A 71,469-nucleotide genomic window follows, 5' to 3' on the forward strand; every position below is an offset into this window, starting at 1 on the left:
TTTCAAACAGACCAAAGCACATCCTTCACTCAGTTGATGGTCCTCCAGCAGCAGATGCTGTTTATCTCGGTGTGTGTTCCTGGGAACAGCCGGTAGAACACAGAGTCCTGCTTAATAGAGCTGCTGGGATGAACAGTCTGTGACTCTCTGGGAACTCACTGCCTCGATTCTCACCTTTTTCATAGCACACAACTTGTAAAGTGAAGTGATTCTCTCATTTCTGCCTGTAACTGTCTTGTATAACCATCCACACTGACTTCTGGAACCTGTTACTCTCTGTCCTGATTTACATTGTACTTGTTCAACTTCCCTTCAGTATCTGTGAAGAGAATCTGTGGAGTGGTGGATGTCACACACCCTCTGATATACCTTGAAATGAAATATAAAACCCTTTCCACTCAATTCACCAATCTGGGTGGTACATACGACCGAAGGGTGAATCCCTCATGGTGTCAATCACTTCGAACAGGCGTGTAAGTCTTCCTGAAGAACTCTCGGTTCATGAAGCCTGAATACCTCAACGTGTCAGTCAGGAATACAACACCTCCTAATATCTCAATCTGTCCACAACAAAGGATGAACCCCATCCCAGAAACAGTCATGGGATATTTCTGGATATCTGGATTTATAACGATGGGCGGAATTTTACGGCTCCTCCTGCTGTTGGAATCTTCAGGTCCCGCTGAAGCCAATGGGCTTTTAAACTGTTCAGCACATTTTAGCCCCGCCCCCACTGTGGTGGGTCCCTAAAATTCTGCCCCATGTGTCTGACTTTTGTGTGTGAATGTGTGTGACAGCGTGTCTGTGTGACAGCGTGTGTGTGTGTGTGTGTGTGTGAGACAGCATGCGTGTGGCAGTGTGTGTGTGTGTGAGACAAAGTGTGTGTGTGTGTGTGACAGGATGTGTGTGGCAGTGTGTGTGTGTGACAATGTGTATGTGTGTGTGTGTGTGTGTGTGACAGATACGTGTGGCAGTGTGTGTGTGTGTGACAGTGTGTGTGTCCATGTCTGTGACAGCGTGTGTGTATGTTTGACAGCGTGTGACGTGTGTGTGTGAGTTTGTGTTTCAGAATGTGTGATGGTGTCAGAATTTGTGAGTTTGTGTGTCTGTGTGCGTGTGCATGCGTGTATTACTGTGTGTGTCTGTTTGTGCATGTGTGTCACTGTGTGTGTGTGTGTGTGTGCCTGTGAGTGTGCCAGTGTGTGTGCTTGTGTGTGAGCATGTGTCAGTGGGTCTCTGCCTGTGTCTGTTTGTGTGTGTGTGTGTGCACATGGGTGTGTGTGTGAGTGTGCCAGTGTCTGTGTGTGAGTGTGTGTCTGTCACTGTTCGTGTCTGTGTGTGTGTCTGTGTGTGTTGTGTATACTGATGTATTTGACATTGTATCCATTTCAGTCTGTCTCCCTTTCCCTGTCTTCCTGTCTACTCTGTATGGATCTGTCTATCCACAAGATCCTGCTTTATGTCTGTGAGATGTGGATCACATATTCTGACCGCATTAAGAAATGGAATCAGTTTCCCCCGAGCTTCCTGATTCCACAAATGAAGATCAGATGATTAAACAAGATCTCACACACCAAAGTTCTTATGACACAGCCGATGATAAATGCTGAGCTGTTGAAATCCCAGAGGGAGACTTGAAACAACTGTCATAACCAATTTTGCAATTTTTATGTTTTGAGATGCAGTCTTTGAATTCAGTAGTAATAAGACTACCGAGTCTCAAGAGGTTCTTATAAATTAAACATTTACTAATTAAAAGATTGTAAGCACATACATACCTACAAATTACTACTATAATAGCTTCTAATATCCCCTAATTGCTCTGATTCCCAGTTACACCTCTGTTAAGACAACAGTAAACCACAGAGATTTAAACAGGCTCCTCGCAAAGCACACCCTGGACAGTCGCATTCAAAATAAGTTTCTTTCAGCTCTGCAACCATACAGACAATGCCTTAAGGGTTACAGGCTGGAGCCTTTAGGTCTTAGAATGCCTCTCCTTTTACAAACAGTCTTCTCTTCCTTCATACATATTTTCCTTTTTGAATGCAAATTCTCATTGTATCACTAGATTCTTTGAACTTTACCTCTTCTAACAATAAGGCCCTTTCATCATACCAATTTTATTAGAAAGCTTTGAAAAAAAATAAACACATTGTTTGGTTTCTTCTGGCTAGGTGGTATTTTACCCACTCTTCTGACTGGTCTATTTAAAAATGCAAATTACCCCCATGTTTATTGAATTAATAATTCAAACCTACTTCTCTTCTATACATCATTCATGTTGACTAGCTAGCTTTAATCCAATTAAGGCTCACACACATAATCACAGACACCAATAAACTCTATTTGAAATATAATTTCCAATAAAATTACAAACATTATTATGTCTTCTTGACATAGACGATCAACAAGCTGAGCTTCCAGGTCTCAATGCTCCAGTTGTGAATCACGGTGACAATGGTCAGCTCACGAGGTTCCAGTGTCTGATGAACCAATCCCCAAGATGTCCATAATTGGGAACAAGTTGTTGAAGGCAAGAAGGTGTGAGGGAAAACCATCCCTGAATGTCCCTTTGACTGTGAGAGCTGACACATCACCGGTACTTGAGAAAACCTCACTTGAAGAATCAGGATCCTGATCTGAAGGATCCGGGAACAATCTCTGGAAACATATTCCCAGGAAAAATAGATCTTCATCATCAAAGCACTCAGTGTAAACAATGAGCTGTGATTCTGTTTGTCTGCTGTGATATGGAAGGATGGTCGATGATGTCCATGTTCACAATAGAACAGGCAAATCCAGTTATTCATCAATGAGGCTCTGGGAATGTCCTGCAGTGGAACACAGTAAACCCACGAGGTAAGGAATGGATAGAAACAGGACAATCGGTTCAGGGTCAGGAGGGCAGTGAAATTAGTCTGACAGGTTTTAACAGTGTCTGGGAGGGTGAGATAGGGTCAGGAGGGCATTGAAATTAGACTGACAGGTTTTAACAGTGTCTGGGAGGGTGAGACAGGGTCAGGAGGGCAGTGAAATTAGTCTGACAGGTTTTAACAGTATCTGGGAGGGTGAGACAGGGTCAGGAGGACAGTGAAATTAGTCTGACAGGTTTTAATAGTGTCTGGGAGGGTGAGACAGGGTCAGAAGGGCAGTGAAATTAGTCTGACAGGTTTTAACTGTGTCTGAAAGGGTGAGACAGTGTCAAGAGGGCAGTGAAATTAGTCTGACAGGTTTAACAGTGTCTGGAAGGGTGAGAGCATCAGGAGCAGAGTGAAAATGTTACTAATACATCAATATTGAAAATTGAAAATGTCACTTACTGAATCAGGAAGGTTCTGGAACAGAGACATCAGAAGCTGAGAAAATAAAAAAAAAGGTGAAGAACAGGATTACATATAAGAAACCGAGAGTGTGAGACATTCTATATCACTCACTGGGCCCAAGATCCATTCACTCATCGGCTCATAAACGTTTCCAGCACCAAATGAGGCCATTCGGCCCATCGTCTCCATGCCGGTCAACAAAGGTCAGACTACACTCATCCTATTTTCCAGCGCTTGGCCCATAGCGCTGGAGGCCATGGCAATGCAAGTGAATATCTAAATACTTCTTAAATGTTACGAGGGTTTCTGTCTCAACCACCCTATCAGGCAGTGAGTTCCAGACTTCCACCATCTTCTGGGTGAAAACATTTCTCCTCAACTCCCCTCTTAATCACCTCCCAGCATTAACTAAACTGACTCACACACGGTAAATGAACACAGAGGGAGTGGAGGGTGAGGGAAAGGAGGGTGAGGGACTAAAGAGTGAGGGAGTGGAGTTTGAGGAAGTGTAGCATAATTTATTGGAGAAAGACAGAGAATCCCTCTGTGGAATTTGAGTAGAATGTTCCTATCTTCTCCTGTGTTGACTCGGCTAAGAGGTGATCTCATTGAAACAGATAAAATTCTGAGAGGATTTGATGGGAAGACATTGAGAATCTCTTTCCCCTGTCTGGAGAGTCTAGATCCAGGATTCACAGTCTCAGGATAAGGGATCAGGCAGTTTGGGCTGAGATGGGGAAATGTCTTCACTCAGAGAGTTGTGAATCTTTGGAATTGTCTATCCAGAGGGTTGTGGATGATCAGGTGATGAGTACATTCAGCACTGAGATCCATCGATTCTGCAGCACTGAGGGGATCAAGGGATCTGGGAATGAAGTGGGAATGTGGAATTGTAACTGAGTTGAAGTGAAGTCCCTTAGAATCATAGAAACTTTCAGTACAAAAGGAAACCATACTGCCCATCTATCCCTGTTGGCTCTTTGAAACAACAATTATGCTTTGTCCCAGATTCCCGCTTCTTGTCTTTATCCCTGGAAGTTCCTCATCCTCAAGTAAATGTTCAACCCCCTTTTAATATTATTTATGGGATCAGCTTCCATCACAATTTCAGTTGCAGTGCTCCAGATCCCAACAACTCCCAGAGTGAAAAACATTTCTCCTCTTCTCCTCTCTGGATCACTGAGCAATGATAGTAAATCTATAACCTCTCGTTATCGATCACTCACCAGACAGAATAATTTTTCTCTATTCTATCAAAACCTTTCATCATCTGGAAAATCTCTATTCAATAACCTCTTGACCTTCTCTGTTCCAAGAGGGCAGTCTGAAGTTTTCCAAGGGTGGTTGGGAAGGTTTCAAACTAACTTGGCAGGGAAATGGGAAGCAGGAGATGCCAAGATGCACAGAATATTGGGAAAGATAGATCGCACTAGAGCAGGGAATCGGAAGTTAATAGTTGTGGTCAGAATAAAAGAAATTAATGGAGTCTAAGTCAGGGTTACAGTGCATGTGTGTGAATATACAGAGTGTGATAAATAAGATTGGTGAGTTTCAGGTGCAGGTTACTATGGGGAATTGTGATGTTCTGCCTATATCAGAGTACTGGCACAAAGAACTGCACGACTGGGCATTAAACATCCTTCGTTACAAGGTGTTCAGGAAAGATAGGAAAGGATGAAAAGGAGGAGGGGTGGTGCTGTTGTTTAAGGGAAGTATTGTAGTGCTGGAGAATGAGGATGACCCAGAGGGGTCAAGGAGAGAAGGTGTGAGGCAAGAGCTAAAGATCAAAAAGGGTGCAGTTACATTGCTCTGTGTACGCTGTAGGTCCACAAGCAATAGGAAGGATGTAAAGGAACAAATTTGCAAGGAAATTGCAGAGAGGTACAGAAATTATATTATACTTGTAATTGGGAAATTTAATTATCCAAATATAGGCTGGGGTAGTATTAGCATGAAGGGCAGAGAAGGTCGAAATCCTACATTGTGTGCTGGAATATTTCCTCCAGCAGTATATGTCCAGTCCAACAAGAATGGAGGCACAACTAGACCTGGTTCATGGGAATAAGTTGGTCCAAGTGGATCAAGTAGCAAAAGGAAAGCATTTCAAGGAGAATGATCATTGTATCATAAGGTTTAGGCTGACCATTGTAAAATTGGAATAAATGTGAGTGAAAGGTTGGCAGGAAAAACAGCCAATAGTCAACGGACTACCTGCAAAGAAGAGATAGTTCAGGCACAGCCAAGGTATATTCCCTCGAAAGGGCAAACAAACCCAGAGCTGCCTGGATGACAAAGTAGGTAGAAATTAAGATTGTGTGCTTGTGACAGGTGTCAGGCAGAAACTAACAGTGAGAACCAGGCTGAATACAGAAGGCTCAAGCGAGAGGTGAAGAAGTAAATAAGAGAAGTAAAGAGTGAGTATGAAAAGAGACAGGCAGGTAATATAAAAGGGAATCCCAAAGTCTTATATAGGCAGGTAAATAGTAAAAGGATGACTAAAAGGAGGAGTAGAGGTGATGGGGACCAAAAAGGGGTTTTACACATGGAGGCAGAGAGAATATCTCAGGTATGAAATGAATATTTTGTATCTGTCTTTACAAAGGAAGAAGGTGCCAAACAAGCCATGATATAAGAGAATGCAATTTGGATACGAGAGGAGTTTAAAATTGAAAAGGAGGAGGCATCAGATAGGCTGCCTGTACTTAGAGTTGATAAGGCACTGGGACTGGATGAGATGCACCCAAGGATAATGTGAGAAGTGAGAGTGGAAATTGCAGAGGCAATGGCCATAATTTATCATCTTCCATAGACTCAGGGGTGGTGCCAGAGGACTGGAGAATGGCAAATGTTCAAAAAAGGGTGTAAGGACCAGTCAGTTTAACTTCGATGCTGGGGAAAATTCTAGAAACATTAAATCAGGATAAAGTTAAGTGTCATGTGGACAAATGCAGGTTAATTAAAGAAAGCTAACTTGGATTTCTTAAGGGAAAATCATGTTTAACTAACTTGCTGGAGTTTTTTGAATTGGTAACAAAGAGGATTGATGAGGGTAATGATGTTGATGTGGTGAACACGGACTTCCAAAAGGCATTTGATACAGTTCCACATGAGTAACCCTGAGGTACTCCCAGGAGGATGTAATTCTACAACTTTCAATCCCTCCTATTTCATTCCCAACAATCTGTCCCTCAGTCACTTACTCTGAGCTGTTGTGTAGGTCACACTTGGTGAATCTGCAGAAGCAAAATAAATGTCAGAATGGGGAATAATCCATTATTAGAGAGTGAGAACACAACAAGTGTGAGGGAATGGAGATTGTGTAAGAAACACTCATTCCCACACATCCCTCCATCCTTACACTTTATGGAGATCCTGCTGATCTCTCCCATTCCATTGATATTCAGTAGGTGAGGATGTGAGTGTGTGTGGTGGGTTTAATGATAAATATTAAAACTGGTCTGGGCCTATCACACAAAGGATGATCAGACAGGGAACAAGACGTGTTTATACGTGTGTATCTGTGTGTGGGAATTAAATCAGATCCATTAAATACAGTGTCCTGTACTCCCAGTACTGGAGATTTCCCTAAACTCACTCTGTCCCCTCTGTTCCACATTCCCCTCTCTCTCACTCTCCCCTCTCAGTGTCCTGTACTCCCAATACTGGAGATTCCCCCACACTCACTCTGTCCCCTCAATTCCACATTCCCCTCTCTCGGATTTTTACCTCTCTGTTGCCTTTTCCAAATGAACATTTCAATTACGCCAAATATAAAAATTCCTGTGATCACTAATCCTGTTACAATTCCAGGATGCAGGAGTTGTCCACTATTTTCTGGAATTTCTGAAACACATTTGAATAATATTAGGATTGTCTCCCTGTTCCCAGATCCATTCCCATGTCTGACCGGGGACATTGGCAGGATGTGATAAGTTGTATTCCCCAGGGATCTGGCCTGGGGCCTCAGCTTTTCACCGTCTATATTCATGACTTGGATGCAGGAACAGAGAGTTGTATATCCAAGTTTACAGATGACACTAAGTTAGGAGACACAGTGAAAGGACATTGACAGATTAAATTAGTGAATTCCATCTGCCACAGTTTTCCCCAATGTAGGGAAGTGTGGGATCACCCACATTAAATCTGGGAAAGACAAATTGGACTATTTTCATCATATTGAGCGTGTAGGAGCTGTAAAAAAATCAGAGATGTGGATGGCCATGTACACAAATCACTAAAAGCTTGTTCACTGTTATAAAAAATCAATCAGAAAGGCTAATGGGCTGTTGTCCTTTATCTCAAGGGGGATTTGAACACAAAGTGAGGAAATGATGCTTCAGTTGTACAGAGCTTTGGTCAGACTCCATCTGGAGAAAGACACACACACGCACACACACACACGCACACACTACAGTTCCTTACCCCACTGATAGAGCTGGGTCTCTGCCAGGCTGCTGTGTTCAATTTGACGGGAGTATTGATCCTCATCCCCAGTATTTATTTCAATCTCTTTCTGGATCTGATGTGTCCCATCGTGGTTGGGTCGAACACCCGAGGATAGTGTCTCAGACATTACCTCCCCATTCCTTAGCCAGCTCACCTCGATGTCTACAGGATAAAACCCAGTAACCAGGCAGGAGAGAGTGAGCGGCTTGTACTGACTATTGGGGTCACTTCTGGAGATGAACACTTCAGGCTGAACTGTAATGGGAAAGGGTGAAAACACAAACAATAGACAGACACTGAATGGAATGGGAGAACGCTTTCATAGACCAGTGAAGTCAGAACAGAACATGGGATTAAAATTACTTTTTCTTTCAAAATGCTCCTTTCCAGCTTCAAAATATCTTTTTAAATTCTATACGCCTATTTCTTCTTTACTCCGTTTCCAATACTTGTTCCAGGATTCGTCAGAATCCCATTCTTCCTTAGTCTTCACTACAATGTGATTGGTTGTGACCCATCTTATTCTGTCTGGCTCTAAATTAATATAGTCCTTTCCATCAAATCCAAACCGCATCAATCTCTTAATGGAGCCGTCTTCAGTGATCTCAACAATTGTTATCCATTGGAAAATGTGGATTCCTGGCAGAGAGCAAATGATGATGAATAATCAGTGGACTGGAGGTTTATAATTGTTACACTGAGATAAAAGCAAAATACTGCGGGTGGTGGGAATCTCAAATCGAAACAGAAAACCTGACAAAGGGACAGGAATAGTCATTCTTAGTAAGTGTGACTATATCAACATAATACACTCCATTCTTAATGACAGATCCAAAATGACATCCATTGGTCCTGTTGGTCAACATGACCGGACAGCCCTGCTCGAAAGTAAGGTAAAAAGAAATGCCTGCTGGACTTGCGTAAGAGCGATGAGGTGCCACGTGATATATATTACAGGGCTTATCCTCACGGCTCGCTGCGTCCACATATGTATGGGGTGCCTAAGACACACCAAAGTGTTGTCGCCCTACGCACCATCTTATCTATAACTGGCTCCACACAATATGAATTGGCCAAATGGTTTGGTGAATTGTTACAATCAGTTTGGACCAGATTCTCCACATACATGGTGAGGGACTCCTTTGCATTTGCGAAGGCCATACAGGGCTTGTGTATTGATAGCAATGCTGTGTCCATGTGTTCATTGGACATTCCTAGTCTATTCACCAATTTTCCACTTAAGGAAGCCAGGGCTATTTACGATCTAGAACGACCACCATTGCATATTTCTGATGTGTGGATGATACATTTGCTATATTTAAATCTGCAGTTGCATGTAACAATTTCCTTACATGTCTTAATGGGCTCCAGACTGGTCTCAAATTCACCTTCGAAATGGAACAGTCAAATGAACACCCCTTCCTTGACGTGCTAGTTGAGAAATCTGTTGTGGGGGGGTCTCTACAACGGTCTACCACAAGTCTACCTTCACTGATCAATACACACACTGGGTCTCTTGCGGTTCCACATGTTATAAGATTGGCCTTATCGACAACTTCATAAATAGGGCTCGAGCCATTTGTACAGCATGCAAGCTTGATGCTGAAATAGAGCACATTAAAGCATCCTGCAGGATAATGGTTACCCTGATCAGATCATTTCACACTGTATATCACACAAACTCATGAACAGGCCTAAGGCTGTCACTTTCAGCCCTGAAAAGTGCCCAGTCTACCTCAGGTTACCCTGGAAGGACAAGGCATCTCAAAACGATGAGCAACAGGTGAAGCTAGCTGTTTCATGCTGCTACTATGCAGCAGCAACACGAGTGGTATTCACCACTAAAAGGATGCTGCCATCAAGCCAATAAGGCATTCTGCCTATCACACAAATGAGTAACGTGGTATATGAATTGCAGTGACCATGTGCTGCTAGGTATGTAGGCCATACATCCCAAAGACTGGTGGGTCATATCAAACAGCAAGTCCCTTCTGCTGTTGACAATGGGCAAGGTACAAATCATACCCAACCAGCCTGGGCTTGCAAAACTCAAAACCACAGTGTCCAACACTAGATGTGACTCTGCGATTGGACAACATTCAGTAAATAATCGACAGTGTGCTGAGAATTATGCTGACAGTCAATTTAGGATTGTTAGTCAGGCTAGCAGTGTGGTGCATTGGTGTGTACTGAAAGCTACACATATTAACACACAGGGCCCTGTTCTTTGCAGCCGAAAGAATATGTACACACATTATGCATGTTTCAGCTCAATAAAATAAGTGACAGCCATTTGCTGACTCATTCCTCAGGGCAATACCTTGACCAACCAGATTCAAGGTACCTGGTTTAAATTTCAAAAAATGCTTGGCAGTTAACTGTCAGTCACCATTAGTGGTGTATTCTCCATGGCAATGCCATTTGCCAACAAATCAGCACTCCCTTCACATAATGTATAAATTATTGTTTTCCCCCTTATATCGGTATTCTTGCGAGTGCCCTGATGAGTGCAAGACAAAAAGCTTTGACATTTCTCTTTTTTCACTAATACTCAAGCTCTGTGCTACCAAATGGCTATTTGAAGGTCATTGATGAAGCAGAGGAAGATGGTTGGGCCTAGGACATTGCCCTGAGGAACTCCTGCAGTGATGTCCTGAGGCTGAGATGACTGACCTCAAACTACCACCACCATCTTCCTTTGTGCTAAGTATAACTCCAACCAGTGGAAAGTTTTCCCCCTGATTACCATGGACTCAAGTTCTGCTAGGGCTCCTTGATTCCACACTCGGTCTAATGCTCCCTTGATGCTAATGGTAGAGTGGGGGATATGCTGGGCCATGAGGTTACAGATTGTTGTTGCTGCTGCTGATGGCCCACAGCATCTCCTGGGTGCCCTGATTTGAGTTGCTAGATCTGTTTTAAATCTATCCCATTTAGCACAGTGGTAGTGTCACACAACACGATGGAGGGTCTCCTCAATGTGAAGACGGGACTTCAGATCCACAGTGATTGTGCGGTGGTCACTCCTACCGACACTGTCCTGGACAGATGCACCTGTGGCAGGCAGGTTGCTGAAGACAAGGTCAAGTAGGTTTTTCCCTCTTGTTGGTTCTGTCACCACTCGTCACAGAACTGGTCCAGCAGCTATATCCTTTTGGCTTCAGTCAGTAGTGGTGCTATCGAGCCACACTTGGTGATGGACATTGAAGTCCCCCACCCAGGATACATTCTGTGCCCTTGCCTGACCTCAGTGCTTCCTCCAAGTGGTGTTCAACATGGAGGAGCTGATTCATCAACTGAGGGTCAAGGGGGCACGAGGTGGTAATCAGCAGGAAATTTCCTTGCCCATGTTTGACCTGATACCTGAATTTCTCTGAAAAGTAAACAGTCTCTCCAGAGATTCTAACAAGACTAATACAATCAACCACATGCAGAGCTCATGATACTGATACCGAGTGCACTCATGAACTGAGAACCCATCATGGGTTTGTATTCTGTGTCCTCCAGATTGCACAGGCTAGAACTTTGCAAGAGAAGGTAGAGTTTCTAAAATGTTCCCAAATCCAAAATCTTGGTGAATGGTGAATCACGGGAAACATTCATTAGGTTAATACAGAATCACATTTCCACTATCTGAGTTACTGTGTAAGTGCAAACAGTTAATCTGTCAGTGTGTGAGCAGCAACATCAAGGCCTCCTCCCTACACACACATGCTCAGTAGTGTTAATATCTGTTGATTGTTCTCCTCATATTCTCCATCCATGAGTGACGGCCTCTGTCCTTGATAATGTAAAATATCTCAATCAGAATAGGAAGAAGGTACTAGAATAACCCTCCATTTGTACATGATTCATGGTGTCCCACACACTGTACACCTAGTGTCACAGTGCAGTATAGCTATGGCTGGGGACCTATCCAGCCTTGATCAAACAAGACCATCAATGGATGATTCTACATCTCTGATCTTATCAGATGTCTGGTTTGTATTCTTCATTATTGTATTCAGATTCTCTCCCGCCATGTCCGATTTTGTGTTGCGGAGATCTGTGAGATGTTCCCAGAATTCCACATTGATAGCATCTGCCATGACCTGCAGCCTGGGGATGGTCTGTCGACCATTACTGCCATGATAATTAACTTGAACTCCATTGACCAGAGTAACTTTTGAAACCTCAGGAAATCCTGTGATTCCAGAGACTGCCATATATATCGTAGTCAATGAATTGGTGCCTGGAAAACAAAAAAATTAAAGGTAGCTTAATAAACATTGACACAATGTTACGGTCAGAGTGAGAGAGAACTGCTGAAATTCCTGTTCCCTTCCCAACTGTCTGTAATCAGTAAGCTTTTGATAAGAAGATTTGTGTGTTTGTGTGTGTTTGTTTCACATTTTAGAGTGTGCACAATGTGAATAACCAGCAGCAAGCTTCCTGTGGGTTTAAATAAAGAAAGATGGTTGCAAGATTAATCATTTACCCTGAAATCTAACGCTATGGCAACAACTCACACATACACACACACAAACACACACAAGCAAAGTACAGTTGAAGTGAATAGTGCACTTTTACAAGTTATAAACAAAAGGAATAGTTCATAATTCACATGATTGCCTTGTTCGGGAAAACATGTGTTACAAATCTGATAAAAAGATGTCCTGACTCTTGAAGTGTAGTTTGGGTGAATTTAACAGACAAAATGTAAGGCCACAGTTGTTTTCAGGATTCTCTTGAGGACTTCATGCAGGTCATGAAGCTGGTTACTTGTAGTCTCAGAACAAGGGAGGTCATTATGCTGCATTCTTGTTCCTAAAGTGGTACAGGTATGGAGACCTCACAATGTTATAGCCTCCAGTTCTTAAGGCATAGATATTATTGTCCTTTCTACCCTATCTTTCTGCAGACAGCAGATATAGATTAAAAGGAGATAAAAGTGACTTCTCACTACCATGTGACTTCTCACTGTTCCTTTTTGAAATTGTGGTGGTGTCACCAGGTTAATAAGCCACATCCTGGTTTATTGTTTTAAGACATTCATCCTGAGGAGGTTCAGATGATCACCTTCTTTATTTCAAAAAAGGAAACTCACCAAGGCTCCTTCGACAGCACCTTCCAAACCCACGACATCCACCATCTAGAAGGACAAGGGTAGCAGGCACATGGGAACACCATCATCATGACTTGGAAATATATCCCCGTTCCTTCACTGTCGCTGGGTCAAAATCCTGGAATTCCCCCCTAACAGCACTGTAGGTGTACCTCCATCACATGGACTGCAGCAGTTCAAGAAGGCAGCTCACCACCACCTTCTCAAGGGCAATTAAGGATGGGCAATAAATGCTGACCCAGCCAGCGATGCCCACATCCCGTGAATGAATAAAACAGAATTGGGAATGCCTTTTGATGATCTCAGATTATGTGTAATTAAGAGCTTTTCACCTGGGATGTGCCCAATTGTCTCTATTAGACAGTGAGTCGGTTTTCAAGTTCACAGGGGAGGTCATTTGACCTTGGACAATCACCTTTGTAGCACATTGTAGCGCATTGCCCACTTTATAAAGGGAAAGTTAATTCCAAAGTATGCACATTGAATAAAGCACATACTTAAAAGTGAGGAGAGAACATGACACGATAGTGCTGAGCTGACGTGTCCCAGCCACACGGGAACAAAAAGGAACCTGGATTATATTTTTTCCCTGTTTTTCCTGGTGAAGCAACAGAAACATGAACATCTCAAGCCCATACTCTGCTCTCATTCAGGTATCCACACATCCATCTTCCAACTGCTCCAGCTGCCACTGTCTGCAACAGCCAATCTTTCTGTTTCAGCTTTCAGTTCCTCATTATCCTTTTTTGGATACGGTACACTCTTAATGACTTTCTTTCGGGCCTTGAAGTTTGCCTCTCAAAAGGCTTTAGTTTAGGAACATTGTGCCTTCTATCCTTTTTCCATTTTGAACTCCCTGTTATGTGTTCTCGAACTGTGTTGGATTTTCACTAGCTTTTGTTTAAAAGGATTTGGGCATTTTAATACCAATAGACATATTGCCGTTCCTCCAGACATACAGCCTGAAGTAGCGGGCAGACAGAGAGCCTCTCTGTTGTTATGGAAGCGAAGGCCTGAACCTGGAAGTCCAGCCTCTGGACTCAGCAGTCGTAACTTTCATGGGGGGCTGTTAGGTGTGGGGGAATGGGGGTAAGTTCTAAAACACACACCTGCAGTTCACAGAGGCAACTGCACTTGTTAAAGGCTGATGTGATTAGTGGGATGTCCAAAACATGACTCGTGCAATTTAGACCTGGTTGGGGAAAGTCTAAAGCTGTCAGAGTGTTTTGGAAAAGTAAGGTACGCTTTCGGAGAGGTAAGGAACCCCTTTGCATATGATTCCAAGACACCTTATGGAAAGGTCAGGTGTCCTTTGGGAGAGGTTAGGTGCCCTTTTGGAAAGGTCAGGTGGCCTTTTGGAAAGGTCAGGTGCCCTTTTGGAAAAGTTAGGTGCCCTTTTGGAAAGGCCAGGTGCGCTTTGGGAGAGGTCAGGTGCCCTTTCAAATTTTTAAAAGTAAATGTGAATATGCGCAAAAAGTGCATAAACTCAATGGAACTGTCAATCTCATTGCAGCTGGCAACAGAACTGTCAAGTGAACTGTCAAGAGGACTGTGAAGCTCTCAAGGCATCTTAACCTCCTGCACTTTCAATATTTAAAAAACACTGTCTGCCTTATTAGAAAATATCAGTTTTTGTCTTTCTCTCTGTTGCCACAAGTCTGTGATGGATCATTACAGCGTTAGTGCTGCATGGCTGATTTCACAGCCTTTCATTATCACAGTGGGGTGCCTGTCAGTTCATAGTTTGACTGACAACTGCAAGTGGTTATAAACTCTTTGAGGTGAGACGATGAATTCAAATGCCTGTTTTTATAATGGAATAAAGGAAGTTAAATGTAGTGAATGGTTTCTTATCAATGCGAGTGTTTTTTTGAAATACTAATTCATCAATAGACACTCAAAAGCTTTAATCTCAGCATTGGTCCTAAGGAAAACCCATAATGGATACTGGATGAGTTGGCATGGTAGGTAAAAGAGAAAAGGATGGTAGATGGGGGGCATGGGTTGACAAAAGTTGGCATTAGTTGGTACAGGAGCTATAATGGGCCATGGGGAAGTGAGTGAATGGCATTAGTTAGTACAGAGGGTTAGAGAGGCCATGGTAGGATGAGTGAATGTCATTCGTTAGTACAGAGGGTATGAGGGGTCATGGTGTTATGAGTGAGTGGCATTAGTTAGTACACAGGGTATGAGGGGCCTTGGTGGGGTGAGTGAATGGCATTAGTTAGTACAGAGGGTATGAGGTGCCATGGGGGGTTGAGTGAATGGCATTAGTTAGTACAGAGGGTATGAGGGGCCATGGGGGGTTGAGTGAATGGCATTAGTTGGTACAGAGGGTATGAGGGGCCATGGTGTGTGAGTGAATGGCATTAGTTAGTACAGAGGGTGTGAGGGGCCATGGTGGGGTGAGTGAATTGCATTAGTTAGTACAGAAGGTATGAAGGGCCATGGTGGGGTGAGTGAATTGCATTAGTTGGTACAGAGGGTATGAGGGGCCATGGTGGGGTGAGTGAATGGCATTAGTTGGTACAGAGGGTATGAGGGGCCATGGTGGGGTGAGTGAATGGCATTGATTGGTACAGAGGGTATGAGGGGCCATGGTGGGGTGAGTGAATGGCATTAGTTGGTACAGAGGGTATGAAGGGCCATGGTGGGGTGAGTGAATGGCATTAGTTAGTACAGAGGGTATGAGGGGCCATGGTGGGGTGAGTGAATGGCATTAGTTAGTACAGAGGGTGTGAGGGGCCATGGTGGGGTGAGTGAATGGCATTAGTTAGTACAGAGGGTGTGAGGGGCCATGGTGGGGCAGGGTGGGTGGGTTTCTTCTATAAATTTCTGGAGCACTGAGGTTGTTTTTTGACCAGTGCACCTCCACACCCGGCACTTTGCAAACTCTTTCTGGGGTCGCCCACCATGATTCCCATTTTCACCCTCCCGACAATGTCTCCTCCTCTCTACCCCCTGGAGCCAAAACCCTAGCTCCGAGAGAACTTTTCTCCAGATAGGGTTTGTGGAGCAGGGAATTATCCTGAGCCTCTGGTCATGTCACAGCACTGAAAATTCAGGCCATGGTCTTCAGTGTGTTTTGGGCCACGTGGAAACTCAAGTTTGACTCCTGAGTCCGTGAGGAATAGTGTTTGGGTACGTTCCCTGGCTTGTTTAGATCCTTAAACACCATTCCTGCCAACCAGACCTCTGGTACATTCCCTTTGATCTCTGCTGCTTTTACCTCAGCTCCTTTACTTTTCTCTGTCTTGGCCTCCTTAAATCCTACTGGCTTTCCTTTAGCCTCTTTCACCCTTACTGGCCCTATTGTCCCCTGTTGGGACTTTGGGACTTCGTCAGCCCCCTGCAGCTGCAGAACTTTGCTTCCTCCCCTCAGTAGCTCCATCCCCGTGGGCTGTTCTAGACCCTCTAGAAACAATATCATTCTTCCTCACAAGGCACTGCCCAGCAATAGGCCGACCCTCTGCATTGGGAAGTTCAGAATGACCCCGACAATCACTACATCGATGACCAGCTTACTGTGTAACCAAACGGTAAATAAGGGAAGATGTAAACATTTGCCAGGAAGTCCTTTTACCAACACCGTGGTGTTTGTCCTGTGTTCAGGTGACATCTCTGTGTTTGAAGCCAACTACTAACCCTGAGGACAGTGATCTCTTTTCCTGGTGCCTGGGATACAAAAGACTTCATTTTCTCTTTTCACAAAAAGTTCTTGCAGCCAATGTGGTTCTCACCAATTAGGTTTGAGCAGAGGCCAATCATGTTCATGGCTGCAGACACTGTTCTGACTGCATCGCCTTCTGTTGGCTTTTTTTGGAACGACAACAATATTCCCTCATATTCCCAGACTTCACACAATGAATGAACAATGGTTGTGCCCCTGCTGGTTTACCATCCTGGTTCCTGCTTTTAAAAGTTGGTGACTGCTCTATTTCCCTTCCCTACTCTGCATTTCATTCATGCCCATTTCTACTTCATCTGGATCCACAGTCTGAAAGTAAAAAGATGAAATCAAGATACAGACTGGCAGTGGGAGAAAATAAATTTATAATGGAGGACAGGGCTCATGGTCTGAAGTTGTTGAATTCCAAGTTGATTCTAAAATGATGGAAAGTGTCTAACTGGAAGATGAGGCGTTGTTCCTACATCGTGGGTTGGGTTTCATTGGAACAGGAATGTGGGGCATGAGAACAGGATGGTGAATTAAAATGGCAACTCACCGAAAGGTCAGGGTCAGGCTTGTGCACTGCAAAGTGGTCACTCAGTCTGCGTTTGGTCTTGTCATTGTAGAGAAGGCCAGATTGTGAGCAGCGAATAGAGTGAACTAAATTGAAAAGAGTGCAATGAATTACTGCTTCACCTGGAAGGGGAGTTTGGGGACTTGGACAGTGAGGAGAGAGGAGGTAAAGTGGCATGTCAGTCCCCACCCTGCACCCCGCCACCCCCTCCCCCCCTCCTCTCCATTACAACACCTCTTATCCTCTCTTGATCTTTTCATTGAGGATTGTCAGCATGACATCAGTCATCTTGACCAGGGAACACGTGGTGTGAGTGAACACCGGAATGAAATGAAGAGAAAGAGGAATATTTGGGAGGATGAAGTGTGATACCATAGTGGGGGAACAGTCACTGTATGAACAGTCTGACTGTCAAACAGGATGATGGACAATCCAGAGCAGGATCTCCACTGTCCCTCACAGAGCTTTTTAATCACCCATTTATATAGGGTCAGGAGGATGTCGGTGGTCTGAGATAACCTGGATTATTCAACCAGGAGGGCATCACGGCTGATCCTGGGGTGGGTGAAACTTGGATTATCCTTCTCCTCTCCGTAGTGTTTTGAAGGCTTTAGACCAGGAGTGATGAAATTGTTTTGCTTCTCCCAATCGATGTGAAAAGTAAAAGTGTCCATTTGAGCCATTTTCCATTTGCTCCAAGCTTCTCTGCTCTCGGTATTTCTACATCCTGCTGTCAGGAGAGCTGGACACAAATCCCATTAGACTCTTACAGACTGTGCTGACTTTAATGGTGTAAAATATCAGGCTGGCTGTATAACAGGCGGCTGATCAAACATCACCCATTTCAAACTCTCACCAAAAGATTCAAATTAGCCCCAGAGAGAGAGAGAGAGAGTGAGAGTGAGAATGGAGGGCTGAATTCTGTACTTACCGGGAGAGACCCAGGAAAAACACAGGGAGATGGAGAAAAAGATCAGCAACATTTTGGGAATCCATTGTCCCTGTTCCAATCAGGGACTGGGAATGAAACACTCTGAGGGGCAAAGTAATCCTGTTTATAGACTGGGAAAAATAACACAAAATGTTTATCTCAAAGCTTGACCATTTCCTGATTCCAGAACCAGAGGGTGAATGATTGGATAGTTTCAGAACAATATCGAATGAAATGAATAAATAATCAATTGTCACAAGTTACCAGGAAGATCAAACTCAGACACAGTGAGATTCAGGCTGGGAAACAGAAAGTAAAAGGTGAAATCTCAGCAGGAAGCAGGATCCAGGTGTGTTTTGGGGTCAGGAAGCTGCATCCGGTGGGAAAGTGATGAAAGTTCAGATTTCCACAGGGTTGCCCCTGTAAGTGAAATGGAGACAAGTCCCTGTCCACTTAGAGCCAGTGTGGGTGGGGATGGAGCTGGGTCAGATGAAGTGTGGGACTGATTGACACTCCCCATGACAGACATTACATGAAAGTAGCTCTTGTTGTGGTCACAGACCAGGTGGACATTGAGGGGGTGGGTGTTGTTCCTGTTGATGGATCTCACTGGCAGGTCACTGGGCGTCTCGATGGCCACCTGGGTACATTGGATGGTGCCCTGAACCAGGGAGAATCCGGCAATGGAGGTGAACCCAATGCCCTCTGTGCCTGTGAAGTTGGGTCTTTTGTGAAATGCAAGTACTGTCCAGCTGTGGGAAAGAGGGCATCAGTGGCCAGCCAGATGCAGTGGCAGGCAGCTGTTTGTGAGATGTCACTAAGGTCCTCAGTTGATCCAAGGAAGGAGCCAGGAGTGAAGAGGTTAAAGGGCACAGAGACATTGGCGGTTACAGGAAGGACCTAGCGGCCATTGCTGTGAGGGTCCAGCTCTTTGGCAACAGGGTGCAGATGTCAGTGACCTTATGCCTGGAGGGTCATATTCTCCTGTGACCCTGGGTGTCAGTCATCTCCAGGTCGCTCCGTCTCTGCTGGTGAATTCTGTGTTGAGGGTATGATCTCCGTGCCCTTCCTGCCCCCTTTCCTCTCCTCTACCCTCCGGCTGTTCAGGATTCTGCCTGTCCTGTGGAGGGTGTTGTCCCTCTTCGCACAATATCTGACAGTCATGTCGCCATAGCAAAAACAGAATTACCTGGAAAATCTCAGCTGGTCTGGCAGCATCGGCGGAGAAGAAAAGAGTTGACGTTTCGAGTCCTCATGACCCTTCAACAGAACTAGGTGAATTCAAGGAGAGGGGTGAAATATAAGCTGGTTTAAGGTGGGGAGGGGTGCTGTGGGGGGTTGTAGGGACAAGCAAGCATTGATAGGAGCAGATAATCAAAAGATGTCACAAACAAAAGAACAAAAGAACACAGAGGTGTTGAAGTTGGTGATATTATCTAAATGAATGTGCTAATTAAGAATGAATGGTATGGCACTCAAGGTATAGCTCTAGTGGGGGTTGGTGGGGGCATAAAAGATTTAAAAATATTGGAAATAGGTGGGAAAAGAAAAACCTATACAAATTATTATAAAAAACAAAAGGAAGAGGGAAGAAACAGAAAGGGGGTGGGCATGGAGGAGGGAGCTCAAGACTTAATGTTGTTGAATTCAATATTCAGTCCAGAAGGCTGTAAAGTGCCTAATTGGAAGATGAGGCACTGTTGCTCCAGTTTGTGTCGGGCTTCACTGGAACAATGCAGTAAGCCAAGGATAGACATGTGGGCAAGAGAACAGGGTGGAGTGTTAAAATGGCAAGCGACAGGGAGGTTTGGGTCATTCTTGCGGACAGACCACAAGTGTTCTGCAAAGCGGTCGCCCAGTTTACGTTTGGTCTCTCCAATGTAGAGGAGACTGCATTGGGAGCAACGAGTGCAGTAGACTAAGTGGGGGGAAATGCAAGTGAAATGCTGCTTCACTTGAAAGGAGTGTTTGGGCCCTTGGACGGTGAGGAGAGAGAAAGTGAAGGGGCAGGTGTTATATCTTTTGCGTGGGCGTGGGGAGGTGCCATAGGTGGGGGTTGAGGAGTAGGGGGTGATGGAGGAGTGGACTAGGGTGTCCCGGAGGGAACGATCCCTATGGAATGCCTCCGGGGGGGGGTGAAGGGAAGATGTATTTGGTGGGGGCATCATGCTCGAGTTGGCAGAAATGGCGGATGATGATCCTTTGAATGCGGAGGCTGGTAGGGTGATAAGTGAGGACAAGGGGGACCCTATCATGTTTCTGGGAGGGAGGAGAAGGCATGAGGGCGGATGCACGGGAGATGGGCCGGAAGCGGTTGAGGGCCCTGTAAACCACCGTGGGTGGAAAACCTCGGTTAAGGAAGAAGGAGGACATGTCAGAGGAACTGTTTTTGAAGGTAGCATCATCAGAACAGATGCGACGGAGGCGAAGGAACTGAGAGAATGGGATGGAGTCCTTACAGGAAGCGGGGTGTGAGGAGCTGTAGTCGAGGTAGCTGTGGGAGTCGGTTGGCTTGTAATGGATATTGGTGGACAGTCTATCACCAGAGATTGAGACAGAGAGGTCAATGAAGGGAAGGGAATGTCAGAGATGGACCACGTGAAAATGATGGAGGGGTGGAGATTGGAAGCAAAATTAATAAATTTTTCCAAGTCCCGACAAGAGCATGAAGCAGCACCAAAGTAATCATCGATGTACCGGAGAAAGAGTTGTGGAAGGGGGCCAGAGTAGACTGGACCAAGGAAGGTTCCACATACCCCATAAAGAGACAGGCATAGCTGGGGCCCATGCGGGTACCCATAGCCACACCTTTTATTTGGAGGAAGTGAGAGGAGTTGAAGGAGAAATTGTTCAGTGTGAAAACAACTTCAGCTAGACGGAGGAGAGTAGTGGTGGATGGTGATTGTTTGGGCCTCTGTTCGAGGAAGAACAGAGGCCCGAACAATCCCCATCCACCACTACTCTCCTCCGTCTGGCTGAACTCGTTTTCACACTGAACAATTTCTTCTTCAACTCCTCTCACTTCCTCCAAATTAAAGGTGTGGCTATGGGTACCCACATGGGCCCCAGCTATGCCTGTCTCTTTATGGGGTATGTGGAACATTCCTTGTTCCAGTCCTACTCCTGCCCCCTTCCACAACTCTTTCTCCGGTACATCGATGATTACTTCGGTGCTGCTTCATGCTCTCGTCGGGACTTGGAAAAATTTATTAATTTTGCTTCCAATCTCCACCCCTCCATCATTTTCACGTGGTCCATCTCTGACACTTCCCTTCCCTTCCTTGACCTCTCTGTCTCAATCTCTGGTGATAGACTGTCCACCAATATCCATTACAAGCCTACTGACTCCCACAGCTACCTCGACTACAGCTCCTCACACCCCGCTTCCTGTAAGGACTCCATCCCATTCTCTCAGTTCCTTCACCTCCGTCACATCTGTTCTGATGATGCCACCTTCAAAAACAGTTCCTCTGACATGTCTTCCTTCTTCCTTAACCGAGGTTTTCCACCCACGGTGGTTTACAGGGCCCTCAACCGCTTCCGGCCCATCTCCCGTGCATCCGACCTCACGCCTTCTCCTCCCTCCCAGAAACATGACAGGGTCCCCCTTGTCCTCACTTATCACCCTACCAGCCTTCGCATTCAAAGGATCATCCTCCGCCATTTCCGCCAGACCCAGCATGATTCCACCACCAAACACATCTTCCCTTCATCCCCCCGGCGGCATTCCGTAGGGATCGTTCCCTCCGGAACACTCTGGTTCACTCCTCTATCACCCCCTACTCCTCAACCCCCACCTATGGCACCACCCCATGCCCATGCAAAAGATGTAACACCTGCCCCTTCACTTCCTCTCTCCTCGGCGTCCAAGGGCCCAAACATTCCTTTCAAGTGAAGCAGCATTTCACTTGCATTTCCCCCAACTTAGTCTACTGCATTCATTGCTCCCAATGTGGTCTCCTCTACATTGGAGAGACCAAACGTAAACTGGGCGACCGCTTTGCAGAACACCTGCGGTCTGTCTGCAAGATTGACCCAAACCTCCCTGTCACTTGCCATTTTAACACTCCACCCTGCTCTCTTGCCCACATGTCTGTCCTTGGCTTACTGCATCGTTCCAGTGAAGCCCAACGCAAACTGGAGGAACAACACCTCATCTTCCGACAAGGCACTTTACAGCCTTCCGGACTGAATATTGAATTCAACAGCTTTAGGTCTTGAGCTCCCTCCTCCATCCCCACCCCCTTTCTGTTTCTTCCCCCTTCCTTTTGCTTTTTCCAATAATTTATATAGATCTTTCTTTTCCCACCTATTTCCATTATTTTTAAATCTTTTATGCCACCCCACCCCCACTAGAGCTATACCTTGAGTGCCCTACTATCCATTCTTAATTAGCACATTCATTTAGATAATATCACCAACTTCAACACCTCTGTGTTCTTTTGTTCCTTTGTTTGTGACATCTTTTGATGATTTGCTCCTATCACTGCTTGCTTGTCCCTCCAACCACACTCCCCCTCCACTTCTCTACCCCCCCCAAACCTCCCCCCTCCCCACACACACCTTAAACCAGCTTATATTGCACCCCTCTCCTTGGATTCACCTAGTTCTGTTGAAGGGTCATGAGGACTCAAAACGTCAACTCTTTTCTTCTCCGCCGATGCTGCCAGACCAGCTGAGTTTTTCCAGGTAATTCTGTTTTTGTTTCGGATTTCCAGCATCCGCATTTTTTTGCTTTTATATCAGTTATGTCGCCATTGCCAGCTTCAGCCTTCCTCCTGTAAAGGTGGCCGTCCGATTGTGATTGGCTGTCACACCACAGTCAAACTAACAGGAGGAGAGTGAGGGGAGGGAGTCAAATTAACAGGAGGAGAGTGAGGGGAGGGAGTCAAACTAACAGGAGGAGAGTGAGGGGAGGGAGTCAAACTAACAGGAGAGTGAGGGGAGGGAGTCTAACTAACAGGAGGAGAGTGAGAGGTGGGAGTCAAACTAACAGGAGAGTGAGGGGAGGGAGTCAAACTAACAGGGGGGGAATGAGGGGAGGGAGTCAAACTAACAGGAGAGTGAGGGGAGGGAGTCAAACTAACAGGAAGAGAGTGAGGGGAGGGAGTCAAACTAACAGGAGGAGAGTGAGGGGAGGGAGTCAAACTAACAGGAGGAGAGTGAGGGGAGGGAGTCAAACTAACAGGAGGAGAGTGAGGAGAGGGAGTCAAACTAACAGGAGGAGAGTGAGGGGAGGGAGTCAAACTAACAGGAGGAGAGTGAGGGGAGGGAGTCAAACTAACAGGAGAGTGAGGGGAGGGAGTCAAACATACAGGAGGGTAGTGAGGGGAGGGAGTCAAACTAACAGGAGGGGAATGAGGGGTGGGAGTCAAACTTAGAGGAGGGGAGTGCAATGAACAGGCTGAATCCCCCACACTGGGCTCTCTGCATCTGACCCACTCCATGAACCCCCACGTTGAGCTCTCTGCACTCGACCCATTTTCTGTTCCTCAATTACCCCTGTACTCTTTGACCTACATTGGTTCCCAGTCAAGCAACACCTCAATTTTAAAATTCCAATCTGTCCACAGCCTTGTCCCTCCCTATTTCTGTAATCTCCTCCAACCCCACATCCCTGTGAGTTATCTGTGCTCCTCTAATGCTGACCCTGTGAGCATCAGGAATTATAATCACCCACAATGGGGGCTGTGCCTTCAGCAGCCTCGGCCCTTAGATCTGGAATTCCCTCTCTACACCTCTCAGCCTCTCTGTAAAACATTCTTAAAAACTGCTTCCCTGAGAAAGCTTGTGGGCATTGACCTGTGTGACTCAGTGTCATCCTTTGTTTTATAATGTTCCCCTGAAGTATCTTAGGGATATTTCTTTAGATGAAAGGTGCTATTTGAATATAAGTTGTTGTTTTCTTACAGCCAAAATCTTAACCTGTCTCCGTTTGATCTTCCTGGTAACTGGTGACAAAAGACTCTATCTATTTACTTGGCTATTTTTCTGAAACTAACCAATCATTCACCTTCTGGTTCTATAATCAAGAAATGATCAAAGTGCAACTGAAACAGTAAAATGGATCCTCGATAAACTTGATATATTTGTTATTTTTCCCCAGTTTATAAACAGGATTAATTTCCCCCTCAGAGTGTTTCATTCCCAGCTCCTGATTGGAACAGGGAGAGTGGATTCCCAGAATGTTGCTGATCCTTTTCTCCATCTCCCTGTGTTTTTCCTGGGTCTCTCCCGGTAAGTACAGAATTCAGCCCTCCATTCTCACTCTCACTCTCTCTCTCTCTCTCTCCGGGGTTAATTGGAATCTTTTGGTGAGAGTTTGAAATGGGTGATGTTTGATCAGCTGCCTGTTATACAGCCAGCCTGATATTTTACACCATTGAAGACAGCACAGTCTGTAAGACTCTGATGGGATTTGTGTCCAGCTCTCCTGATAGCAGGATGTAGAAACACCGAGAGCAGAGAAGCTTGGAGCAAATGGAAAATGGTTCAAATGGACACTTTTAACTTTCAGAAACAGAAATACCTTGAAAAACTCAGCAGGTTGGCGGAGAAGAGCACAGTTGATGTTTCGAGACCTCATGACCCTTCCACTATCTGTTTTGGATTTCCAGCATCCGCAGTTTTTTTGTTTTTATCTCTACTTTTAATTTTCACATCGATTGGGAGAAGCAAATCAGTTTCATCACTCCTGGTCTAAAGTCTTCAAAACACTACGGGGAGGAGAAGGATAATCCATGTTTAACCCACCCCAGGATCAGCTGTGATGCCCTCATGGTTGAATAAAACAGGTTATCTGAAACCACCAACATCCTCCTGACCCTGTATAAAGTGCTGATTAAAAAGCTGTTTGTGAGATGTCATTAAGGTCCTCAGCTGATCCAAGGAAGGAGCCAGGAATGAAGAGGTTAAAGGGTACAGAGACATTGACAGTTAGAGGAAGGGCCTATCGGCCATCACTGTGAGGGTCCAGCTCTTCGACAACAGGGTTCAGATGTCAGTGACCTTCTACCCTGGGTCTCAGTCATCTCCAGGTAGCCCCGTCTCTGCTGGTGAATCCTGTGTTGAAGGTATGATCTCTGTGCCCTTCCTGCCCCCTTTCCTCTCCCATACCCTCCATTGTTCAGGGATCTGCCTGTCCTGTGGAGGGTGTTGTCCCTCTTCACACAATATCTGACAGTTGTGCCCCCATTGCCAGCTGCAGACGTCCTCCTGTACAGGTGGCCATCCCATTGTGATTGGCAGTCACACTACAGTCAAACTAACAGGAGGAGAGTGAGGGGAGGGAGTCAAATTAACAGGAGGAGAGTGAGGGGAGGGAGTCAAACTAACAGGAGGAGAGTGAGGGTAGGGAGTCAAACTAACAGGAGGAGAGTGCGGTGAACAGGCTGAATTCCCCACACTGGGCTTTCCCTACAGGACCCACTCCATGAATCCCCCACACTGGCCTCTCTGCACATGACCCAAGTCCTGTTCCTCAATTACCCCTGTGCTCTTTGACCTACATTGGTTCCCAGTCAAGCAACACCTCAATTTTAAAATTCCAATCTGTCCACAGCCTTGTCCCTCCCTATTTCTGTAATCTCCTCCAGCCCCACATCCCTGTGAGATATCTGTGCTCCTCTAATGCTGACCCTGTGAGCATCAGGAATTATAATCACCCACAATGGGGGCTGTGCCTTCAGCAGCCTCGGCCCTTAGATCTGGAATTCCCTCTCTACACCTCTCAGTCTCTCTGTAAAACATTCTTAAAAACTGCCTCCCTGAGAAAGCTTGTGGACATTGACCTGTGTGACTCAGTGTCATCCTTTGTTTTATAATGTTCCCCTGAAGCATCTTGGGGACATTTCATTGGGTGAAAGGTGCTGTATAAATATAAGTTGTTGTTCTCTGCCAAAATCTTAACCTGTGTGTTTGATCTTCCTGGTAACTGGTGACTAGCGACTATTTCTCCATTTAATTAGGTATTTTTCTGAAACTAACCAATCATTCACCCTCTGGTTCTATAATCAGGAAATGATCAAAGCGCAACTTAAACAGTAAAATGGATCCTTGATAAACTTGTTATTTTTGTTGTTTTCCCCAGTTTATAAACAGTATTAGTTTCCCCCCTCAGAGTGTTTCATTCCCAGTCCTTGGTTGGAACAGGGACAGTGGATTTCCAGAATGTTGCTGATCCTTTTCTCCATCTCCCTGTGTTTTTCCTGGGTCTCTCCCGGTAAGTACAGAATTCAGCCCTCCATTCTCACTCTCACTGTCTCCCTCACTCCGGGGTTAATTGGAATCTTTCGGTGAGAGTTTGAAATGGGTGATGTTTGATCAGCCGCCTGTTATACAGCCAGCCTGATATTTTACACCATTGAAGTCAGCACTGTCTGTAAGACTCTGATGGGATTTGTGTCCAGCTCTCCTGACAGCAGGATGTAGAAACACCGAGAGCAGAGAAGCTTGGAGCAAATGGAAAATGGATCAAATGGACAATTTTAATTTTCACATCGATTGGGAGAAGCAAAACAGTTTCATCACTCCTGGTCTAAAGTCTTCAAAACACTACGGAGAGGAGAAGGTTAAACCATGTTTAACCCACCCCAGGATCAGCTGTGATGCCCTCCTGGTTGAATAGACCAGTTTATCTCAAACCACCAACATCCTCCTGACCCTGTATAAATGGGTGGTTAAAAAGCTGTGTGAGGAACAGTGGAGATCCTGCTCTGTATTGCCCATCACCCTGTTTGACACTCGGACTGTTCATACAGTGACTGTCCCCTTCTATGGTATCACACTTCATCCTCCCAAATATTCCTGTTTCTCTTCATTTCAATTTGGAATTCACTCGCACCACATTTTTCCTGGTTATGACTTTCATGTTTTGATAATGATATAAAGACAGCAATCACTCATAAGGGATTGGGTAAAGACGTTAGGGTTCATTTCTGAAGAGGTAGACACAGGAGAGCAGATAGAAAGCTTGAAGATATCAGAGCTCTGCTAACTTCTTCCAGCCAAAAGTGAAGCTAACCTGTGACACACTCTCCTTCAAGTGATTTAGAGCAACTACTGTTTAAAAGTACATTACAACATCCCCATTTCTTTTTAAAGAGACTTTTCCCCCTTCCAATGAAGTTGAACTATTTACAATACATGTTCATGTCTCGTTAACATTACATAAGTGTATAGAGCAGATGTATCTATCAGTCTCTAAAGTATAGAGGTAATCTGCTCATACCTCCAGATCTTGTCATGGTAACCTTGTCTGGAGGTGTCTTTAATTGATCAGAGTGATCTGTGGGATTGTCATTATTGGATGTTGCTCCTGTGTGGATTCGAGATCTTGTCCCAGATGCAGTCAGACTGTACGGTGATTGAGGAGCTGGAATGGATCTGATTTGCCCTCGATTACCCCTCACCATTGCGCCTTTGTGTCTGATGTCTTCATAGGACCTTGGTCCTGAGCTAATCCTTGTCACCTTGTCTGGTTGCCGGGTACATTCTGTGGGATCCTGGATGTGAACTTGTCCCAAATCTGAACTTGGCAATTCCCTACCTGCATTTTTATTGTGCACATTGATCATTTCTCTTGCAGTTTCAAACATTGCCTCTAGTTTCTGAGAAAGTAGAATAGGAAAAAGTAGGTAAACTGGTACAGACTGGTGTGACAAACATGGGCTCTGCCAAGGATTGAATAGTTACACTTAAAGGTCACTCTCAGATGCAACATTGCAATGTGTAGATCTTGCTTGGTCTGTCTACATTGAGTATTAGGAATTTCACCAGGTGAATCATTCATTCAGCTAGGCTGTTAGATCTAGGGTAATGAGATGAAGAAGTAGTGTGATCAGTATTCCATTTCATACACATATCTTGAAATGGATTAGCAATACGTTGCAGACCGTTATCCATAATGATCTCTCTAGGCAAACCAAATAAACTGAAAATAGCATTTAGTGTGTGTGCTGCAGTTGTGCTTGATGTATCATGCAATTGTTGAATAATGGGCTACTTGGTAAAGCAGTTGACGATGATGATGAAGTCAGCGTCATGGACGTGAAAGAATTTGGAGGTGATTTTGGACTAAGGATGGGTAGGAACTTCATGTGGAATCAATTGTTCTCAGTGCTGACCTGGAATATGCTCTTGACATGCCTTGTACTGCTTGACGATAGCTTCAATGTCATTGTTCATACTCGGCCAATAGACGGTCCCGCTTCTCATCCGATCTCTGCTCATGTGTGTCTGAGTGATGAAATCTATGTTGTCCATAAGATTGACAGTGTGAAAACTGTGTTACTGCTCTTCATCTCATCACGCACATTGTCATTCTCTGGTTGTTAATCATCTCATGTATATGTTTCTGACAGGATACTGGATGGTCATTCTTATTGCTTGAAGATACCTGTTGTGTCCGGTCTGTTTGGATGTGTGCACGGCTCCTCACAGCTGCATCAGCCTTTGCTCTAATGCACCACTGCTGCCAATGGCCCTTTCTGCTGAATGCCTTGCAGAATTGCTGGAAAGCTGGGCATTTCCTTGGTGTCTGGAGAAGGTCACAGCTTCCACGTGTCTTGCTAGGTTTAGATGGTCTAGTGAGTGCATCAACAGCTGGGGATGTACTTAGGACCTGTCAGCTTTATTAACCTGTGAGGATCGGTTAAAATTCACATCCATCCTTGTGTAGATCTCCAAAGCTAAATGTTTTGGATTTGTCTAGCAGATCTTTCTGGAAGGTTTTCATGGGAGTGGATATGATCAGAAAATCAACAATTCTGTCTGCTAGCTCTGTGTTTGAAAAATCACACTACATACCCTTTTCTCTGTACCTACTGACCAAGTGGTCCTTGGATTCTGTAGACTGTTGTCGAAATGACATGAACTCTCGTCGATGAATACGAAAGTTTAACCTGATTCTGAACCGGTCTTCCAATGTTGTCCATATCTCTTGGGGACCCTTTAGCTCTTCTGCTGTCAATCCTGATGTGTTCAGCCTGTGTATACCTTCATTCCCAATTGCTATGTGAATTTTTATCGCTGGCTTATCTGGTTCAGACATACATGAATCAAGAAACCATAGCTCTGTACACTGTTTAAATATGTTTGATTTGGGCAGTGGATCAGCTGCATCCCAATTCAATCTGGGGAATCTTGTGGATATTTTGACAATAACTCTTTGATCTTCCTTCTCCTATTGTACCCAGGATGAGTGTCACTCTAGCCACATTGACACACTTAGAATCACAACCTTCTCTGGCCGGTCTTTACGACATGTTTGGGTTTTTTTGGTTTGACTTCCCCCACTCGCTATCAGCCCAGCCCACCCCCTGGACACTCCCCTTTCCTGACGGAGTGAACCCAGCTCTAGTCCTCTCGACGCACTGACCCACTCACTGAACTGACAGGCTTTGCACTGCAATCTCACCATGAGGGATCGGTCTGTTTCCCAGCTCTTTATTTGAGCACTATCCTGGCACTGTGCCTTCAAAGCTTATCTGTGCAGTCACCACACTTTCAACACTCTCCAACGCCTCGACTTTGTTGCAGTCTGACCCAAATACCAAGGGTCATCTCACGCCATGTGGTACAATCTAAGCTGTACCTTAATCTTGCTGCCAGGCTATTTGACCACCACTGAACACCATGTTGTGTTTTGATAATGATGGAAAGGCACCAATCACTCATAAGGGATTGGGTAAACAGGTTGTGGATTTATTTCTTAAGACTAGGCACATGAGAACAGAGAGACATGGACAGAAACCTGAAGGCATCAGAGCTGTGCTACGTTCTGCTTATAGGCAAAAGTAAAACTAAAACTGGATCACATGACACGCTTCCTTTCTAGTGATGTAAGATTACTATCCCTTAAAAACATATTACAACAAAGACGCTAAACAACAGACCAGCCGAGAGTGACTCTGATTCCGGGTTTACTCCCTGTTCTGTGAGGCTGCAGCTTTTAATTCTGACCCAGTTTAATCAGATTCTGTTTATAATATCAGACAGGATTCTGACCTTGTGATAAAGTGGTGGATTATTGGAGATTGTCCCTGTGTGGATGGGCCTCACTTTGATCAGGTGTCAGTGCGTGGAAATGTTTATTAACTTGTCCCTTTAATTGTTTAATTGTTTTACAGACACTAACCCATTTACAATGATTTTCACACCATCAGTGATGTTCCCGAGCTTTCTGATCAGGGAGGTTCAGGTGAGATTATTCTGATGCCCATGTTGGTATTTATTAAAGTGTCCCTTTAACTGTTTGCTTCACAGACACTAACTCACACACGGTGATATACACTGTATCTTATGGCAGTGAAGAATTTCCTGAGATTACAAGTGCTGCAATTGTCAATGGAGTCCAAATCGGTCATTATGACAGTGATGTCCGTCGGTGCATCCCCAGGCAGCAGTTCATGGCTGAATATGTCGATGTGGAATTCTGGGACTATGTCTCAGATCTGGTGACCGCACATTCAAACCTGGCAAAGGAGAATCTGGATACAATACTGAAGATGACAAACCAGACATCCGGTAAGATCACAATGTAGAAACTCATTGTTGATTATCCCCCATTATACCCTGGATCACTCCACTCAGCCCATCTCCCAGCACTGACCCCTGAGTCACACCACGCAGCCCATCTCCCAGCACTGACCCCTGGGTCACTCCACTTAGTCCATTGCCCAGCACTGACCCCTGGATCACTCCACTTAGTCCATTGCTCAGCACTGACCCCTGGGTCACTCCACTCAGTGCATCACACACCATGGGCTAGGAATTAAATGCTGTCTGTAAACTGCCAGGAATTAACTCCTGTCGTTAATGTGCTGGGAATTATTCCCTTTCATGAACCTATTTGAAATGATCTACTTTTGTTAGCTTGCTGCTAATTAACTCCTCTTGATGTGCTTGGATGGTAAATCTGCATTGAGGAACAATCTCGAGGGGCAATGTGATGTTCTCATGCTGCTCCTCCTTGTGGACACATCATCTGTTTTCCCCTGAAAGAGTTTTTGTTGGGTCAGACACTCACTGAGAGCAGATGTCAGGTTGACAGAAGTTTATCTCTGCCCAGGTTGGATTTGATATTGTTTCCAAGTTGCCAAGCACACGGACTTTGTGATTGATGGGAATGGAGCGCCGTGCAGGTTGGAAAGTGTGCATTTCACGGCAAAGCTCTGTATATCAGTGTAGCTTGGTGCATGCAAATGATCAAACGACCAGCAGGGCAGACGTTAAGTTGTGCAATTTAATTCGGCTCTTATAAATCAAGGTACATTAAAACAAAGTATCATGTCTGTAACCAAGATGGAGCTGGGGCCTTCCAGCCAGCAGAGAATAGAGAACCAAATAGTAAAGTGTATGTCTTGGAATCTTACTGTGCCTGGAATCTGCCAGCTATCAGATTGTTATGAGCCTCTCTGCCGCGTCATACCCTCACAATGGCCTTTGCATGTAGCTCCACGGCATCCCTGGCCCTGATCTCCATTGTCTTCACTGTCCTCATTGTCAGAGGAGACATCTCAGTCCTGCATATCTCCCTCAGCCAAGACATTCCCCCTTTGTAATTCTAATTTGTGCAGGGCACAGCGCACGATGATGATCCTGGACAGTCTGGGAGGTGAGTATTGGAGAGCCCTGCCTGAGTGGTCCAAACATCTAAACCTCATCTTTAGGAGGTCTATCATCTGCTCAATGGTGGGCATTGTGGAGACATCACACTCCTCAGCAGCACTCTGTGGGCAGCAAAGTGGTATCATCAGACAGACTTTTTGGGGTTATCCCTTGTCCCCAAGGATCCAGCCCTGCGATCGCTGAGGTCCTTTGAAAAGCTATGGCATCTGGCATCGAGTCAGAATGTAGGTGTCATGAGAGCTCCCTGGGAACTGAGCACAAACATGCAGGATTTCTCTGTTGTGATCACATATCAGCTGCATATTCAAAAAGTGGAAACCTTTCTTATTGAGGAATGTGACTGGCTGTTGCCAGGGAGCTCTCAAGGCCACATGTGTGCAGTAAATTATTCCCTGCACTTGTGGGAATCCTGTTATTGCTTCAGATCCCAACATTCTTTCAGCCTGGTATTCCAGGTCCAATTGTGCTCTCCTGAACAGGGAATCTGTCACCTCCCGGATGTGCTTGTGTGTCACTGACTGGGAGATGCCACACAGGCCCCCAGTGGAGTCCTGGAAGGAAGTTTAAGTGACTGAGACATTTAATGCCACTGGCATGGGATTGTCTCCAAATTCTTGCAGCCACAGCTCATCTAGGAGAAGCTGACAGATGTGTGCAACCAAATTCCGGGACATTTTAAGGTGCCTCTGGCATTGCCTTTCACTCATCTGTAGACAGGAACATAGGAGCAGGAGTAGGTCATTCGGCCCCTCAAGCCTGCTTCACCATTTAACTAGATCATGGCTGATCTTCTATCTCAACCCCACCTCCCTGCACTGTCCCCGTATCCCTTAATGTCATTCGTATCTACAAACCTATTGACCTCTGCTTTAAACATACTCAGTGACGGAGCCTGGTTCCCATCCAGTTGCGTCATAATTATTAGGGTGCCCCTTTGGTTGGCCAATTGCGCTGACCCTGAACTCCATCCAGTGGAAAAGACCCTCCCCCCAATTTGAAGTATCATAGTTTTACAGTGATTGTGTTGCATTACTGAGACTCCCAATATGGTGCATGTAAAATTTGAAACTCACGCCACCCTCTTCATGGCCCCTCATACCCTCTGGCACCTGCCAACTATCCCCATCACCCTTGAAACACCAAATATAACCATTTCCCTCCCCCCGTTACACTTAAAACCTCCCCCGTTAGCCTTACACCTCTAAGCATCACCCTCCACATGGCCTTCTGTCCCCTCAGAGCCTACTCCCATTACCATTCCCATGCCTACACTGACCCTTCTTGTTACGCTTTCATGATCATTCCATGGAACCTTCAGCCACCCGACTGTCACCATGGATCTGCCTTCCCACCACATCCAACTCCCCCTCTCACTGTGCCTGTTCCTTCTGCTGCCCAGTGCCTTCAGTTCAACCCCCAGGACCCCACTGGAGACAGAACTGACCCCATCTCTGGGTGCATCTCTCTCCCACCATTCCTGCCCAGAAACTCCCTCCCCCACCCAGCCACAAGACCCCCAGACCCCACAAGAAAGGCCATTTCCTCCATCCCACATTGCTGCACCCTCGCATTCCCTTACTGCATCCCTTTCTGCTCCGGACAGTCTGTCTTCTTTCACTGGGCAATCTCCCCCCACTTCCATTTTTTACCTGACTTCCATGTCCAACTCCCACTCCACCCCACACCTGCCTGCCCAACCTTAGCCAGCCCCTCATGTCCATCCTTCGCACAGCTTGGCCTGGCCGCCACCTGATATGAGTCAAGAGGCTGAGATTTGTGACCAGCCCCCGAGACGGTCAAAGCAGCTTCCACTCACTTCATAGTCATGGAAGAAGTCAACCTCGCCAGGGGAACGTCATTTACATGCAGCTGTAAATGTGAATGTTCGAATTTCTGACTGACGGGGAGAGGAAACTGTTGGGAAATTATATCTCCACGATCTGCATGTTTTTTTAACATTTGAAAAGACATTGCATCAATAAATTTTAACAAGGTTAAAATTTCACCTTAGGATGTGAGCAAGCATGTCTTTTCCAAGAAACTACCTGACCAGCATGGTACTTGAGGAGGAGAGCGATTTGCTTATTTCAACAGTAATTACTTTAATGGCTGGGGAAAAAAAACTTGTAAAGGCAGAGGCCCTGGTGATTTACTGGAAATCACCTGATGAAGATTAGCTTTATGTTTTGAACTTGTTTTTTTGAACTCAGTTGGAAATAAGCTGAGAAGGGTAAAGCTGCCCAACCCGCACAATCCTTCCCTTGCCTGAAAAGTGTGGTGATCAGTATTCAGCTGGCAATCCTCATCTCAGTGGAAATTGTCTGTATTTGGAAACCCAAGAGGTTAAGACAAGGATTCTTGAGTCCATTCTCTACTTTCCTCCAAGTCAAAGCTTTGTTGGTGAGAACCTCCAGGCATCTACTTGGACCAATGATCTGTCTTCACATGAGGGAGCTCCAGATCAACAGCTTCAAAACCCTGTCAACTTTATCCTTTTTTTCATAAAGCCTTTTCTTCAACTGCCCATCTTTGCAGAGACCCTTTACCTTTGTCCTGTGTGTGTGTGTATGCGTGTGTGCGCACGTGTTGGCGTGTGCGTGTGTGCATGCGTGTTGATGTGTGTGTTGATGTGTGTGTGTGCACGTGTGTTGATGTGTGTGCACGTGTGTTGACTTGTGTGTGCTTGTTGATGTGTGTTAGCGTTGACGTGTGTGTGTGTGTGTTGATGTGTGTGTGTGTATGCACCTGTGTGGATGTGTGTGTGTTGATGCGTGTGTGTATTGATGTGTGAGTGTGTGTGTTGATGTCCGCGTGTGTCTGTATCTGTGTGTGTGTGTGTTGATGCGTATATGTGGATGTGTGTGTGTGCGCGCGCGTGCGCTGGGAAACTTTAAAAGGGACATACTTACAACAATACCGCTTCCCTGTGAGCTGGAGTCCGTATCATTGGTCAATCCAATGATGAATCCTCCGTGCACGTCTTCTGAACAACTGACCAAATTGCCCTGACCGCTGCAGGAATGGTGATTCTGTGGACACTTTATACTTTTTCTTGCTATGGCCTATAAGGTAAAGCCGGCTTTTAGTCCATTTAGTTGGTTTTTAATTACATCCCCGTTCATGTCCCCTGGTGTAACCCCCTTTGAAGGTCACGTGGCACTGGGAGTAATCCAGAGATTACAACCCCAGAGGTCTTGCTTTTTAGTCTACTGCCTAATTCCCTAAATTCTTGATGCAAGACCTCATCCCTTTCTCTACCTATGTCATTGGTACCAACATGTACCATGATCACTGCCTTATCACCCTCCCCCTTCAGGATGCCCTGCAGCTGTTCAGTGACATCCCAGACCCTGGCACCAGGGAGGCAACACATCATCCTGGAGTCATGTTGATGGCCACAGTAGCGCCTATCTGTTCCCCTGACTATAGAATCCCCTATTACTATTGCTCTTCCTCCCTTCCTCCCCTCCTGTACAGACAGGCTGCTTGTGGTGCCAGAAGCTTGGCTTTGTCCGCACTCCCTGGGGGAACCAGCGCCCTCATCAGCCTCCAAAGCGGAATACCGATTTGCGAGCAGGACCCCAGGGGACTCCTGAACTATCTGCCTGTTTCTCTTGGACTGCCTGGTGGTCACCCATTCCCTTCCTTCCTCAAGTCCCTTCATCTGCGGTGTGACCACCTCTCTAAACGTGCTATCCACGATGCTCTCAGACTCATGGATGCTCCACAGTGTCCCCAGCCGCCGTTCCAGCTCTGAAACCCAACCTTCCAGGAGCTGCAGCTGGGCACACTTCCTGCAAATAAGCTGGTCCCAGGCACTGGAAATATCCCTGGCTTCCCACATGGAGCACAAGGAGCACACCACGGCTTTGAGTGCTCCTGCCATGACTTATCCCTTTACATTAAACCTTTTAAGTCAATTACTCTAGGGCCCTTCTTTCCTGATCCTCTGTAGAGTATACAAACTGTAAACCAGAAAAAACTTTAAACTATAAGCGATTAAAGTAGGTAAATACCTTACCCACTACTAACCAGTGATTCCTTTCCCTTGTAGCTTCTACTGCTGTAGCACGCACTGAAGATTTAAGAAGTTGGATAACAAGGAAAAAAGGCAAAGAGCACCTCATCCCCTATGCACCAAATTCCTGTTTTGCACCAAATTCCGAATACCCACTCTGGCTGTGCCCCACTCAGGATGTGCTCACAATCCTGTTGGTGTGCAAGCACACTGTAGCGTGCTTTTAGATAGTCCCTTTCTTAAATGGAGCTGACTTGACTGATACTAAGCTTCAAATAGTAATTAACCCCTATTCAGGCCCTAATGAGGCTTCAGGTGATTGACAGTTAACTGTCGCAGTCAGCTAAGTCGCTACCTTACCAACCTTTTAACTAGACTACTGAACTCACAAAAATTAAAGAGAAATTAAAGAGAAAGACATGCCAGTTCAATTCCCGCTTTGCACCAAATTCCGAATATCCACTCTGGCTGTGTCCCACTCAGGATGTACTCTCTCTCCTATTCGTGTGCAAGCACATTCAGTTAGAAATCAGCTGAGAAGGGGAAAGCTGCCCAGCCCAAACTCTCCTTCCCTTGCCTGAAAAGTGTGGTGATCAGTATTCAGCTGGCAATCCTCATCGCAGTGGAACTTGTCTGTATTTGGAAACCCAAGAGGCCGAGACAAGGATTCTTGAGCCTATTCTCTAATTTCCTCCAAGCCAAAGCTGTGTTGGTGAGAACCTCCAGGCATCCACTTGGACCAATGATCTGTCTTCACATGAGGGAGCTCCAGATCAACAGCTTCAAAACCCTATCAACTTTATTCTTTTTTTCATAAAGTCTTTTCTTCAACTGCCCAACTTTGCACACACCCTTTCTGTTTGCCCTTTGTTTGTGTGTGTGCTGGGAAACTTTAATAGCGACAGATAGTTACACTTTAAGATTACAAATTATGTGTTAACCAGTTCTTGCAACTTGTTTCAAAAAGAGGTTTCATTTTGTAATAAATCAATCACTCTGAGTTTATTGAAAGAAGCCTGGTTAGTGTCTCTTCATTCAGTGTTTAACAGCAGCGAAGGTAAATCATTGGCCATTTTGGTGAGTGAATTCAACATTTATGCTAATGATGTGACCTGTGGAGTAGTGGGGCTAGATAAACTGCGCACAACTTCCATCCTGGTCTTAATAGAACTTCATTCCAGCAAGGTGGCCTTTTGATGAACATGCGTCACATGCTAATCTATGCAAAAAGGCTTCCTGACATTGTTCGTCGGGAACCTTTTCCACCTTTAACCCATAGTTACATTCCCAAGAACAGAATTCGAAAGGTTCATCCCGCCATTTGGAAACTGACTTCTGACCTCCCACCAAATTAACTAACCCACCCGCCCAGCTTCCCGCTGCTGGTGGGGCTGGAAAATTCCATCCTGTGACACTACTCCTCCCTTTCTAAATTATACAAGATCCCCTTTTGTACGACCCTCTTCCTGGTCTAAAGGTTTCTGTCTTGGATATCAACTCTACACAACAACTTGGATGCAGTTCCACAAAAGGTGATAGACCTTTATTAAACCACTAAGCAATTGTACACACTCACAACAATACTGGTTACTTATCTTCCCTGTGAGCTGGAGTCCGTCTCATTGGTCAATCCAGTGACGAATCCTCCATGCGCGTCTTCTAAACAACTGACCAAATTGCCCTGACCGCTGCAGGAATGGTGATTCTGTGGACACTTTATACTTTTTCTTGCTATGACCCTGTGCCCTTTAAGGTAAAGCCAGCTTTTAGTCCATTTAATTGGTTTTTAATTACATCCCCGTACATGTACCCTGGCGTAACCCCCTTTGAAGGTCATATTTAATTTAACAAAAGCCAGCTTGACTCCACTTTGTTATCTCCAACACTTAGCAATCTCCAGAATGGGAAGAAGGCAGCACATTTATTGCCCCTTAATGAAGCTCAGTCTGTTTATCTTCCCTGGTACAAACCCTGCTACAGGTTAAGTAATGTTACAGAATTTGCTGAATTTAGCAAGGCTTTCACTTGACTAAGTTAACCATCATGCTTTGTGTTTTGAGCCCACAGTGCAGTTCAGTGCAGTTCTTTATATACCATCTGGGTCCTCCTAAAACCTTAATGTTACGTGTTACCCCCATGAGACAGAGTCCACACACAGGGTTACACCACAATTGGTCCACATTAATTTATATAAATGAAATAGAGAAACAATTACATAGTTGAAAAGTGATTGTACATTAAAAAGGTAGATGATTTGTTGGTTTAGACTTTTACCACTGATCAGATTGCTGATTAACTGTTTGGTCACTGACAGGAATTCATGTTCTTCAATGGATTCGGTCTGTTGAGGTCACTGAAGACGGCTCCATTAAGAGATCGATGCGAGTTGGGTTTGATGGGAAGGATTATATTAGTTTAGAGCCAGACAGAATGAGATGGGTCGCATCCAATCACTTTGCAGTGAAGACTAAAGAGAAATGGGATTCTGATGAAACCTGGAACAACTACTGGGAAAGTCATCTACAACAAGTATTTGTTAAACATTTAAAGAAATATTTACAAGCTGGGAAGGAATATTTCAAAAGGAACGGTATTTATTTCAGTTTTGACCCAATATTCTGATCTAACTTCACTGGTCTATGAAAGCGTTCTCCCATTCCATTCAGTGTCTGTCTATTGTTTTCACCCTTTCCCATTACAGTTCAGCCTGAAGTGTTCATCTCCAGAAGTGACCCCGATAGTCAGTACAAGCCGCTCACTCTCTCCTGTCTGGTTACTGGGTTTTATCCTGTAGACATCGAGGTGAGCTGGCTAAGGAATGGAGAGGTAATGTCTGAGACACTATCCTCGGGGGTTCGACCCAACCACGATGGGACCCATCAGACCCAGAAAGAGATTGAAATAAATGCTGGGGATGAGGATCAATACTCCTGTCAAATTGAACACAGCAGCCTGGCAGAGACCCAGCTCTATCAGTGGGGTAAGGAACTGTACTGGATGTGTGTGTGTGTGTGTGCAGCAGTCCACTACCCTGAGCCTTTAATAAGTTGTGCACATGTCCAACTAAATCCATTAGTTATGGCAGATGAAATTCACTCATTTAATCTGTCAATATCCCTTCACTGTGTTTCCTAACTTAGTATCATCTGTAAACTTGGATATACAACTCTCGGTTCCTGCATCCAAGTCATGAATACAGATGGTGAAAAGCTGAGGCCCCAGGACAGATCCCTGGGGAATACAACATATCACATCCTGCCAATGGGAGCACATTCACTTTATCACCATTCTCTGTCTCCGACCTCCAAACCAATTTTCACCCCATGTCAAAGGTTACCTCCAATTCCAAACACTCTGATTATTGTCAATAATCTCTTATGTGGAAACTGATCAATGACCTTCTGGAAGTCCATCTAGACCAGATCCATAGACATTCCCTTATCTACCATGTTACTGAGCTCCTCATTAAAATCAGAGATGAGTCAGACATGAGCTCCCATTCACAGATCCATCCTGTCTCTCTTTGATCAGCTGATCCTTGTCTAAGTGTCTGGAACTCAATCTCTGGACATTTGTGAAGACTTTTCTTTGATCTGGATTCTCTCACTTATTTCCTGTGTTGACCATGGTGGGTTCACTGCAGTAGTTTCGGACTAAGTCCTGCTGTTGGATTGTACCGAGTTCTTCTTCTGAAGTGTTTACTCTGTTTAGCTGTGGTTTTCCTCATTATCAGCTCAGCCCAGTTTCCTGCGGTCAGTTTCTAACTCATCCCTTTGAAGTTTGATGTGAAAAGCATCAGTGATGCTGCCTCCTGGGCCGTACAATGTAACCCTGGGGATTGAACAAGGACAGGACACTGAGACATCGGGAAGAATTAGAACTGAACTGTACGGGAAGGGAACCCACGGGATTGGGACAACACGGCTTTTCCACCACCATCAATGGGACTCTTTAGTGATTTCACTGGAGAGTGAAATCGGGTGAGTGGAAAACCAGCGTTTCAACCAATCCCATCAATTCCCAATGGGCAGCTTTGGTTAAAATTGTCCCCAATTAACATGGAACTGGGAATGGATCTGGGAACAGAGAGACCATCCTGATATTATTCAAATGTGTTTCAGAAATCCAAGAAAACAATGCAGGACGCTCCCAACTTGGAATGATAATTGGATTAGTCGCTGCACTGGCTGCTCTACTTCTGATAATCGGAATAATCATCTGGAAAAGCAAACAGAGAGGTAAGAATCAGAGAGAGGGGATGTGGAACTGAGGGGACAGAATGAGATTGGGGGAATCTCCAGTACTGGGAGTACAGGACACTGAGAGGGGAGAGTGAGAGAGAGGGGAATGTAGAACTGAGGGGACAGAGTGAGTGTGGGGGAATCTCCAGTACTGGGAGTACAGGACACTGAGAGGGGAGAGTGAGAGAGAGGGGAATGTGGAACTGAGGGGACAGAGTGAGTGTGGGGGAGTCTCCAGTACTGGGAGAACAGGACACTGTGTTGAATGGAACTGATTTAATTCCCACACACAGATACACACATGTATTGTTCCCTGTCTGATCTTCCTTTGTGTGATCGGCCCAGACCAGGTGTAATATTGATCATTAAATCCACCATACACACTCACATCCTCACCCACTGTATATCGATGGAATGGAAGAGATCGACAGGATCTCCATAAAGTGTAAGGATGGAGGGGAGTGTGGGAATGAGCGTTTCTTACACAATCTCCATTCCCTCACACTTGTTGTGTTCTCACTCTGAAAATGGATTATTCCCCATTCTAACTGACATTTATTTTGCTTCTGCAGATTCACCAAGTGTGACCTACACAACAGCTCAGAGTAAGTGACTGAGGGACAGATTGTTGGGAATGAAATAGGAGGGATTGAAAGTTGTAGAATTACATTCTCCTGGGAATTCTCTGGAAGGAGATTCTCGACCCCACAGAGAAACAATTGGAAAGATGTGAATGGTCTTTGGAGTTGTTTTTCCAGATTTCACTCGGTTCCTCTGATAATCCGACAGCAACAGGGAAATTATGGAACTTGTTCTGTTGGGTTTGTGAATTATTTTACAATATTGATGAACATTAATCGCACCCAGTATTGAAATAATTATCAGAGAATTTCTTACTTTCACGATGTTGACTGGGTCAGTCTAGAATTGGGGATCAGAATAGAGACATCTCCGCTCCTCCCTCTCCACTCCCTCCCTCCCTACTCCCTCCCTCTCCACTCCCTCCCTCTCCACTCTCTCCTTATCCACTCACTCCCTCTCCACTCCCTCCCTCTCCACTCCCTCCCTCTCCACTCCCTCCTTCTCCATTCCCTCCCTCTCCACTCCCTCCTTCTCCACTTCCTCCCTCTCCACTTCCTCCCTCTCCACTCCCTCCATCTCCACTCCCTCCCTCTCCACTCCGTCCCTTTCCACTCCCTCCCTCTCCACTCCTGCCCTCTCCATTCCCTCCCTCTCCACTCTCTCCTTCACTCCCTCTCTCTCCACTCCCTCCCCCCCACTCCCTCCCTCTCCACCCCCTCCCTCTCCGCTCCCTCCCTCTCTGCTCCCTCACTCTCCTCTCCCTCCCTCTCCACTTCCTCCCTCTCCACTCCCTCCTCTCCACACCTGGATCACTGACTCAGGGAGATGAACATAAGAAATAGGAACAGAAATGGGCCATTTGGCTCCTCAGACATGATCCACCATTCAATAAGATCATGACTGATCCTCGACATCAACGGGAGATATTGAATCACAGAATCACAGAATTGTTACAGTGCAGAAGGAGGCCATCATGTCTGCACCAGCTCTCCGAATGAGCATTATGACTTAGTGCCATTCTCCTGTCTTTCCCCCGCATCCTTGCACATTCTTCCCTTTCAGATAACAGTCTAATTCCCTGCTGAATGCTGCAGTTGAACCTGCCTCCACCACAATCTCAGGCAGTGCATTCCAAACGCTAACCATTCGCTGTGTGAAATGTTTTTTCCTCATGTCACTTTTAATTCTTTCGCTAATTACTTTAACCTCTGCCCTCTCTTCCTGGATCCTTTCACGAGTAGGAACAGTTTCTCCATATCTACTCTGTCCAGACCCCTCATGATTTTGAAGACCTCAATTAAATCTCCTCTCAATCTTCTTTTCTCCAAGTGAAACATTCGTAACCTCTCCAATCTATCTTCATAACTGATGTTTCTCATCCTGGAACCACTCTCATGAATCTTTTCTGCCTTCTCTCCAATGCCTTCACATTCTTCCTAAATTGTGATGTCCACAACTGTACTCAAGGCTCCAGCTGAGGTCTTACCAGTGTCATATACAAGTTCATCTTAACCTCCTTGCCCTTTTACTCTGTGTCCCTATTAATAAAGCCCAGGCTGCCGTATGTTGTATTTACCACGCTCTCAACCTGCCGTGCCACCTTCAATGCACATGTACACCCAGGTCCCTCTGCTCCTGCAACCTCTTTAGAGCTGTACCCATGTTTTATACTGTCTTTCCATGTTCCTTCAACCAAAATTAATCACTTCACATTTCTCTACATTGAACTTCAACTTCCACCTGTCCATCCGTTCCACCAACTTGTCTATATCCCTTTGAAGTTTTTCATTATCCTCCTCACAGTTCACAATGTCTCCGAGTTTTGTATCATTCACAAACATTGAAATTGTGTCTTGTCCACCAAGGTCTTGGTCATTAATGTAGATCAGGAGAAGCAGTGGTCCCAACACTGACCCCTGGGAAACTCCCCTACAAACCTTCCTCCAGCCTGCAAAACATCCATTAACCACAACCCTCTGTTTCCTGTCACTCAGTTAATCCATGTTGCTACTGTCCCTTTTATTCTATGAGCTGTAAATTTGCTCACACGTTTGTTATGTGGAACTGTATCAAATGCCTTTTGGAAGTCCGTGTTCACCACATCAACATCATTGTCCTCATCAATCCTCTTTGTTACCGATTCAAAAAACTCCAGCAAGTTAGTTAAACATGATTTTCCCTTAAGAAATCCAAGTTAGCTTTCTTTAATTAACCTGCATTTGTCCACATGACACTTAACTTTATCCTGATTTATTGTTTCTAGAATTTTCCCCAGCATCGAAGTTAAACTGACTGGTCCTTACACCCTTTTTTGAACATTTGCCATTCTCCAGTCCTCTGGCACCACCCCTGAGTCTATGGAAGATGATAAATTATGGCCAGTGCCTCTGCAATTTCCACTCTCACTTCTCACATTATCCTTGGGTGCATCTCATCCAGTCCCAGTGCCTTATCAACTCTAAGTACAGGCAGCCTATCTGATGCCTCTTCCTTTTCAATTTTAAACCCCTCTAATGTCCAAATTGCATTCTCTTATATCATGGCTTGTTTGGCACCTTCTTCCTTTGTAAAGACAGTTAAAAAATATTCATTTAATACCTCATATATTCTCTCTGCCTCCATGTGTAAAACCCCTTTTTGGTCCTCATAATTCCTACTCCTCCATTTAGTCATCCTTTTACTACTTACCTACCTATATAAGACTTTGGGATTCCCTTTTATATTACCTGCCTGTCTCTTTTCATACTCACTCTTTGCTTCTCTTATTTACTTCTTCACCTCCCTCTTGAGCCTTCTATGTTCAGCCTGGTTCTCAATGTTAGTTTCTGCCTGACACCTGTCACAAGCACACAATCTTAATTTCTACCTCCTTTGTCATCCAGGCAGCTCTGGGTTTGTTTGCTCTACCTTTCCCTTTTGAGGGAATATACCTTGACTGTGCCTGAACTATCTCTTCTTTGTAGGCAGCCTGTTGACTATTGGCTGCTTTTCCTGCCAACCTTTGACTCCAATTTATTCCAATTTTTCCATCGTCAGCCTAAACCTTATGATACAATCAACATGGTCCCCGAAATGCTTTCCTATTGCTATTTGATCTACTTGGTCCAACTCATTCCCAAGAACCAGGTCTATTTGTGCCTCCTTTCTTATTGGAATGGATGTATACTACTGGAGGAAATTTTCCAGAACACAATCAAGTAATTCGACCCTTTCTGCCCTTCATGCTCATACTATCCCAGTCTATATTTGGATAATTAAAGTTCCCATTACAAGTACATTATACTTTCTGGACCTCTCTGTAATTTCCTTGCAAATTTGTTCCTCTACATCCTTCCCATTTTTTGTGGTCCTACAGCGTACACAGAGCAATGTAACTGCACCCTTTTTGTTACTTAACTCTAGCCTAACACCTTCTGTTCTGGATCCCTCTGGTCATCCTCATTCTGAAGCGCTACAATACTTCCCTTAAACAATAGCACCACCCCTCTTCCTTTTCATTCTTTCCTATCTTTCCTGAACACCTTGTATCGAGGGATGTTTAATGCCCAGTTGTGCAGTTCTTTGTGCCAGGACTCTGATATAGGCACAACATCACAATTCCCCATGGTAACCTGTACCTGAAACTCACCAATCTTATTTATCACACTCTGTACATTCACACACATGCACTGTAACCCTGACTTAGACTCCATTAATTTCTTTTATTCAGACCTCATCTATTAACTTCCGATTCCCTGCCCTAGTGAAATATATCTTTCCCAATATTCTGTGCGCCTTGGCATCTGCTGCTTCTTATTTCCCTGCCGAGTTAGTTTAAAAACTTCCCAACCTTCCTTGGAAAACTTCAGACTGTCTCCTTGGAATAGAGTAGGTTAAGAGGTCATTGAATAGAGATTTTCCAGATGATGAAAGGTTTTGATAGAGTCGATGGGGAAAAATGATTCTGTCTGGTGAGTGATTGATAATGAGAGGTTATAGATTTACAATCATTGCTCAGTGATCCAGAGAGGAGAAGAGGAGAAATGTTTTTCACTCTGGGAGTTGTCGGGATGTGGAAGGCTCCACCTGAATATGTGGTGGAAGCTGATCCAATAAATAATATTGAAAGGGGAGTGAACAGATACTTGAGGATGAGGAACTTGCAGGGATAAAGGCAAGAAACAGGGATCTGAGATAAAGCATAATGGTTGTTTCAAAGAGCCAGCAGGGGAAGATGGGCAGAATGGTTTCCTTTTGTGCTGCAAGTTTCTATGATTCTGGGGGCTCCACTTCAACTTAGTTGCAATTCCATGTTCCCACTTCATTCCCAGATCCCTTGATCCCCTCAGTGCTGCAGAATCAATGGATCTCAGTGCTGAATGTACTCATCACCTGATCATCCACAACCCTCTAGATGGACAATTCCAAAGATTCACAACTCTCTGAGTGAGGACATTTCACCATCTCAGCCCAAACTGACTGATCCCTTATCCTGAGACTGGAAATCCTGGATGTGGACACTCCTGTCAGGGGAAAGAGATTCTCAATGTCTTCCCCGTCAAATCCTCTCAGAATTTTACCTGTTTCAATGAGATCACCTCTTGGCCAAGTCAACACTGGAGAAGATAGGAACGTTCTCCTCAAATTCCACAGCGGGGTTCACTCTCTTTCCAGTCAATCATCCTCTACTCCTGCACCCTCTGCTCCCTCACCCTCCACTCCCTCACCCTCCACTCCCTCTGTGCTCACTTACCATGGAGAGAATTTTATGTCCTGGGGGCAGACATGCACCTGAGCCGAATGGGTGTAAAATCTCCTCAGATGAAGTTGGGAGAGTGTTGCTCTCGCGCGATATTTCGCTTGGCAGGCACGTGCGGCATTCGGGAGAGCGCCCGCTGGCAATTAAAGGGGCAATTAAGATCATTAATGCCCCAATTGTAAGTGATTTTCCGTAGCCCATCGAACCACACAGGCCAATTGGCCGGGCAGGCTTTACATTTTTGCTGAAACCTCATCCAAGGGCAGGATGGAATCACCGTTAGAATATAAAATAAAAAGAAATATCTGGGGACTGCAGTTTTTATGAGATCTGCTTTCAGGTGCTTGGTTGTGCTGCAGGGACATTTTTTGCAGCATTTTAGTGTTTCCTTTTATTATTTGGAGGTCTGCAGCTCCCTGAAGCATCTGTCTGCCTTCAGGGAGCTCAGTGGAAGCTCTCACCAGCACCCACGGTGACGTCAGCATTGACAAAGCATAATGGCTGTTTCAAAGAGCCAGCAGGGGAAGATGGGCAAAATGGTTTTCTTTTGTGCTGAAAGTTTCTATGATTCTAGTGGACTTCACTTCAACTTCGCCCTCTTCCCGCTCCCAGCGGCAGTGCTGAGTCATTCTGAGGGTGCATTTCATGCTGGCTGCCCGTTAGTTGTTCCCACCCGCTCTCGGGCCCTCCAATCGCACAGGCCCAACAAAGGTAAAATTCAGGCCCACATGTGAGTCAGTTTAGTTAATGCTGGGAGGTGATTGAATCCTGGGCCCAGTGAGTGATAGAGAATATCTCACACTCTCATTATCCCATTTCTCACACTCTCTCTTTTATTTTCTCAGCTTCTGATGTCACTGTTCCAGAACGTTCCATCAGCTAAAGGGAAGGCGATGGCGTAGTGGTGTTGTTAAAGCATAAGTAATCCAAACGTTGAGTAATTCAAACACCCAGGGTAATCCTCTAGGGCCCTGAGTTCAAATCCCATCTTAACAGATAACCATAATGCTGTCTCACCCTCCCAGACACTGTTAAACCCTGTCAGACTAATTTCACTGTCCTCCTGACCCTGTCTCACCCTCCCAGACACTGTTAAAACCTGTCAGACTAATTTCACTCCCCTCCTGACCCTGTCTCACCCTCCCAGACACTGTTAAAACCTGTCAGACTAATTTCACTGCCCTCCTGACCCTGAACCAATTGCCCTGTTTCTGTCCATTCCTTATCTCGTGGGTTTACCGTGTTCCACTGCAGGACATTCCCAGAGCCTCATTGATGAATAACTGGATTTGCCTGTTCTAGTGTGAACATGGACATCATCGTTCATCCTTCCATATCACAGCAGACACACAGAATCACAGCTCATTGTTTACACTGAGTGCTTTGATGATGGAGATCTATTTTTCCTGGGAATGTGCTTCCACAGATTGAACGGTGGGTCCTGGATCCACCAGGTTGGGATCCTGATTCTTCAAGTGAGACTTTCTCAAGTAGCGTTTCCATTCAGTATCCACAATGTGATGGTTCTCACAGTCGAACGGAACTTCAGGGATGATTTTCCCTCACACTTTCTTATCTTCAACAACTTGTTCAGGCTGACTGTATGACCTGAACAGAGTAAATGTCATGAGGCAACTCAGACAGACACATTTTATATTGATTGAAGCTGATCTATTTTGCACTTTCTGCAATGTCAGATTTACACTGTTATATATTCTACATTTGTAAATTTTATCACTAAAATATATTTACTGAGATAAAACACATTTATATCCTCAATGTTTCACTACAAGTGCTGATAATTGTGGTTTGTTGTTAATAAATAATTGTCAGTGGTTGACTTGTCTAAATTATTCTTTACTGATTTCACAAGAAAGGTTTCATTCATTCACTCAGCAGCTTGTGGGTCTTGGAATGGGCCGTTGTTGGGGTTCAGTTCATGTGAACTGGGTAAGTTAATATCAAATGTCAGCAACATTCACTGCTTTCCATCAGCGTTTATTCACTTGTTTACAGACAAGAAGATGACAGAGCGAACGTCAGACAAGAGGAAGATATGCCATAACTTTAGTGAATAAAACTTCAACACATTTGCCAGTGAGGTGGAGGTGAACTGTCTCCAGCATCTCAGTAATGAGAAGTGTGGGTTACCGAGTAAAGGTAGTATCTTGGTGTGGAAGGAGGTGACAGAGAGTGTGACTGCTAACTGCACTGTTTCATGGTCCGCACAGCAATGTCCAAAGATTTGGAATGAGTTCACACAATCTGACAGGGTTTGTAGAGTTCTTGCAGTTTTTATCATTTAATTGTTCATTGCAGATTTAATGGGTAATGAAGTGAAGATCCTGTTAATGGGTTTATGGTTTGGTCAGGGGTGGATGATATCAAGTGGTGTACAATGCAGTTGCCATTGGAGACACACTCACTGAGGGTAGAATCATCCCAGATTTGACACTAGGTGCAGTAGTGGGTGGGAAAAAGGACGTTTTACCCACTGGCGGCAATGGTGGCTTTTCACGCTGTATCATCCCAATCCTGCCTCATTAATTATGTATTCCTGGGAAACAGGCCATTTGGATGGTGGGCGGGTCTCATTCGCCCGCCACGCCATCACCTCGCTGCTTCATCACAATGGGCACCATATTTAAAGTGCAGCCGCGTGCACAGCTGTTCATGTGTCCTCCTGGCGTGATAAAGCAAGTATGGTAAGCATAGAACCAACACCAACTGGCCGATAACCAAAACATGGGATGTGATCCTCATCACTGGGTGTACCTGTACATTCAAACCCCAATTCTATAGGTCTTCCCTCCAAGCAGGGGTATCTATTTGCTGCACATGGTCAGTGTTTGAACATAGCATGTTATTGTACCCATTAGGGTCATCACTGATATCACAGGATCATAGAATCTCACAGTGCAGAAGAGGCCTTTCGGCCCATTGAGTCTGCACCGACACGTGAGAAACACCTGACCTACCTACCTAATCCCATTTACCAACATTTGGCACATAGCCTTGAGTGTTATGATGTGCCAAGTGCTCATCCAGGTACTTTTTAAAGGATGAGAGGCAATCTGCCTCCACCACCCTCCCAGGCAGCACATTCCAGACTGTCACCACCCTCTGGGTAAAAAAGTTTCTTCACATCCCCCCTAAACCTGCCCCTCACCTTGAACTTATATCCCCTTGTGACTGACCCTTCAACTAAGGGGAACAGCTGCTCCCTATCCACCCTGTCCATGCCCCTCATAATCTTGTACACCTCGATCAGGTCACCCCTCAGTCTTCTCTGCTCCAACAAAAACAACCCAAGTCTATCCAACCTCTCTTCATAACTTAAATGCTTCATCCCAGGCAACATCCTGGTGAATCTCCTCTGCACCCCCTCCAGTGCAATCACATCCTTCCTATAAGGTGGCGACCAGAACTGCACACAGTACTCCAGCTGTGGCCTCACCAAGGTTCTATACAACTCCAACATGATCTCCCTACTTTTGTAATCTATGCCTCGATTGATAAAGGCAAGTGTCCCATATGCCTTTTTCACCACCCCATTAAGATGTCCCTCCACTTTCAGAGATCTATGGACACACACGCCAAGTTCCCTTTGTTCCTCAGTGCTTCGTAGTGTCATGCCGTTCATTAAATACTTCCTTGTCAAATTACTTCTTCCAGAATGTATCACCTCATACTTTTCAGGGTTAAATTCCATCTGCAACTTATCTGCCCATTTGACCACCCCGTCTATATTTTCCTGTAGACCAAGACACTCAACATTACTGTTAAGCACCCGACCAATCTTTGTGTCATCCGCAAACTTATTAATCCTACCTCCCACATAGTCATCTATGTCGTTTAGATAAATGATGAATACTAGGGGACCCAGCACAGATCCCTGTGGTACGCCACTGGACACTGGCTTCCAGTCACTAAAGCTGTCATCATCCTCTGTCTCCTACAACTAACCCAATTTTGAATCCACCTTCTCAAATTACTCTGTATCTCATGTGTTTTTGCCTTCTTTATACATCTCCCATGTGGAACCTTGTCAAAGGCTTTGCTGAAATCCATATAAACTACATCGACTGCACTACCCTCATCTACACACCTGGTCATCTCCTCAAAAAATTCAATCAAATTTGTTAGGCATAACCTCCCTCTGACAAAGCCATGCTGACTATTCCTGACCAAACCTTGCCTCTCCAAGTGGAGATAGATTCTCTCCTTCAGAATTTTCTCCAATAGTTCCCCTACCACCGATGTGAGACTCAGTGGCCTGTTGTTCCCCGGCTTATCTCTACAACCCTTTTTAAATAGTGGAACCACATTAGCTGTTCTCCAGTCCTCTGGCACCTCCCCCATGGCCAGAGAGGAATTAAACTTTTGGGTCAGAGCCCCTGCGATTTCCTCCCTTGTCTCCCTCAGAAGCCTGGGACACAAATCATCTGGACCTGGAGATTTGTCCACTTTTAAGCCTGCCATCACCTCCAATACCTTGTCACTCCCTATGTCAATTTGATTAAGAAACGTGCAGTCTCTGTCCCTGAGTTTGATATCTTCATCCTCATTCTCTTGTGTGAAGATGGACATGAAGTATTCATTCAACACTCTAGCGATGTCCTCTGGCTCCACCCATAGATTGCCCCAGTAGTCCCTTATGGGCCCTTCTCTTTCCCTGGTTATTCCCTTCCCTTTGATATACTTATAGAATATCTTGGGATTTTCCCTACTTTTACCAGCCAGAGCTTTCTCATATCCCCTTTTTGCTTTCCCAATTGCTTTCTTAAGCTCCATCCTCCACTTTCTGAACTCCACTAATGCCTCCGCTAATTTGCTTCCCTTGTGCCTGCTAAAAGCCTCTCTTTTCCTTCTCATCGTAACCTGAATACATCTGGCCATCCATGGTTCTCTGGGCTTGTTACTCCTTCCCATCAACCTAGAGGGAACACAGGGTGAGCCTATACCCTCTCCATTTCCTATTTGAACACCCACTGCTCCTCTGCAGATTTCCCCACAAGTAGCTGTTCCCAGTCTAATTAGCCACATCCTACCTTATTTTACAAAAATCCACTCTCCCCCAACCCAAAACATTTTTTTGCAACTTGTCGATTTCTTTGTCCATAACAAACTTAAGCTGTACCATGTTGTGGTCGCTATCACTAAAGTGCTCCCCCCCCCCCCCCACCACCTCAGCAACCTGTCCAGCTTCATTCCCCAGAATTAGGTCCAGCAATGCACTGTCCCTTGTTGGACCCTCTACATATTGACCAAAAAAGTTTTCCTGTACACATTTCAAGAAATCCACTCCATCCAAGCCTTAACACTATATTTATCCCAATTAACGTTGGGAAAGTTGAAATCACCTAATATTGTTATCACCCTACTGTTATTGCTTTTACACACCTCCACAAATTGTGCACATATTTGCTCCTCAATTTCCCATTGACTATCTGAGGGTTTATAATAAACACCTAACATTGTGGCTGCCCCTTTTTTATTCCTAAGCTCTACCCACAAAGATTCATTTGATGCCCCCTCCAAGATATCATCTCTCCTTACTGCAGTAACTGACTCCTTAACTAACAATGCAATGCCTCCTCCTCTTTTACCCCCTCCCCTGTCTTGCCTGAAGATTTTATATCCCCGAATGTTGAGCTGCCAATTCTGCCCTTCCCTCAGCTAAGTCTCAGTGTTGGCTCCTATATCACAATTCCACGTGTCATTCCTCATCCTTAACTCATCTGTTTTACCTGTAATACTCCTGGCATTAAAGTAGAGGCCATCCAGCCTTGCCTTACTCCCTTGAAGCTTAATGCAGCTGTACTCCCTCTGACTTGATTGTTTTACTGTATTATGATGTGTCCCTATTCTGCTAACATTCTGTGTCCCCTCCCCCTGCTGAATTAGTTTAAACTCCTCCCAACAGCATTAGCAAACCCGCCCGCAAGGATGTTAGTCCCGCTCTGGTTCAGATGTAGACCATCCCGCTTGTACAGGCCCCACCTTCCCCAGAAAAGGTCTCAGTAATCCAGGAATCTAAAACCCTCCCTCCTGCACCAACTCTTAAGCCATGTATTCATCTGCGCTTTCTCCTATTTCTGAGCTCACTAACACGTGGCACTGGGAGTCATCCAGAAATTACAACCTTAGAGGTCTTGCTTTTTAGTCTGCTGCCTAACTCCCTGAATTCTTGATGCAAGGCCTCAAGGGACAACACCACTAACTCTCACACACACCCTCACATCCCCATCAGGCTCATAGCCTATGGAGCTCGTGTGCTCATCCTGTCCATGTCTCCGCTCACCACACAAACGTTCCAGGCAGTGCCATGCATCCTGTTCACACTCTCTCCATCTGTTTTCAGGCAGGAGAAGATGGCTGACATCATCAGGGAGAGGTCCCAGACTGGGGGGGGTGGAGTGGCCCACATTAGGCCCCTCACTCACTTTGAGGAGTGTGTCATCGCGCTGGCTGATGAGAATGTGGACCCTGCCTGCGGGGACAGTGAGGTCGGCGGTGAACACTCTCCATGTGGATCCTGCACCACATCATCCCTCTCTCAACACAACTGTGAGAGCTCTCTCTCTCGCTCCTGCTTTTCACTCTGCTGCCATGCACTAACTATCTCTACTTTGGTTCACAGTGAGCTCTGCCCAGTGACCGACACCCTCAGCCAGCCAGTCCCTCAGCTCCATCCAGGTCCTCACCTCCAGCCAAGAGGACAATCCTCTATTGAAGAGCTGGAGATAAGCAGCGTGGAAGACCCATCACAGCGCTTACCCACACCCTCCACCAGCGCAGAGACAAACACCTCGGTGGGACCTAGATCTAGAGCAGGTTCAGGTTCACGTTCTGGTGGTCACCACAAGGACACATGTCTGCAGCAGGAGGAGGCAGGTTCAGCCGAGCTTCCCGGCACTTGGAGGACTGCTGGGGGAGAGGCATCTGTGAGGCCCGAGTCAGATGATGAACCTGTGGATTTGGCCTTCCAACTCATCGTGGAGAGTCAGCAGAAGGCGTGGGAACATCATGCAGAGCTGTTGGAAGCCGTCAACAAAGTGGCACACGAGTCGGAGGAGTGCGTCTACCTGCTCTCTGATGAAGTGGTGCCCACATGTGCGCATATGGAGGCCTCCATGGGGAGTTTGGCAGACCCTGGTCCATCAGGAGATTGTGCTGACCTGCCATCCTTGGGGGAGCCATGGGTGAGGTCCTGCAGTGGCAACACGAGAGGGAAATGGGGCATCTCGATATCCCACCAGATGCTCCTTCCCCTCCAGGAACCGGGCCGGGGCCCTCAGACACCCAAACGGAGGAGGAGCAGCAGCTGGACACCCCTGGACATCCATCCAGGAATCTCAGAGGCTGTCCTCTCCCTCCGAGTCTCCTTTGCCTGTGAGATCTTCAACCTCGTCCTCTGTCACCACAGAGGGAGCAGCAGGTCCACAGGAGGACAGCCAGAGCAAGCCCAGGCCCTCAAGACTTCAGCTCTCCAGGGGACCCACACTGAAGGCATCAGAGACAACAAGGCCGACCATTGCACAGGCTGTCTCCACCCCTGCTGCGGATGTCAGGGCAGCATCTAGAAGTCTAAGGCATTCAAAAGTTAAGCAATTCTGATCACAGCTGGTTGTACGGGTGAACACAATTTGTCACTTTACAATCTGAAAATATATTCATTTTCACTGTGTAATGTGTAATGGTGTCTTTCAGCTTCATTGACAGGCTTCCCGAGTCCTCCCACTGCATCCCACGCCCCCTGCCCCTCACCCACCCCCCCCACTAACAGTTCAGCTGCACACAGCCGGACCGTGAGTGATTCTGGAGGGAGAAGTGTGTGTGTGGCAGGGCCTTTCAGAGCCTCGTGCAAACTCTCTCTCACACACACAGATCCTTCATCCATCACACTCATCTTACTGTCCCAAGCATTTTCAATGCTGCTGCTGGGGTTCTCTCTCAGGTGTCCATCTGAGCCGACCTGTATCTCCGCCCACCCACTGACCACACTCCCATACAGCACCTGATCTCACCCACCACCGCTCTGGTTTCACTTTCGATTTAGCCAGCACGATGCTGCTACAGTTTTTTCTTTGCTCTCCTGTCCTTTTCCCTCCCATTTCCTTTCCCCCATCACTGTCAACCCTCTGGCATCACGTTCCTCCTCCCCTCCGTGACCTACCAGCCACAACCCTTTTCCTTCGGGAATGTCCAGGTGAACGTACACATTCCCTTCCTTCCCAAAAATCCTACCCCCATCCACATTCACCCCCCTGACCTCCTCCTTCCCACCCCCAGGGTCAGTGTCTGCCTCCGGGTCCCAACCAACCTCCCTCGCTTTTCCCCTTCTACACTACCATCGAACCCTCACGCACCCACCCTACTGCCTCACTCTGCCCTCGGTCACTCTCACCATTCCCTCATATCTCACCTGCCCTCAGTTCGCTGCCCAGAAGGCCATCACGGACTCATCAGAGTTCTCCCTTCCACATTCACCTGGACATTCCCCCCTCCGAACTCCATCCCCTCTCTGTGCTCCTTCCTCCCCCTGCACTCCATTCCCCCTCCGAACTCCATCCCCTCTCTGCGCTCCTTCCTCTCCCCGCATTCCTTTGCCTCTCTCGATTCCTCCCCCACTCTGAACTCCCTCCCTTTCACCTTCCACCTCCTATAAACCGCCTCCCCAGTTGCTGTCTTCTCTGTTATCCCTCATCACCCCTGTAGTCCCTCCCCCTCCCAAACTCCCCCCCGCCCAACTGACATCTTCGTTCCCCCCCTCCCAACCTCACCTCCCGACACCTTCATTCACCTCCACAACCTCACCCCCCCGACACCTCTTCCTCTCCCAGTCAATCCTAGACGTTCCGGTCCATCTCCTCCTCCCAAACACAGCTGGACCTGCCTTTTCACCCCCTCGACCATCATCTGTTGTGATCAGACCCTCAACAGTGACTTTCCACCTTCTGTGAGCTGATTCATGGTGGAGCCATGTCCATGAGAATCCACCCAGCTTCCCATGGACGTTCCTCCAGGTTCCTGTTGCTGTCGGGCTCCAGCATCTTCTGTTCCTCTGGTGTCCGCAGTGTGAGCAAGGCCCTGGCGATGAGTCCGGACTTCTGCACGTCACACTTGTCAAGACGTGTTCTACAGTGACAGTCTCAGACTGTCCGCGGGTGGGATTGAGTCTGGTGGGCTGGCCTTATAATGATACCCAGATGTATTACAATGAGGTTCCCAACGCCCAACGGTGGGAAACGTGACCAGCCATTTACAGGCAGAGTGGACGATCGCAAACTGGTTTCACAACATCATAAAACTGATTTGTGGTCTTCTCATCATATTGTCCACTCGCTGCTGAACAGACCCGATGCCAGCAGGCAGAGAAAAATCCACCCTCAGTGTTTGAAAAGATCCCTCCTCTGCACCTGACACCGTGAGGGTGTGAAATTGTCCCCAAACTACCCAACATGTCTTACCCAATCCAACAAAGACACACAAAGTGCTCTTTATTTGACATGTCTGTTTAGAGTGAGATGGGTCATAATGTCCGGCAGTGTTCATTACCCACGGGTGGAGTGGTCTTTCTGAAGGATCTGAATGAGGATGAAGAGAGGGTCAGACAGCTGCTGGGAATCAGTAATACTTCACTGAGTGGTGACCAAGCAGATATTGGAGTGAGGAAAGGTGAGTGTCAGCAGCTGGATGTTTAAACCAGGTCTGAGCACACGAGCTTCTGTGATGTGACAAAGGAAGGTGAATCATCATTGTAAATGTTTTCTCCTGACAGGTGCTGTCTTTGGACATAGTGGCTGGAGGTGGTGCTGAGTCACTGAGAGCAGCCCAGGGGGTTGAAAGGGAACCTGGTGAAGACACTGAGCCCCGGGTCACAGAGGGAAGTGAGACACTAACTGAGCTGGACGGGGAAGGGGAGTGACATCCAGACGAACAGGAGGGTGAGCACCCTGGGTGGGAGGGCAGGTGAAGTGACGCTGTCTCTCCTGACCCCATGTTGCACCTTCAGCATCGCAGTGATACAAATAACCCCAACAGAGCCACTCCTGACAGCTACAAGTACAGAAACAGAGCAGGACCATGAGACAGCAGCTGGACCTCGAGTGGATGCAGCTTCTGGTCAGCAGCTCCCCAGTGAGGAGTTATCAGCTGCTGGGCATGTCTCTGTCACAAGAGGGGGCAGGACATGGGTACGGGGAAGATGCAGGGGGCATTAGGGTGGCAGCTCTTGCAGAGTGGACATCTTTATCTCCCCCCCTCCCACTTTGTGACAGTGACCCTCAGGCACAGAGTGGGGGGGGTTTGTTGCTGTTACATTTTGAGGAAATGTTTGTGTTGTCTTATTTAATGAGAATTCTATTTGTAAATTATAAATTGTTGGTGTTCTATTTGAGTCTGTTGTTGTATTTACCCATCATCCTGGAGTCACTCTAAATAATTCAAAGTAACTTTTATTAACATGAAACATTTAAGGTTACAACAATTTACAAAGTAGAAAAATAACTCATTAACATAAATGTTATGTAATGTTTTAGACCAATTTTCTGAGGTTTACATTGTTCAACACTGATTACCTCGAAGGGCTTGCAATGGGGATTTGCTGTTAAAATAAAATGTCACTTGTTTCACTCTCCATCTACACTGTTCTTTGGTCTGATTTCCTGGGGGAGGGAGAGGGATTTTCTCACTCTCAATGTCCAAATGTATCAGCCCCCAGCTGCTCTCCAGCTGCAGTCGGAGTTTCCTCAGCTTCTCCGTGAGACCTGGATCCAGTCACATCCATCTTTTAAAGTCAGATTAATCTTGTTGGAATCTTTTAAATTACACCAGAGAACTTCTGAGAAAAGTCATTCAGCTTTAAAGATCCTTTGAAAATCAGGACCTTTGGAAAAAATGAAATGTGCAGAAAATGTAAATGTGTTTCATTCCCAACAATCTGTCCCTCAGTCACTTACTCTGAGCTGTTGTGTAGGTCACACTTGGTGAATCTACAGAAGCAAAATAAATGTCAGTTAGAATGGGGAATAATCCATTATCAGAGAGTGAGAACACAACAAATGTGAGGGAATGGAGACTGTGTAAGAAACTCATTCCCACACTCCCCTCCATCCTTACACTTTATGGAGATCCTGTCGATCTCTTCCATTCCATCGATATTCAGTAGGTGAGGATGTGAGTGTGTGTGGTGGGTTTAATGGTCAATATTAGACCTGGTCTGGGCTGATCACACAAAGGAAGGTCAGACAGGCAACAAGACGTGTTTATGCGTGTGTATCTGTGTATGTGAATTAAATCAGTTCCATTCAACACAGTGTCCTGTACTCCCAGTACTGGAGATTCCCCCACACTCACTCTGTCCCCTCAGTTCCACATTCCCCTCTCTCTCACTCTCCCCTCTCAGTGTCCTTTACTCCCAGTACTGGAGATTCCCCTACACTCACTCTGTCCCCTCAGTTCTACATTCTCCTCTCTCTCACTCTCCCCTCTCAGTGTCCTGTACTCCCAGTACTGGAGATTCCCCCACACTCACTCTGTCCCCTCAGTTCCACATTCCCCTCTCTCTGATTCTTACCTCTCTCTTGCCTTTTCCGGATGATTATTCCGATTATAAGAAGTACAGCAGCCAGTGCAGCGACTAATCTAATTATCATTCCAAGATGGGAGCGTCTTGCACTGTTTTCCGGGATTTCTGAAACACATTTGAATAATATCAGGATTGTCTCTCTCTGTTCCCGGATCTATGTTTATTGGGGACAATTTTAACCGAAGCTGTCCTTTGGGAATTGATGGGATTGGTTGAAACGCTGGTTTTCCACTCACCGATTTCACTCTCCAGTGAAGTCAGTGAAGAGTCCCATTGATGTGGTGGAAAAGCCGTGTTGTCCCAATCCTGTGGGTTACCTTCCTGGATAGTTCAGTTCTAATTCTCCCCGATGTCTCAGTGTCCTGTCTTTGTTCAAACCCCAGGGTTACACCTGATCATGGAAATGTTTGGCTACGTCAGCAGAGACTGTGGCGAGAAGGCCCAAAATTCATTTGTGACGTTGTGAAACCGGTTTGCAATGATCGCGTTCCACCCGTCAATGATGGACAGCGTTTCCCCCACCGCATGTCAGGGACCTAATTTTAATACTTTATCATCTCATTATAAGCCCTGCTCACTAGAATCATCCCCCCACCTCTCCCTCCCCCCCTACGCTGGATCACCCGGGCACATTGGTGTGATTGCACATCACCGTGTTTCACAACTGGACGTAAACAACGTGCATCTAGTGAGCTGCTCTTCACTCGGGACTTCGAGGTTTGTTTGCCTGAAGCAGCACTCGTGGTCATCAGCGCCAGGCTTCACAGGCAGCACCACATCACCTTTATAGGGGCTCACAGGCAGGCTTCTAACTACCAGACCAGCTGTAAGGCGAGGGTGACTTTTCAATGGCTGCATGACTAGGACTTGCTTGGGGAAAGGGGAGAAGTGGCCTCAGGTAAGGGAAGAGGCTGCAGAATGAGGGCTGTACTGGGGAAGGAGGGTAACCCAGGGTGTGCGTGGGGGGCATGTGTTGATCTGTGCAAGTGACCTCGAGATGGTGAGGAGGCAGTCTCCAGAGGAGATGAGGCCAGATGGAGATGTGAGGGTGTCTGTGAGAGAGTGGGCGGTGATGCCCCTTGAGCTGGGAGTGAGTGAGATGCCAGTGAATGTGTGATGGCTTTGTGACTGTGTGAGTTTAGAGTGATGAGCTGGTTGCATTACCCTGGCAGTACAGGTGAGATCATTCATCCTCTTTCTAAACTGGTTGGCCAACCTCTTCTGTACAGCGCTGGCACTGACCACCACTGCCACCACCTCTCAAGCCGGAGTGGTGAGGTTGCTGGACCTCCTGCGGACAGAGTGGGGGAGGAGGACATCACGACAGGCCCCTGAAAGGCAAACCAGTGATGAGTCACTGAACTCTTCCTGGCTTTCAGGGCCATGTCTTCACTGGAGCAGACCTGGGCTGCAAGCATTGAGCACTGTGTGTGTGGCTGCAGTTTGGATGTGGCACCGGGAGTGAGGAAACGGTGAGGCGGGCGATTCAGAGGCTGCCCGGCATCGAGACGTGTGTTTCCTGTGGCTGTATAATTAATGAGGTGGGAAGGGGACGATACAGCGTGAAAACCTGTCATTGTGGCCGGCAGTAAAACATCCTTGTTCACACCAGCTACAGCACTTAGTGCAAATCTGGGACGATTTTGCCCTTAGACAAGGATCAGCTGATCAAAGAGGGACAGGATGGATTTGTGAATGGGAGCTCATGTCTGATTAATCTCACTGAATTTTATGAGGCGCTCAGTAACATGGTGGATAAGGGAGTGTCTATGGATCTGGTCTAGATGGACTTCCAGAAGGTCATTGATCAGGTTCCACATAAGAGATTATTGACAATTACCAGACTGTTTGGAATTGGAGGTAATCTTTGACACGGGGTGAAGATTGGTTGGGAAGTCGGAGACTGAGAATGTGGATAAAGGGAATGTGCTCCCATTGGCAGGATGTGATAAGTTGTATTCCCCAGGGATCTGGACTGGGGCCTCAGCTTTTCACCGTCTATATTCATGGCTTGGATGCAGGAACAGAGAGTTGTATATCCAAGTTTACAGATGACACTAAGTTAGGAGACACAGTGAAGGGACATTGACAGATTAAATGATTGAATTCCATCTGCCACAGTTTTCCCCAATGTTGGGAAGTGTGGGATCATCCACATTAAATCTGGGAAAGACAAATTTGAATATTTTCATAATTTTGGGAGACTGGGAGCTGTGTAAAAAGGGAGATTTGGTTGGTCATGTGCATAACTCACTAAAAGCTCGTTCACTGTTATAAAAAATCAATCAGAAAGGCTAATGGGCAGTTGTCCTTTATCTCAAGGGGGTTTGAACACAAAGTGAGGAAATGATGCTTCAGTTGTACAGAGCTTTGGTCAGACTCCATCTGGAGAACGACATTCAGTTCTGGACACCAAACCTCACATCAGATATACTGGCCGTGGAGGGGAACAGTGTAGATTCAACAGAATGATCCCACAGCTCAGAGGGTTCAGTTATGAGGACAGATTCTATGAAGCTGTCATGTATTTCCTTGTGTTTAACAAGGTGAAGGATGATCTGATGGAGATGTTTAAAATGATAAAGGGAGTTGATAGGGTTGAGAGAGAGAAACTATTTTCTCTGGTGATGGAATCCAGTTCAAGAGAGAATCATCTTCAAATTAGAGTGAGGTCATTTAGGAGTGAAATCAGGAAGTGAATCTTCACAAAAATGGCAGTGGACATCTGGAACTCTCTCCAGCAAGAGGCTATGGGAGCTGGGGTCAACTGAAATTTTCCAGACTCAGATGGAGACACTTTTGTTCAGTAAAAGTAGTGAGAGATAGGGAGCAATATTGGGTTTTGATATTACACATAGACACACATGGTGCAACACAGACACACAGAACCAGACACATACACTACACACGTACACATACGCACACATAAACATGTACACACATGTACACACACACACACATACACACACACACACTCACATACACACATACACACACAAACATGCACACAAATAAACAGACACATACACACATACACACACGCGCACATACACAAACATATACACACAAAAGTACACACACACATACACACACACATGCACACACACACATAACACATACACGCAACACGTACATATACGCATACACGTACACACACACACGCACATGTACACACACATACACGCACACACGTACATACACGCACACACGTACACACACACACACACACACACACGTACACACACACACACACACACACACACACACACACGTACACACACACAGATACACGCACACTGTGGAATTGCTCTAGATTCGCACTAAGTGAAGGAGCGGGTGGGAAAAAGGATATTTTACTCACTGGCCGCAATGGCAGCCTTTCATGCCATATCGTCCGATTCCCACCTCATTAATCATGCATTCCTGGAAAACACACCAAATTGCTGGTGGAGCAACCTCTGATTCACCCTCCCCACCATGACCTCAGGCCTTCAGCAATCCGGGCGACATCTTTAAAGGCCGCCCCTGCACAGAACCTGCTCTCCGCAAGGGATAGGAAGCTGCTGGGAACTGATAGCTTCCAAGGGGAGGAAACATGGTGCCCTAGATTTATCCATGCCTCCCTCGAACAACTATTGGACACAGTGGAGGTCTGCTGCAATTTCCTCTACCCCAGCTCTGGGCGAAGGCCAGCACACAAGGTCACCAATCCAGCATGGGAGGCAGTGGCAGTGGTGGTTCTGCAGGATAAGCTGGCATATAACAACAGGGAGAGGTCACAGCCCAGTGGAGGAATGCCTGAAACCAAGGTCCTCACGGACTTTGAAAACAGAGCCATCCAGCTAGCCAGCGATGACCAGGACCGGTCCTGTGCTGATGGTGAGGTTGATGGTGCTCGACCAAATGAGGGTCCAGCAGGGCAACATCCATCAGACAACCATGCTGTGAGTGATGTGTCCTGTTTCCCAGGCCACTGCCATCACTCATTATCTCTCTGTGCTTCCGCAGGCACATCTGGGAAATGGCCCGTGGAGTCCATGACTCAGGGCATCAACTTAAGTCCCAAAGACACTTCAGAAGAGGAATCTGCTGAACCCCACATTGAAAAGCCATCACAGTGCCCACCCACAACCTCCACCAGCGCAGAGATGCACGCTTAACTTTAAAGTAGCCTCAGGATCACAATGTGGTGAGCACAGCGCACGGTCTGATCCACAGCAGGCTGTGGCAGGGACTTCCCATGTTTCCAGTACTCGGAGGACTGCTGGAGGCCAGAAATCTGGTGAGTCCAAGTCAGATGGGGATTCTCTTGGCTCAGTAATACCTCAGTTGCTGCAGCTGCCAAGGCAAGTTTGGGAACATCAGGGCACATACCCTCTGTGATAAGGCTCCTGCCATGGAAACACAGTGGATGCCCATAGTCTCTACATTCCAGGAGGATGTGGCAAACGACCTGCGATCAGCCAGACAGGCATCAAACATTCATAGATGCAATGTGAGGATCTATGGTGTCTCCTCACTGCATGTCATCATCTCTCTCCAGGAATCCAGCAACTATGAGGCCTCCCGAGAGTGCCTGCCTCGTCTGGCCAGTGCGAGGGCCTCATCACCGCCTTCGAGGACCTCCTCACCCTCATCCCTGTTGATGTCCTCCTCAGTGGAGGAAACATGAAGTACCTCCATCTCCTCCTCAGCCAGCTCCTGTCCCCGTTCCAGTGCCAGGTTGTGAAGGGCACAGCAGATGATGATGATGTGTGACACCCTCTGTGGACTGTATTGCAGGGCTCCACCAGACCGGTCCAGGCACCGGAATCTCATTTTCAACATCCCGGTGATCTGCTCCACCAAGTTGTGAGCTGATGCATGATCCTCATTTTACCTTCGCTCTGCTGCAGTCTGAGGCTGCCACATGGGTGTCATCAGCCACGGACTCTGTGGGTAGCCCTTGTCCCTGCAGCCTCTGTGGATCCTGGAAGACTTACTGAGAATGTAGGAGTCATGGACACTCACTGGGAATTGTGCAAAGACTGACAGGATGCGTTCATGCTGGTCACCAGCTGAACATTCAGCGAGTGGAAGCCCTTACAGTTGACGTAGTTGCCCTCTTGTTGCCATGAAGACCTGAGTGACACGTGAGTGCAGTCGATGGTAGCTGCACCTGTGGGAAACCTGAGATTTGGGCAAATCCCAGTGCTCTTGTTTCCTGGCTCTCCTGATCTCGGGTGAAATACACAAAGATGTGTGCCCTCTTGAAGATGGCATCCGTGACCCCATGGATGCATTTGCTTGTGGATAGTGAGATCCCACAGAGATCACCTGTGGAGCCCTGAAAGGAGCCACTGGTGTAGAAATTGAGCACCACAGTCACTTTCACAGCTACTGGCAGTGGATGCCCTCCACGTCCCTGTGGTGTTAAAACCCTGCAGCAGGTGGCAGATGTGACTGACCAGTTCCCTGGACATGTGCAGCCTTCAGCGACATTGGTTCTCAGTCACGTGCAGGAATGACAAGTGCTGTCCATAGACCCTGGGTCTAGCCAGGCACCGACCAGTATCGGCTGCCTGTGGCTCTTCAGCAGTGTGTATGGGAGCCCCAGCCACCCCTTATTATTGAGGGTGCTATTTCTCCCTCTGTCCAGGTAAGCGTCTCTGTCACTCTCTTCTCCTTCATCTCCACTCCCTGTTAGAGAGAAAGCATACAGCTAGGTCACCGGGCTCCAAACTCCTGATGTACTCCTTCTACAAGGTGAAAGAGAGAGACACATGGGTTAGCATGGGTGACCTAATAACTTGTCTTGGTTGAGTCTGAAGGCCCCTTAACACATCCTATAGAGTGCTGGACACCACTTGGATGGCCAGAGTTTAGTGTGCTCATAGATGCCCGAGACCCCACCCAAATCCAACCCCCTCCACCTGACCGACTGCGGCAGCTTTGCCCACTGGACTGCATGCTGTGTTCTCAGCTCAGGCACAGGCATTCTCCTAACCCGCACTGCAAGGCTGTACTGTTAGCTTGAACCATGGGGGAGACTGGTCCGAACCGGCATGATGACATTGCAAGAGGCTGTGAGCATCTCCAGCAGTGACTGCTCCATGGCCAGCTTTAGCAAGGAGATTGTACAATGTGCCCAGTTGTCCAACTCTTCTGTAGTCCACTAAAACACTCATTAGTTTGTAGACTGTGCCCAAGAGGGGCTAAGTTCAGGGGCATTTGGTGGCACATTGATGCCTCTGTGTTGCTTGAGTGGGCAGATATGCTGGAGACCCGACTCCACATGTATCAATGTGGCTGTGCCTGAACTGTCTCAGCTGCGGGGGAATAATGGTCCCTTTATACAGGTTTACCTAATGCATCGCCGCTTCCCTCTCCAACATTTCGCCCCCAGACTGCCACATGCGCTTGTGCACTACCATCAACCGCAGAGTAGCACTTGTCATCTCCAACCCATCCCAGATGCAGAGCTGACCTTGTCTCCCCGCAGTTCACCTCAGAAACACTGCAGTCCTTACCCCAGGACCCCACTGTCAGCAACCAGGAAGGAGCGACTTACCCATGTCCTCACCTAAACGTGCGGCGCCTCAGCCTTGAAGTCTGACGGGCGACCCGCACGATCGCCATGCAACATGACTGTGCACTCACCTCCGAGCCGTCTCGAATGGCAGCTCACCACATGCATGCCTTTTAAATGCTGTTGTGAAACATGGCGGTATGCCCGAATGATCCAGTGTGGTGGGATACATCCAGCGATCAGGGATTATAATCAGATACAGATGTATTAAAATGATGTTCCCGAGGTCTGGCGGCAGGAATCTCGGCCGGTCAGTGACGGGCAGAGCGGACGATTGCAAACTGGGTTCACGACATTGCGATTTTTGGCCTTCCTGCCATATTGTCTAGTCACGCCCAACATAATGGCCAATCCCAACAGAAAATTCCACACACGCACACACACACACACACACACACACACACACATACACACACTACGGTTCCTTACCCCACTGATAGAACTGGGTCTCTGCCAGGCTGCTGTGTTCAATTTGACAGGAGTATTGATCCTCATCCCCAGCATTTATTTCAATCTCTTTCTGGATCTGATGGGTCCCATCGTGGTTGGGTCGAACCCCTGAGGATAGTGTCTCAGACATTACCTCTCCATTCCTTAGCCAGCTCACCTCAATGTCTACAGGATAAAACCCAGTAACCAGGCAGGAGAGAGTGAGCGGCTTGTACTGACTATTGGGGTCACTTCTGGAGATGAACACTTCAGGTGAACTGTAATGGGAAAGGGTGAAAACACAAACAATAGACAGACACTGAATGGAATGGGAGAACACTTAGACCAGTGAAGTTAGATCAGAACATGGGAACAAAACTGAAATAAATATATTTCCCTTCAAAATATTCCTTTCCAACCATAAATTCCGCATTAAATACTGGACACATTCTTCTTGCAGATGTATTTGCCAGTATTTGTTCCAGGATTTATCAGAATCCCATTTTTCCTTCATCTTCACTGCAAAGTGATTGGTTGCGACCCATCTCATTCTGTCTGGCTCTAAACTAATATAGTCCTTTCCATCAAATCCAAACTGCATCGATCTCTTAATGGAGCCGTCTTCAGTGATCTCAACAGACCCAATACATTGAAGAGTGTGAATTCCTGTCAGTGACCAAACAGGAGACCAATAGCTAACAGATAATCACAAAATATCTGATCAGAGGGGAAAGGGTATCTAGTAACAGATAGAAATGGAGGATTAGTGTCACAGTCTGATCAGAGGGGAAAGGGGATCGAGTATCAAATAGAAATTGGGGATAGAGTAACAGTATGATCAGAGGGAATGGGAATCTAGCGTCAGATAGAAATTGGGGGTTAGAGTCACAGTCTGATCAGAGGGGAAAGGGGATCGAGTATCAGATAGAAATTGGGGATAGAGTAACAGTATGATCAGAGGGAAAGGGAATCTAATGTCAGATAGAAATTGGGGATTAGAGTCACAGTCTGATCAGAGGGGAAAGGGAATCTAGTAGCAGATAGAAGTGGGGGATTAGAGTCACAGTCTGATCAGATGGGAAAGGGGATCTAATATCAGATAGGAATGCGGGATTAGAGTCACAGTCTGATCAGAGGGGAAAGGAAATCTAGTATCAGATAGAAATTGGGGATTCGAGTCACAGTCTGATCAGAGGGGAAAAAAGGATCTAGTGTCAGGTAGAAATGGGGGATTCGAGTTACAGTCTGATCAAAAGGGAAAGGGATCTAGTGTCAGGTAGAAATGGGGGTTTCGAGTCACAGTCTGTGCAGAGGGGCAAAGGGATCTAGTATCAGATATAAATGAGGGTTTAGAGTCACAGTCTGATCAGAGGGGAAAGGGGATCTAGTATTAGATAGAACACCCATTTCCTGGACTTATTCAAGTTCTGTCGAAGGGTCATGAGGACTTGAAATGTCAACTCTTTTCTTCTCTGCCGATGCTGCCAGACCTGCTGAGTTTTTCCAGGTAATTCTGTTTTTGTTGTGAGAGTCATAGTCTGATCAGAGGGGAAAGGGGATCTAATAATAAACTGAAACATCAGAAGTGTTTCCAGTTAAAGTTGACTACTGGACTTGGTGACACAAGGGTCAGTGCTGAGAGATGGACTTAGTGGAGTAACCCAGGGGTCAGTGCTGGGAGCTTTACTGATTGGAGTGACCCAGGGTCAGTGCTGGGAGATGGACTGAGTGGAGTGACCCAGGGTCAGTGCTGGGAGATGGACTGAGTGAAGTGACCCAGGGTCAGTGCTGGGAGATGGACTGAGTGGCGTCACCTAGGGGTCAGTGCTGGGAATTACCATCTTCACTTAACTCAGGCCATCTAGCTGCCCTGACCTCTGAGTTGCTTCACTCTGCCATTTCGCAATCAGGACTGTGCGGAAATATCATCATAGCCCCATCTTATGCCTCGATTCATGCTGTCTCACACACCATACATCCCGGTGTCACAGTCTGCAGGTTAACTATGGCTGGGTACCAGCCTGGCACAAATTAAAGAGGACAGGCAGTGGGAGATTCTGCATTGCTGATCTTACTAGATGTCTGGTTTGTAATCTTCATCATCATATTCAGATCCTCCTTTGCTACAGCTGATCATGCTTTCTCTAGGTTTGTGATATATTCCCATTATTCCACAGCGAAATAGTCAACCATGAACTGCAGTTTAGGGATCGTCCGACTGAGATTAGTGTCATAATTACCTATGATGACACCGTTGACCATTGCAGCACCAGTAACCTTGGGAATGTCATTAATTCCAAAGATTGCTGTGAAAATCACACTAAATGCATTGATATCTGTAAAAGATCAAGTAAAGGGACAGGTTAATAAACATTTCCACACACGGCCCCCTGATCAAAGTGAGGCCCATCCACACACTGACAATCTCCAATAATCCACCACTTTATCACAATGTCAGAATCCTGTCTGATATTATAAACAGAATCTGATTAAACTGGGTCAGAATTAGATGCTGCAGCCTCTCAGAACAGGGAGAAAACCTAGAATCAGAGTCACTCAGACACCCGATGGAGTCATTGTGGACACGTGGGAGAATCTGGGGCACAATCCCTTTGCTGTTAAACAGAAGATCACTAACCTGGAACAGTAACCGGGACACACCCAGTCTATCAACAATCTATAAACTAACCAGTGAACATCTGGAGAGAGATATTGAGCAGAGCCTCCTGACCAGGGAACATCTGGACTGAGATATTGAGGAGATTCTCCTGACCAGAAAATACCTGGAGAGAGATATCAAGGAGACCCTCCTGACCAGGAAACATCTGGAGTGAGGAATTCAGGATAACCTGAAGGCAGGTCTATTGTTTATCGTCATAACCAGGGAACATGTGGTGTGAGTGAATTCTGGATTGAAATGAAGAGAAACAGGAATATTTGGGAGGATGAAGTGTGATACCATAGCAGGGGGGGAACAGTCACTGTATGAACAGTCTGACTGTCAAACAACCGTTTGTGAAATTCACCCAAGTCCTCAGCTGACTGTTGGAAAGAGGCAGAAGTGAAGGAGTTCAAGGACACAGTGGCTATGACGGACACTGGCAGGGTTTGGCACACAGTGCTGTGAGGTGCCAGCTCTTTGGCAACAACGGCACAGATGTGTGTGACCATCTGCCTGGAGAGTCGCAGTTTCCTGCCACACTGGGTCTCGGTGATTCCCAGGTAGCTTCAGCCCTGGTGTAAGCCTGTGATGAAGGATTGCTCTCCCTGTCCTTCCTGCCCCTAGTCCCCCTCCAGTAGCCTCATAGTGCCCTGGGTTCTGCCATCCTTGTGACAATTTCGAACCCTCATTTTCCCAATGCCCAAAATCTGACTGCCATGCCCTCCTCCCAATGCCACCTGCAGCCATCCTTTTGGACAGTTCGTGCCTCATTGTGATTGGCAGCCTTACCCTCTGCTCTTCTACCCTCGTGGTGCCAGGGGGAGTGACGACACACTGCACTGCCTGGGGGCTGAGTGCCCAGTCTCTCTGCCACCTCCAAGCACCAAGGGCAGCCACTTTCCAAATGCCAAGACCATCTTTTCCCTTCTGATCCTCCTGTGGGGGTGATGTCTTGGATCAGCGTGATTGGCTCCCCACTCTGTACCTACCTCCCTTCAGCCTATCAGCAATGCACAGCTCCTGAAACCCTTGTGCAGCCCCTTCAACACACCACCCTTCCCCAGTAACACGTCCTTAATGAGCTTTTAACTATTTAATTGCTCTCAAATGGAGCTGAGCGAGATCTCTGTCCCGCCCTCCCCATGTCCTGGTCCCTGACATTGGAAATGGTATCTTAATGGTTCCATTTTCCTTGAGGGCACAACCCTTCTCGGCAGCACTATGGCAATGTGCTGAGGAAGAGGAGGGACGGGAGGATGGGCAGCCATCACAACCCCTTTCTGTCCGGGCACTCCACGATTGACTATCCGACTGGGAACCCAATTCCCCAGCACCTTCCTTCTGCCACTGACCATCACTGAGTTCCCTTGGTCACAATGTAAAAATTAACATTTCAAACCACATATATCCACATCAAGCCGTTCTATGTTACATAGTAACGTCAATTAATTACTTTTATACATCCCCTCAGCGTCTGTTTTACTGGTGCCTTCACCTGTCCTGGTGCTCCTACCCCAGTGGCTACAGCACAGCTGGTGGAAGGTTCCTAACTTTCTCCTGGCCTTACTGGATGCTCTCAAACACCTTTGGGCCTTGTGGGCCAGGCTTCAGACCCTCTTGGCCTTGTCGGCCAGGCTTCAGACCCTCTAGGCCTTCTGGGCCAGGCTTCGGATCCCCTGGACCTTGTGGGCCAGAGTTCGGGCCTTCTGGGTCTTGTGGGCCAGGCTTCAGGCTCTCGGAGCCTTGTGGGCCAGGCTTCAGGCTCTCGGAGCCTTGTGGGCCAGGCTTCATACTCCCTGGGTCTTGTGAGCCAGGCTTCGGACCCTCTGGGCCTTGTGGGCCAGGCTTCAGACTCTCTAGGCCTTGTGGGCCAGGCTTTGGAACCCGTGGGCCTTGTGGGCCAAGCTTTGGACCCTCTGGGCCTTGTGGGCCAGGCTTCGGACCCCCTGGGCCTTGTGGACCAGGCTTCGGACCCCCTGGGTCTTGTGGACCAGGCTTCGGACCCTCTGGGCCTTGTGGGCTAGGCCTCAGACCCCCCTGGGCCTTGTGGGCCAGGCTTTGGACTCTCTAGGCCTTGTGGGCCAGGCTTTGGACCCTCTGGGCCTTGTGCGCCAGGCCTCAGATCCGCTGGGCCTTGTGGGCCAGGCCTCAGACCCTCTGGGCCTTGTGGGCCAGGCTTCAGACCCCCTGGACCTTGTGGGCCAGTCTTTGGAACCTGTGGGCCTTGTGGGTCAAGCTTTGGACCCTCTGGGCCTTGTGAGCCAGGCTTCGGACCCCCTGAGCCTTGTGGACCAGGCTTCGGGCCCTCTGGACCTTGTGGGCCAGGCTTCGGACCCCCCTGGGCCTTGTGGACCAGGTTTCGGACCCCCTAGGTCTTGTGGACCAGGCTTCGGTCCCTCTGGGCCTTGTGGGCTAGGCTTCAGACCCCCTTGGGCAATGTGGACCAGGCTTCGAACCCTCTGGGCAATGTGGGCCAGGCTTCGGACTGCATCACCTTGAAATGGGCAATAGCAGTCTGTGCTGGTTGGCAGAAACGAGCAAGGGCACTGGCAGAATGGCAGCAGTAGGAGAATGAATGCTGTCACCCTAAGAGATGGCAGTAGGCTCATGTTTCGTACCCCACAGTGCCACTGTCACTCTACCCCTAACTCCACCTTCAACCCCCATCCCCCTACCCCCCAAGGTGGCACCTCACAAACCCTCATAATCTGCGAGCGGTCAGATGGCTGGACTACCATGAGAGCCCGTAAGTCCCATTAAACACTGGTATCCACAGCAACGAGAGCAGCCTGAGCCTGTGGGCCAGAAAGTCCACCTTCCATGAGAGCAACCTGGGCTTGCCTGAGCTGCTGTTGCCATACTCAGACCTGTGACAGAAGCTGTTGGTGCTGCAGTGGAAGCTGGGGCATTGACCACCAGACACTGCATCAGGGTGGGGTCCACACATGTGCTGATGGAGGTGACCTTGCCCCCCCCGTTTCACACCAGGAAGCTTGGGCTCCAAGTTCTGCACAAAGCCCTCTACCAAGTTAGTGCTGGGCTTTTCCATGCTCTTTGACATTGACTATAGGCCTTCTGACAGGACTGCCAATGCACCGATTATTTCGATGCGCACACCCATCGCTTGCCTTCTGTACGTTGCCTCATCAAAGTTCACACCGCAGCAGAACCCAGGTGGGACCTCGCCTCCTGGAGCTCTGGCCCCTGTATTAGACTTGCCTCCTGCCCTGGCTGCAGGCTAATGCTGCCCAGTGTCTCCGCACAAGTAAATGCCGTCTCTCTCTCTCTCTCTCTCTCTCTGCTGTCCTCTACCTTGCACAGAGTGTGAGGATCTGAGCTGGAGGCTGTGAACGTGATCGAAAGATGGAGTTTGTCCGTCGCCACTGCCTTCCTGCTCTTCCACCATGTGGTCAGGAGGCGGTTCTTGAAGGGAAACAGCACAAGGGATGAGTTATGGTGAGGGTTGTAGTGGAGTGGGGTGGGGGAGCAGTGGGAGCAAGAGGTGCCTACTTACCCCATCTGCAGCTTGTAAATGAGAAAGGAATGTGGGATGGGGAGTGCGGAGAGTGGAGGGGTGGGGGCTGCTTTGGATTATGAGAAGGAGGATTAGGTATGAGGACATCATCATCTTTAATGGTTTCAGCACTGCCACTGGCCACATACTCAGCCAGGGCCACTCTAAAGATGGTGTTCACCATCTCCTCCACTGGGGTAAGGGGATGAAGCCATGCCTGTTTGGTGCCGCCGTATCTGGCTAGGCCTCACATTGCCCAGCAAGAGAGCGGGGAGTGTGTCAGTGAGTGCGGTGTGGTGTGTTTGGCTGAAGTGGCTGTGAATGACTGGCAGTGAGTACAAGGTGTGAGGTGTGAGTGTGAGGCTGCAGCAGTGCTAAGTGTGTGAGGGTGAGGGGGAGGTTACGATTGTGAAGTTTGAGTTGTGAATATTGGAGATTATTGAGAGGTGAGTGATGGGAGTGTGATGCATTGAGCAGTGGCTAAGGCTAGTGGTGTTGTTAATGGTTGTGGCATTTGAAGATGAGTTCACTGACCTTGATCACTCGTGTGAGGTCATTGAACTTTTTTTGTGTCATTTCATCCAGACCCTTGAGGTTTGATTCTTGGCGTTGACCACCATGCCTATCTGCTCTCACTGCCTTCACAATGTTTGTCTGCAGGGCCTCCTGGCCTCCTGTGGATAGGGGACAATTCCTCTCCTCTGTACCTCTCGCAACAAGGCCTCCAGTGCAGCATCTGAAAACCCATTGGCCACTCACCACGTTGTGCCATTATTATGAGTTCCCCAGGTCAGCTTCCAGCCTCTGCTGCAGACACAATGCACCTCCCCTTGTCGAGTACGGCTGACTTTAAGTAGCGGAGGCTGAGTCTCACTTGAGCTGGAAGCTGACAATTTTATGCCCCTGCTTATTATGCAGCTGCTTAGTTGCACTTGATAATCATTTGAACTAGCTGGTAGCATGAAGTTTGTGTGCTATTCACATGTGTCAGGTACAGGTTAATCCCAATCAGAAACCCGCACCTGCATTTGGCCTCTCCCCAATTTTATAACAAACACGTTTCCTGTGATGGGGGGGAGCCCGGCATCCCAGTGTCTCCTCCCTTTACACTGGAGCTGGTGGGTGAGGTCTCTTCAATCTCACTCTAAAGGCTGGATTTTATGGAGGTGTGTGTGGCAGCCAACTGCAGTGCTGTCTTCTGCAAGAATTGCAAGCAGGAAGGGCACCAGACTGCAAACAGACTAAGTGCTGGAATCTGGCAAGTGACAAAATGCTTTCAAAATGGGGATAAAGATTGTTTCCATTAACGTGGCTAGCGTTACATCGACTACGCGGTGTGTTGCGACCTTAGACTACCTTGCCCAGGTCAAAGCTGACCTGTTGTTTCTGCAGGAGTGTGCGATACCGCACCTCAGCTCCTACAGGCAATGGTCACGATGGTGGT

At 46.8% G+C, this 71,469-nt stretch overlaps 3 protein-coding genes and 1 long non-coding RNA gene across 4 annotated transcripts; 1 reads left to right on the forward strand and 3 right to left on the reverse strand.

Annotated features, from left to right (window-relative positions):
• Window positions 1–2,603: 2,603 nt before the first annotated feature.
• On the reverse strand, window positions 2,604–6,556 carry LOC121291156. Its single transcript, XR_005945973.1, has 3 exons — window positions 6,527–6,556; window positions 3,324–3,359; window positions 2,604–2,834 (listed from the first exon to the last, which is right to left on the reverse strand). It is a non-coding gene; the product is annotated as an uncharacterized LOC121291156 (long non-coding RNA).
• Window positions 6,557–7,734: 1,178 nt separating this feature from the next.
• LOC121291252 (class I histocompatibility antigen, F10 alpha chain-like) lies at window positions 7,735–13,813 on the reverse strand. The gene is made up of 4 exons (XM_041212326.1): window positions 13,804–13,813; window positions 11,710–12,003; window positions 8,208–8,411; window positions 7,735–8,027 (listed from the first exon to the last, which is right to left on the reverse strand). Exons 1-4 carry the CDS (start codon window positions 13,811–13,813, stop codon window positions 7,735–7,737), a joined length of 801 nt encoding a protein of 266 aa, XP_041068260.1.
• Window positions 13,814–26,086: 12,273 nt separating this feature from the next.
• LOC121291610 (class I histocompatibility antigen, F10 alpha chain-like) lies at window positions 26,087–47,093 on the forward strand. Its single transcript, XM_041213049.1, has 7 exons — window positions 26,087–26,272; window positions 30,316–30,576; window positions 38,013–38,288; window positions 38,400–38,678; window positions 39,820–39,936; window positions 40,512–40,544; window positions 46,105–47,093. Exons 1-7 carry the CDS (start codon window positions 26,221–26,223, stop codon window positions 46,140–46,142), a joined length of 1,056 nt encoding a protein of 351 aa, XP_041068983.1. The 5' UTR covers window positions 26,087–26,220; the 3' UTR covers window positions 46,143–47,093.
• Window positions 47,094–56,215: 9,122 nt separating this feature from the next.
• Window positions 56,216–65,986, reverse strand: LOC121291254 (BOLA class I histocompatibility antigen, alpha chain BL3-7-like). Its single transcript, XM_041212327.1, has 5 exons — window positions 65,925–65,986; window positions 64,269–64,544; window positions 63,850–64,127; window positions 56,841–56,957; window positions 56,216–56,256 (listed from the first exon to the last, which is right to left on the reverse strand). Exons 1-5 carry the CDS (start codon window positions 65,984–65,986, stop codon window positions 56,216–56,218), a joined length of 774 nt encoding a protein of 257 aa, XP_041068261.1.
• Between the last annotated feature and the right edge of the window lie 5,483 nt (window positions 65,987–71,469).

The sequence above is a fragment of the Carcharodon carcharias genome, chromosome 19 (assembly GCF_017639515.1).
Source record: "Carcharodon carcharias isolate sCarCar2 chromosome 19, sCarCar2.pri, whole genome shotgun sequence".
In the NCBI taxonomy this organism is placed as follows: Eukaryota; Metazoa; Chordata; class Chondrichthyes; order Lamniformes; family Lamnidae; genus Carcharodon; species Carcharodon carcharias.

Excerpts from the sequence above, each read along its gene's own strand:
- LOC121291252 (XM_041212326.1), bottom strand. Across the intron at positions 8,412-11,709 it reads TGTAGAATCATCCATTGATG|GAATCCACATTTTCCAATGG; the intron begins GTCTTGTTTGAT and ends GCTCTCTGCCAG. Across the intron at positions 8,028-8,207 it reads GAACAAGTATTGGAAACGGA|TTCAGCCTGAAGTGTTCATC; the intron begins GTAAAGAAGAAA and ends TTCCCATTACAG.
- LOC121291610 (XM_041213049.1), top strand. The coding sequence starts at position 26,221 with ATGTTGCTGATCCTTTTCTCCATCTCCCTGTGTTTTTCCTGGGTCTCT. Across the intron at positions 30,577-38,012 it reads GATGACAAACCAGACATCCG|GAATTCATGTTCTTCAATGG; the intron begins GTAAGATCACAA and ends GGTCACTGACAG. Across the intron at positions 38,289-38,399 it reads GGAATATTTCAAAAGGAACG|TTCAGCCTGAAGTGTTCATC; the intron begins GTATTTATTTCA and ends TTCCCATTACAG.
- LOC121291254 (XM_041212327.1), bottom strand. The coding sequence starts at position 65,986 with ATGATCAGCTGTAGCAAAGGAGGATCTGAATATGATGATGAAGATTAC. Across the intron at positions 64,128-64,268 it reads TATTTAATGCGGAATTTATG|TTCACCTGAAGTGTTCATCT; the intron begins GTTGGAAAGGAA and ends TTCCCATTACAG. Across the intron at positions 56,958-63,849 it reads GACCCAGTTCTATCAGTGGG|AAATCCCGGAAAACAGTGCA; the intron begins GTAAGGAACCGT and ends AATGTGTTTCAG.